This window comes from Calliopsis andreniformis, chromosome 9 (genome assembly GCF_051401765.1).
Source record: "Calliopsis andreniformis isolate RMS-2024a chromosome 9, iyCalAndr_principal, whole genome shotgun sequence".
In the NCBI taxonomy this organism is placed as follows: domain Eukaryota; kingdom Metazoa; phylum Arthropoda; class Insecta; order Hymenoptera; family Andrenidae; genus Calliopsis; species Calliopsis andreniformis.
Window position 1 is genome coordinate 13251615 of NC_135070.1, and position 70178 is coordinate 13321792.

Genomic DNA, 70178 nt, shown 5'->3' on the forward strand with positions numbered 1-70178 from the left:
ACTTGTATTCACACACAATCAGTTCATAGTTATAAGCTATATATTTACTAAATTGAGCTGTTCTATCCTAGGGTCATCCTGTAAATTACAGCCAATCATTTAAAAAGGCAATTTTTTCCCCCTTTTTCACACAAGTATCTTTTATCTCGTTGAGCACATTCAGAGTCACATGGGGAGGCCAGCCTCTCGTCAATATCGTGTTTCACGAACAACAATCGTGACAAATTCAGTCACGAGTCTGGCAGAACCGCCCGGTGATACGGTATTATATTTTTCTTAGATAAACAAATGATCAAATCCACGTGATTACTCTTATCGATTCGAAAGTAGATTACGCGTTGTTACGACCTATATACCTTGGTTTTAAAATGGGATCGGTGAACGTTCATTTGTACATTTCATGATTTAACACTTAATATCCCTTTTGTGTTTCACTTTTCTCAAAAATTATTATTTGTAATTTTTGCTTTAATGTTAGGATTTAATTATTCAATAAATCTTTAATAAGATAACCTTATTTAAATATTCATATTTCTTCATTTAGTAAATGTGAAAGCTTCATGTATTATATTCAATACTTCAAGGGTCAGGAAACTGATTTCAAGAATTCAAAATATTTCATTTCGTAAACCTTGAAATATTATTATTATAATATTGTATCGTTAAGATACAAATTTTTACTTGACCAGATTAATACATACTAAAATTATCTCACACAAATCAGAACCATAAAAATATTTTAACACAGTCTACTCTACGTATTTCTCTAAGTGTTAAAAACTCGATGAACCATATGAAATAGACATAAATCACAGGAACATACAATTTAAAAAAAATACAGTTTTAAAAAAAAGTTAACGCTCAATATTTTAAATAATTAATCTTCATAGAAATATAAGAATTCGGTTCTACACATAAGATTTAAAAATTGATCATTAATTTAACATTTCGAACCCAATTCGTCCTGCTCTCCTGCTCCGAAGCCGAGCTGCTTCAAACAAGAACCTCTTTATAAGCGCGACCGTAGCTTGAGCGCATACGCGGGTCAACAAAATTCGCGCGCTACCCCCACCGTCGGTTCGAGCGAGCTGAACCAGCCGAAGGGATTGGTCGCTGCCATATATATAAAGCTTCACCGGCTGGTATCACGAGTACATTCGCTTCGCGCGTGTCCTGACGCAAACAAGCGTTGCAAACAATTTCATTTCCCTCGGCGCTCTGTCATCGAGCCTTGTGTCTTTGCATTTTAATTCGTTCTCCATTCCGATCGGCTGCGTATCTCGCTCGATTCTCATCGACGCACGACGCTGGACCTCGCAGGAACACCAAAAGGGGATACGTCAGTCAGGTGAAAATTTCGTTGTCCATGGAAGAAGACGTCCGTTGGATTTTACGAAACGGGACGTACAATTGGCGATCGAAGAATTTTCCGTGCGTGAAGGAGGCGTTTTCGGGAAGTAGTGCGTAATTACGCTGCCAGAGGCACGGAGGGGCGAAAGAAGAGCGACAGAGACGGCAAGATAACAAAGAGACGCGACGAAGGACTGAAGAGGCGACGAACGATGCCTGTCTCTTCGTAGTGTTCGTAACATTGTGATCGACTTGACTGTGATATTGATACGTATAAATAATCTGTAGATATTTTACATCGAAACGGTCGCTTCGAGGGAAGCAACAGCAGGGGATCAATATGACGAACATCGTGGCAGAGTAAGTACGAGACACGCGATTCTAGGCGATTCTTCTGTTTCCTGTTTTCGCGCGGGCACGATGCCCTCGTTCTTCGGTCGCACGTGGTGCACGATAAAACTCTGCCAGTAGTATTTGAAATTGAAATGGGCAGCAACGGTTCGAGATAACGTATTCAGTCAACTCTTAATTTAGAGTTAAATAGAACGTTAGCTGTACTACTGGACAGAAGCCTAAAATCAGTTTCTGAGTTGAAGGATGTCAAGATTACTTTCTTTAATATCCTGTTTTCGTAACGATAGCAAGTTGCATTCATTTATTGCATTCTATTGATACAGAGAACATTGTAATTATTTTGTTGCAAATAATGACTTCCAGCAGAATATGCTCTGCTACATAGTGTAACTTAAATAGAAATTAAAGAAAGATTAGTAGATGACTACAAATTTTTCACTGGGCGTGTATATAGTATGATACATTATATTTATTTTTAGTTACTGTTTTTGTGATTTCATCGCGATGACAGAGAATATATATTATGTTTGTGGAGCACAGTCGCGTGTAAACATTCGAATACAGTGAACTTAGTGTGCCCATGGGAACGTCGTGGTTATTTTTAAACTCAATTTCAAATAGTTGATTATACGTTTCGAGACAAAAAGTTTATTCCATTATTTTTAACAGTCGGTTGGTTATTTGTTTTATACACCTTTGATTTTTAACTACTTGGCTCTGCAAAGTCGAACATAAATAATGCGTGAGTCAAATATGAGCAGAGATAAGATAAAGAGTAATGTAGAGGAAACCATTTTGACGAACGATCCTAGTTTTAGGATCTCCTGAGAGGAATAACAAACATCGATGTTTTAGTGTTAAGTGAAAGTAACGAAAGTCTTTCCTCAAGTACTTGCTTTCCGCTTGATTCGTCAATGTCGGTGATACTAATTTTTGCGTTATCGTCGTTACTGTGCGACTAACTTTTCCTTAACTGTCATACATGCATATAGAAAACGTTATATTTAGAAATTTTTATCGTCTGCTCTTAAATATCTGTTGTTTATTTATTTTCTTAAAATTTTCTATTTTCTATTTCTATCCTATTTCTAATTTTCTATTTCTCTTTCTTTGTTAAATTATATTTATGAAAGTCCATGGACGAAAAATATCATTTACTTTATTATCCTAATAGCTCACGAATTTTACGTTGTGTAAACGTATAGCGTTTAATTGATTGATTGTGTCGTAAATACAACGTTTAAAGTATTATCTGAAAGTGCATCGACACCTCGTAATTACGACGTTTCTGGTAATAATCTGTTATGTACTGTAGCTTCATATAATTAAGTTTATTAATATGCGTAGTCAAGTAGTGTCGTTGATGAATGGCCAGACAACAGGTTATTCCATTGTACACAGATAGAACTAATACGTATGTTTAGACCTGTTACCACTCGTGCAGTGCTTATTTTCCTGTATGCATAATCATTAGCAGATGTTTTTAGATCTTGATTACCAGATTTTAATTAAACGTTTTCATTAATATATTCATGAAAATAGAATGATTTTGTTTTTAAATGTTTTGAAATATCTCTTTAAAACGTTTTAAATAGAGAACACTTGTTCTCTAATTAAAAGAATTTAGAATTCACTCGTGATTTTAGAAATCTTTCAATCGACTGATTTACAATTTATTTAGAATTGCCAATTCCAACAATTCCAGCATACCTTTATTACTGTTTCAAAAGATCAAAAGATATATAAAAATATATTTAATTTATTCAATTCCTCTCCGTGCACGCGTTGATACGTGAATCATTATCAATCGAGAAGATCAAGAAGCACTTGATACGATTCGATTCCGTAACACTTGTCGCAAAGAGCCAAGCGTTCACATTTGATTGTTCGAGCTCACACGCGCTACTTTTGCATTTTCCGTTGTCAAACATGCATGATGTAATTAGGCTATTAATATACTCGCGATGATCAGGGCCGATTGTGGTCGAAGAAATTGTGTGGCTGAGGAGCCTGCATTATGTACTTGTGTACACTTGAACCCTTTCTCGCAACGCAGAGACGAAAATAATTCGATTGTGTCGTGCCAAAATTTGTGAATCTTTTGGGCACGTGCACGTGAGCGACAACAATCCATAAGAAACAAAACGGGAAGAGTGTATTTTAAGTATAACAATTTCGTCTCGAACAAAGTCGACAATGAACTGAACATTTACATATTTTCTCAGCGAGATAGAAAAACTTAATCCTCTCGTGACTGAGCGACGTTTTTTGTTATCTGTTATTCTTTTTTTTGTCAGTTAAGCTTCCAATTTGCCTTGTAAAATTACTGTGTTTACTGTTTCTTCATTTTACTTGCTTCTTAAACTTTCTTTTGCCAGCCACAGTAGTTCACTAGTTACGAAAGACTTCAGCTTGCAGTTTTAAGCGGGAAATATATATTTTGAGAAGCTTCACCGCGTGAACGCGTAAACATTCTGGAATAGACAACGAGACTTTGAACGAGTCACACTGTCAGGCTCGAAGTTCCCGATGGACGTATTTTATTATCCTTTCCACACGTGTGGTTTATTTTAGCTTTCGAGGTGAATCTCGACGATACAGGTTAAGGCTATATGCAACTGCATACTTTTTCTCGATATCGAAGAAAGTATTTTAATTGTAAGAATTCGTTTGATACTCGTCTATATTCTAGTAGAAAATACTCAGTAGCTATACTTGTATGTATAAAGTGGAATCTCGCGTATAGTGGTAGACATTTCTTTATCAAAAAAATCTAGGAATATTCATATTTTGTCTGGCACTGTATGTTTTAAGTGCTGCACAAGCGAATACATTATTAACAAGAAATCCACAAATGAAAGCAGTGTAATCAGTGGTATTTATCGTTTTATGGAATTGAACAATTGCACAATTTAGTTGCATTGAACGTTCACCGATGCATCGTTATTTTTAAGACTTGCAAGAATGCAAATTACTGTTGGAATTAAGTAGAATATGAGTAAAAGTTCTCAAGTAGAAGTACATTCTTGTTTTCCTTATATTTAGTTATAAGAAGTAACTGTATGGTATAGAAAGAGCCATGCGATGGTTGCAATGGTTTTCTACGTACTACGTGTTTCTTAGCAAGAATGACTGTTCGTCACATTAAAATCACGTACAAGTTCGACGCACGCACGTGAATCATCATTGACAGCGTGTGCCTAACATTGGTCTTAGCAACAATGAAAATTTCCTATGGCTAAGAATACTAAGAGTTTCTAAAGCATCCCTTGCATGTTATTCTTTTTAAACGCTACTCTGACATTTATCGTACGTTATATAATACAGAGTCGATAACAGATGTACGAAACTCTACATGCTAGTATAAAACGAAAATTAAGATTGACGAAATTACATTTAAGGCTTCGTTTTTGAGTTATTAAATGTAAAAAATGGATCTAAACTACGCGAGAATTGTGTCTGACTCGGAACGGGGCTTATTCTACTGCCGACTTTCATCAGCCAGGTCAGACGCAGTGATATGAGTAGAATGGATCCTCAAGTCAGGCACATTTCACGTGTAGTTCTGCAAGTGACAGTGCTCTGTATATAAGGGGCTAATATAATTCTATAATTAATTTTTAAAAAGAATACAGTATTGATTATTTGCATACAGCCTTAGATATATTAATCTTTATCTATATTTACGTTTCATAAAAATAACTATCTCATAGCTGATAGATTTACACTATGGGCACGTATAGATACTGTTTATGTCTAGTTATATGATAAGTTTGATAAATGCTTTCTTAATTTCGTTGATTTATAGAGATTCAAATTCGTTTTTACAAATCAGTTTTATCGCATTGTAAATACGTTTGATAAGAATTCTTCAAAATCAACTGTTACGAAAAATACTGATACAAGGAGAATATATTTCTCGTTTCTTAGAAAAGATATATATTAACATAGCTTTGAACTTGTGTTGCAGAAAAAATGGTGATGTACCCAATTCAGAAAAATCCTCTTTGGTGGATTCATCAGTACTTCCAAAGATCCATCGAACTAACACGCTAGAAGATGAAAAGTCTGGAGAGGATTCAAACAATGCACAGACTGATCCAGAAGGGGGAGGTCAAAATATTAATGCAAGTGTTGTTAAACAAGTTCTTGCAGCTGTAGTGGCACAACTAGGAACTATTAACACAGGCATGACCTTTGGTTTTTCTGCCATTGCACTTCCACAATTACAAGAACCAAATAGTACTATTCCTATTGTTGAAGGATCTACAGAAGAATCATGGATAGGTAAAGAAACATCTTTAAGTTATAAAATGTACACTCTCTCATATATTCGTAATAACAAATGGTATTTTCTTCCTCATATAGCAAGTGTGTCCTCCATTGGTACTCCTATTGGATGTCTAGTGTCTGGATACCTGATGGATGTCTTTGGGAGAAAACGATCTCTCATTATCACAGAGATTCCAGCATTACTAGGGTGGATATTAATTGCATTTGCAACTGATATTAATATGATACTAGCTGGAAGATTTTTCGTGGGACTTGGATCAGGCATGGTGGGTGCTCCAGCTCGTGTCTACACTGGAGAAGTGACTCAGCCACATCTCAGGGGAATGTTGACTGCTTTTGCAAGTATTGGAGTCAGCACTGGTGTATTAATTGAGTACGCGCTAGGAAGCGTACTGACTTGGAATATTTGTGCGGCAATTAGTGGAATTATCCCCCTCGCTGCTCTATTACTAATGTTTTTCTTCCCTGAAACACCATCATACCTAATATCTCGGAGTAGACCGGAAAAAGCGCGAAAGGCTTTGCAGCAGTTCCGCGGCAGCACCTACAATATTAATCAGGAAATGGAAACACTTATTAATTTCTCCAATAAGAACAATATTAAGCGTTTGACAGGATTCCGCGAAATAATGTGCGCCCTTTTAAAACCTAACGCTTTGAAACCGTTCGCTCTGTTAGTTTTGTACTTCCTAATATATCAGTGGTCGGGTACAAATGTTATAACTTTCTATGCCGTTGAAATCTTTAAAGACTCAGGAGCAACTTTAAATAAGTACTTAGCCGCAGTGATTCTCGGTTTAGTTAGATTGGGGTCGACTATTGTAGCTTGTATCTTATGCAGAAAATGTGGAAGAAGACCTCTGACAATGGTTTCTTCTATAGGCTGTGGGCTTTCCATGATAGGTTTGGGTGGGTACATGTGGCTAAAAAATTATTGGGCCGTAAATAATCTTCCATTCGTTGCCACTTGGTTCCCTGTTTTATGTATATTTTCGTACACCGTAACTTGTACTCTTGGTTTTCTTGTCATTCCTTGGATAATGATAGGTGAAGTATATCCAGTACAAATACGCGGTATTATTGGCGGTTTAACTACCATGGCAGCCCACTCCTTTATTTTCATGGTAGTTAAAACGTATCCGTTCTTAGCTAGTGCACTTACTCGGCATGGTACTTTTATACTTTACGGTTGTATATCATTATTTGGTACAATATACTTTTACTTATGTCTTCCTGAAACTAAAGGCAAAACGCTTCAGGAAATAGAGGACTACTTTTCTGGTAGGAATAGTAACTTAAGAACTGGCAGTATAAGTAGAAACAAACCAAAGGTTTTAGAAGTAAAAAAGGGCCAAGTATTACCCTGAAAATGTTCATGCTACAGACTTTAATATTAATGCAAATATCTTATAGAATGTCTTCCATTGAACAAATATGAAAAATTTGAATCACAGTTTTAACATCGATCATTAAAGTCGATATATTGATATTTTTAATACACGACAACTTTTAGCATCAGAAGAACGAACGGAATTTTTATTTCGTTTTAAAGCAAATGAGCAGTAGAGCTGACAATGTAACCAAAAGACTTGGGGAATCGACTCAAGTCAATTGCACGATAGTAAGACTTCACTGTCGATACTCCCATATTTTTTTTCATTTTTACATAGGTCTATTTTAACTTACAATGACACACATATTTATTGACTAAAGACTATATAATGTAAAGTGTATGTTTTTTAAAGGAGACATAAATGATGCGCGTATATTTTTTTATAAAAAATACTTCACGCTGTTAAAAACTGTCATATACTCTTAAGCGAATATATTTTTCAGAAGCGTATATGTTATAATTGTGTCTTAAACATTTTTCAATGCATGCATAAGACCGAAAGGTGCTATTTATTATATTGTAGTATTATAACATTTGTACATATGTGATCAAATTAAGAACGTAATTGTTAAATATATAAATAAGAATATTTGTAAAAGAAAAACGCGGCCGACTGTATTTGAGTTTTTGCAATATAAGCATTGTTTTATAAGTTTCATCATTTTTAGTATATTCATTGTATGCTTTAATACTATTAAATCAGATCAAAATTCATTGGAAGATGGGTAATATTAAAAACACTTTTTATAAACTAAGTTTCAAGGCAATTTATATTGTATTATATTAACCTTGTATACAAAATTTTTTAATTAATGAAATAATTGAAATTAAACTACAATAGTGTTAGGTTATAGAAAGTTTATTTACTTGGTACATACATTTAGTCAAGCTTTAAACGAATTTTATTACGCTTGTTTTCCTTTGCTACTCTTTTTTTTTCTAAAAATTCCTTTATCATTGATTCTGGTAATACTTCTCCTCTGTAGGTTTTTCGTATTACTTCCTTCTCTGAAAGAGCAATTCTTTCTTTGACATGTTCCTTTGCATCAAATGCTTCAGCTTCTTCAATCTTTGCAAATAGTTCTGCTTGAAATACTTTTTCTTTTAACACATTACGTTTATGTCTTATCTTGGCCCATACAAATTTCATTCTTTTACGCAGCTTTCTTCTCTTATGTTTTTTCATCTTTTTTCTCCTAATTACTACTAATCGAACTGCCAGTTTTTCTATAACATTTTCAGTAGAAGGAAGTTCTATTGATTTATCCTCTAATGGAAAATCATGTTGACTAGGTTTTTGTTTCAGAGGATCTTCCATTGATGGTATATTTTTAAATGGTATTTCGATTATATTCTTTTTTGAAACATTATCTAAGTTTCCAAAATCTATATTTAGCGTTTTGGGCACAAATGTAATGCGTGTTTCAGGTTGCATTACAACTAATCTATTGCTTGAAGTATGTAATGATAAAATATCATTTTGCCCTTTTGATAGATATGATGAGCAATATCTCCCAATAATATTATCTGAAATAATCACAAAATAATTGTACACGTAGTTTTTAATAAGTACTCGAAAGATTCATTACTATAAAGTAATGGTAAAGGTTATGCTTTCGTAAGATTATTTCAAAATTAAATATTGTACGTACTCTGTTTACATATTGTCATTTGCCGAATGGCTGTGCATAATTTATTAACAGCCATTATAGTATGTCTTTGCTATATATATTTACACATTATATTACAAATTTCTGGTTTAAATCGTTCCAAGCTCAACACGATCCACGAACTACAGAAACATAACCTATAAATACTCAAGAAAAATATGGCTGCTGTACTATATACTACATACACTTGCTATCGCATAGATAACAGTTTATCACTAAATTTATTTGCATTAAATTAAATTTTTACATGTCAATAATTGTATGAATAGACTGAATATGTGATTTTGAATTCTGTTTATTGAAAATTATTAATTTATTTAGACAGAATACATATCTGCTGAAGAAATGTTTCCAAGGCATAAATTTATACATATTACAAACATGTGCATAAGGGATAGTTTAATCCATTCGCGTTTTGACAGTTCTTGTTGTAACTTTATCTTTCTCTCTGTAATTTATAATTAGGTATTAGTATTGCAATACAAAAAATAGATAAAAGAGAAACAACAAATAAGACAACTTACATTATGTGGACAATAGCTCCCCAACCAGATATTGCATCTCTATCACAAGCATTTACTAAAGCTTGGCTAATAGTCTCAAAAAGATCATCTGGTTCCATATCTGGTACATAAAGCGACTCACACATTCCATAAAGTTGTTCACTACATGTTCCACCTACTACAAAGTCTCCAGGCAAACTTATGCATCCTATTAAATCCATATTACATACAAATGGTTCGTATGTAACAGGATCCAAACCAGCAACAATAGGCTCTACAAAATAAGGTCCAAATCTTCTCTCATATAACAAATTTGAGACCATTGATGCAAATGTTTTAGGGAGAATTTTTCTATTTTCTTTTAGTTCATAAAGATTCAATCGAAAGCGTAGCCTCTCCATTACTGTTTGCGTGTCAGTAGCAAGGCCTGGGAGGCTGAGGTACAAATGAGAACCCATTTCAAAGATCTTTTGAAAATCACATATTATTGTTTGTGCTTGGATACCAAATCTACGATCTGCAGCTATTGCCACACAATTCTTGCCCTTCATTGCTATGACAGCTCCTCCATTATAAGCTAAAATACTCTAAAAAAGAAAAAAGGGTTTACTAACATTAATTTACTGTTTAATAACATTCAATACTCGATAAGGATTAAATCAAAGACATGACTTCAAGAACTAAATCTAAATGGTAAATTAAGTTCTCGAAAAGAGTAAAACTCCTTATTTTCTATTACTTTACAAAACGTGCAGTGTCATCGGTATATTTGACAGTAACATAACCTCCTTCTATCTTTTTAGAATTTTTAATACATTCAAATACAAATGTAATCAGAATTTCAAGATTTCAGAGAGATCTACCAGACTACCATATTCAATCAAAACATAATTACCATCTTCAAGAGATTTTATAAAATCCAGCAAAGATTAAACTCCAACACAGTTTGAAATGCACCTCAGAACGCGAATCACGATCATGAAACATGAAATGCAAAGGAGTTCGGATTCTGTTATCGTTGTGGTGTTGGATTATATTTAAAATAAGGTATAAAATAAATGCATTTCAATTTATTTACCATTGTAAACCCATTCACGAAATACTATATTTCGATTCTAATAAATATATATATTTATTTTTAATTGAATATTATTTCGGAACACTATACGCGCAAAATACGCGGGAAAATAACTGCTCTTCTGTTTCAATTATTCTGCCTAAGCTGTGTCATTTTCTTAACTAAAGTCCAAATTTAATAATAGCCTACTGTGTCCATCAACTGAGTACATTTAGAGGGATGAAAATACAATGGTGAAATTAAAAAAAATGTGTAAATTTTACACAAGTTTTGAATAGGCATGACAACAACATGGAGTCGTTTTCAGGACAGTGCAGAGTCTCTCGTTGAATCTAAGTGCTCTATCATCCCCACCAAAATCTCAGAAAGAGTCAAGAGCAAAGGGGAAAAACATGGCTCTGCGATGTTATTGAGAAATTCGAGACAGTTTAGGGTCCTGTGTTTATAATACGTTAACGTAGAGAGACTAGATAAAAATTAGTGTGTTAGACGGTGGACGCTTTGTTCTTCGAAAGTGAAACAAACGACTTTTCGAAAGTGGCAGGTGAAGTGGTAACGTGAGAAAAGAAAAGGGACAAGAGAGAGAGCGAGAGAGTGCGAAAGAGTGAGAAAGAGGGAAAAGGGGGGATAGAAAGAGAAAATGTGTTCGATGAAGACAAGTCATTGTAAATGTCATGTATTTTGCGACAGGGAATGATTCGAACGAAATAACGAAGATAAGCGTGGCCGAGGGACTTGTTTCGACAAAGATTGCGATCGATCGGCAATCGTATACCTGAGAGTTTCGAAACCGCTCTTTCCACGAGTTTTTGGTTAGTGGTTTCGATCATGACCATCTGGATGGTTTACCAGTCAGCTGTAGTTCCTAACACACGCGTTTACACGTGCGATTTATAATTCGTTCAACGATCGCGTCCATTCCTTTCGACTAGCTGAATTTTACCGTTGACAATAAATCGCAATTTTGATGAAAGAAATGATTATTTCTGGTTCAAGTTCTCTGACGATTTGTGAACGATTTATGTCGTTCAGTTGAAATGTACAACGCTTGAGTGCTGGTCAATTTGATCTACTTGCGCTAGAAACATGTTCCAAGAAATAATTTCTGATTGTGCGTCGGTTGTTTATGAAAGAGACGCTTCAGTAAAAAGAAATTTGGGGCGACCATGAAATGAAAATACGTCCGCGACGTATTTTACTTTTATGTTATTTTTAAACCACCGGTGTACAAAACGCTCGAACAAAGCCTTGCAAACGTAGTCTTTACCTATAGTTCAAAGATTATTCTTGGAATATATCGTAGTTGCTTGGTTGTTAACCTCTTTTGATCTTTTCATTTTTAATTTTCCTATGGTGATTCTCTTCAAACGTTTTCATGCTTTGTCATTGTTACAAGTGAATTATAATTCAATCCTATTATTGATGTTGCTGTTGTAGGTTTATAAGTTTGACAATTGTAGTGACTTTGTATACATAATTCCTTGACGCTCTTCTGATCACATGAAAGGATGTCACTGAAACCTAAACGAGTTGACTTTCAAAAAACATGGAACTTATTAGAAGAGACTGTGAAGGGTGTAATAACATTATCAAATGTTCCACGTGCTACTTGGAACGAGAGATTCAGGTATGATACAGAATTTATTGATTAAGAAGATGAAATTTCAAAGTTAGATATATTTAAAGGAATATATATGTGACCTATATTTCATTTTAGCGATGTGTATTCCTTATGCGTGGCATATCCAGAACCACTCGCAGACCAGTTGTACAACAAAACAAAAAAGTTTTTAGACAATCATGTCTTCCAGTTGTTAATGACAGTTTATGCTCAAGGTGAATCAGGCTTGCTCCAGGCATACCATCGTGCTTGGACCCAATACTCGCAAGGCATTAATTATTTACACTGCCTGTACTTATACTTGAATCAGCAACATATTAAGAAGCAAAAGCTTTCGGAAGCAGAACTTATCTATGGCATGTCTTCCACTATGAATGCTGATTATCAAGAACAAATGGAGATAGGCGAGCTTGGTTTAGATATTTGGAAAAAAAGAATGATTGTACCATTAAAAAAACAACTTGTCTCTCAGCTATTAGAAAGCATTCATGCCGACCGAGTTGGCGAAGCTGAGAAAGCAAGTACAGAAGTTATTTGCGGCGTGATTCAAAGTTTCGTACGAGTAGGAGAATATAAATTAGTAGGACAACTGGATGTAATTATTTATGTCACATTAATTTATCATTTACTGCGTTTATTGACAAATTTTTTACATGATTTGTCTTGTTGTAGATGTATCAAGAAATGTTTGAAACACCTTTTCTAGAAGCTAGTGCTGAATTTTATACAAGGCAAGCGCTTCAGTTGCGGCAGCAATCTGATATAACGCATTATATGGAAAGAGTTACGTCTCAACTTATTCAGGAAGAGCTTCGTGCTCATAAGTTTCTCCATGCAAGCTCCGTGCCTAAAGTATGCTTCCTTTCTTGCATATTACGTGAAGACTCAATTAATTTAAAATAGTTGGTTGTTCGACAGTAATATTTTGTAGGTGAAACAGTGCTGCGAGGAGGAAATGATAGCCACGCACGTGGCTTGGCTTCATGCGGAAGCAGAAAGTATGATAGAAAATGAACGTAGAAGAGATTTAAGCCTCCTGTATCCATTGTTAAGGCCAATACCCAATGGATTGACTCCACTTGTACAGAAATTAACTCAACACATCACACAGCAAGGATTGCAGGCAATCGAATCTTTACAGGGGGAAAATGTAAGAAAAAGGGCAATAATGGATCTTAAATTTTCTATTCACAAAAATAATACAATACCTTATAATTGTGTTATATTAGGTACACACACAATTCGTGGAAAGCATATTGCATGTGCATCATAAATATTCGGAATTGATTAAAGACGTGTTTAAAGCGGATCAAGCTTTTGTGACTGCTCTCGATAAAGCTTGTTCAGCCGTCGTGAATCATAGGCCTGTTCCTCGGCAACCAGCCAGAGCACCTGAACTAGTGAGTGGTTTTCTAGTTACTAACTCTCATTCGCGAATAATTTCTGTTGCGATTAATTCAAGTTTTGTTGCTCATAATTTAGCTAGCTAGATATTGTGATTCTTTACTGAAAAAATCCGCTAAAGCCGCGTCAGAGGTGGAAGTTGAAGAAAAGTTAGGACGTTGTATAACTGTGTTCAAATATGTCGATGACAAGGATGTCTTTCAAAAATTTTACGCACGTATGCTCGCAAAGCGTTTAATACATCAACAGTCGCAATCGATGGATGCAGAAGAATCCATGATCGACCGTTTAAAACAAGCCTGTGGCTACGAATTCACAAACAAACTTCATCGAATGTTTACTGACATGTCGGTCTCGGCAGACTTAAATGCCAAATTTGCTGCAAGCTTGCGAGAAGGGGATAGCGAACATCAATTGGGTATAGGTTTTGTAGTGTACGTGTTGCAAGCTGGCGCTTGGCCTTTGGGTATGCCACCAGCATCAGGGCCGTTTCATATCTGTCAACAATTAGAAAAATCTATACGAGCTTTCGAAGCGTTCTACCATGCACAATTCAGTGGACGAAAACTCACTTGGTTGCATCATCTTTGTCAAGGCGAGGTGAAGTTCAATTACTTAAAGAAACCTTACTTGGTTACTGTACAAACATACCAAATGGCACTTTTGCTACTTTTCGAACATTGCAATTCGATACAATGCCGTGAAGCTGCTACCTCACTACGTTTAACGCACGAACAATTGGTCAAGCATGCTGCTAGTTTGGTAGACTGTAAGATTCTGAAGAAATCGTCGGAAGGAGAACTGCTAGAGGATACGGTTTTAACACTTAATTTTGATTACTCGAATAAGAGAACGAAGTTTCGTATAACTGGTGCGTTGCAACGGGATGTGCCACACGAAAATCATGACACAGAGGCCACACATCGAAGTGTTGATGACGACAGAAAATTGTACCTGCAAGCAGCCATAGTTCGCATTATGAAAAGTCGTAGAGCTTTGAGACACAATCAACTTGTACAAGAGGTGAGATTTTATTTTGAACGTTTCGTGACAGTTATTTTGAATGATACAATTGAATCGTATTGCTAATGTTATTGTTCCAGGTACTAAGTCAATCTAAGGTTACGTTTGCACCCTCGATCGGTATGATCAAAAAATGTATCGAAACTCTCATAGATAAGCAATACATCGAACGTACGCCGAACAACGCAGATGAGTATTTGTACGTCGCATGATTTTATTGTACCATCTGTCACCATCGTTAATTTATTTCATTCGGGATGCTTCTTGATCATTCACGATGCAAGAACAGTTTGTTAACAATTTTTGATAAAACGATTAACCAGTGTAGGATTTTTTCTGATTAAATATATTTCATCGAGGACTCGTTAATCTTATTAATATCTTGTATCATTCTTGGGACGCGATGAATCTCGGACGAGGAATCTCGAACGTCTATCTCGTTTGAAAGGTCAGAGGAAGCATCTTGAATTGCTTACGTGCTCCTAAATCAACCAATTAATAAGCTTAGTTGATTCAATGAATTGTAATATATGTATGCACACTGAATAAAGCTGACGTTATTATTTTATGTTGGGATAAACTCTGATCGGTGATTTCTTAGGAGAAAGTACAGATTTAATTATTATTTGCAAAGTATATCTATTATTGCTTATTGTTGGGATCTATTGAACTTGGAAGAAGAATAAATCTATATTTATATTCTTACAAAATCTACATAACAATAGTCGAAGTATTTCGAGTTTTAATTTTTTGTTCTTGTTTGTCTGTAACGACACTTTGGTCCCGTATTATTGAATTACTTACAATAAACCAGTATTTACTGGTTATATATTGCACGATACATGAGAAAATTCAGGTGACGTCATAAAGAACCGTTTGCACTAGGCATTTTACTTTTTAAAAATATTACTTAATACGATAAAAGGAATATTATCGACGCGCTACGCTACGGTATAGGCTGGAATTAGTATTATTAGGAACGTGGAGTTTTCAGTTGCAACAGCTCTGGATCTAATAAGGGATTGTCATCTGCTTCTGACTCCAATGGCTTGTTCATACTGTTGACAACAAGAGGAGATGTAGTAGCTGTGTTACTATATGGTGAAAAACCTGCCCATTCCATTCCAAGATATATGGGTGGTGGGCTACCCAATGGTGGTTCCAGGAGCAAGTGATCTGGTTGTTGTTGCTGTTGTTGCTGTGGCTGTACTTCCTGACAATCAGATGGTGGCAAATGAGAAGTCAAGTGAGTGGCCACTTTGCATTGTTTCTCCTGTTTTCGCCACTTTGCCCTTCTGTTTTGAAACCATACCTAGGAATAGTGATTTATCGAGATTTATGACTTATCTATTGCATCTGTCCAAGTGATAGAACAGCATATTACCTGCACCCTAGCTTCTGTCAACTGGATGCGCAATGCAAGCTCTTCTCGAAAAAATACATCGGGATAGTGTGTCTTCTGGAAAGCTCTTTCCAGTTCCTCCAATTGGAAATTGGTGAACGTAGTGCGATATCTACGTTGCTTTCTCTTGCCGACTCCAGATGGTTGTCTGTCTTCGCTTCCCGGGCTTGGTGAAAAGTCGTAGGCTACGAAAATGCATCGAGCACACTTAATTACTGCAGTCGTGGAGCACAGTTGACTTGCTTAGCAAACATTTAGGAAGGGTCTCGCGAATTCATGCGCTAGCTCTCGGCTATGCTTAATCGCGTTGAATTCACACGTAAGTAAAACGGTTCATAACTGTTAAACTGATTACCACTAACTCTATTTAAAACAAGGGCTGCCGATTCGCTTAATGCATTTAGCAATAATTTAATTGAGGACTGCCCCAACTTACGGGCCGACAGGTAGAAGAGAGTGGCAGTTAATTAAATCAGGTCTGGGGTGGCAGGGTGCACTTACAGAATTTTGTAGGAAAGCAAACCGAGGAAGATTGCGCGCCTATCAGACCAGCTAGAGCAGTCGACTGTAGATCTCCTCCGGGGTTGATCTCGTCTGGTCCTCCAGCAGAGGCGACGATCGCTCCAGCTGATACCAAAGGATCCCGCGGTGCGCCCACCAGAAACAATTGTCTGCCACTTTCAATTGCACTTTCGTCTTCTTCTTTCAAATCCATCCTATTGGCACTTGACTTCTTGTGGTGATCGCCGTATTAATTAATTAGTTGAACACTGAGTACGCTAAACGAACGATAGACCGATGAAGGATAGGCTAATGGTAATTGAATCACTACCAGGTTGTGAGAAGTTCGTGTGGATACCACAGTGGCTCCGCAACTCCGCTATTTCTTTTCTCTTTTCTTCCTTTTTTTTCCTTACACCTGTGCGATGCAGACAGGGTAGGGGATAGGAGTATATTCAACGTGAACTCCCTCAAGAGGGGTAGTGAAGCCTCAAAAATGTATTACTTGTACACCACGAATCAATAGCCGAGTGTACAGTGGAAAAAACGTATATCTAGCTTTTTTCCCCACCCTTATGTGTTTATTATGTTTTTACAAATCTTTGTTTTTTATTGAATAATTAGTATTTCTCGATTTGCGTTCAATTTGCTAACCGACTTTCTCGTATGTCAGCTCATGGAAATTTAGTGTACTAGTTTCGATTAAAACATATAGAAATTTATTTTATAATATGAAATTAGTCGTGGTTTTATTATACTAATAAAAAGAAAATAAATTAAATTATATATTTATTATACATAAATTTTTATTCGTGTTGTGTATCACAATATGTACAAAATTTTTGTTACATTCATTCATACTTGATGAAGAAAGTTGCATTGTGTTTTAACAGTGCGCGTTCAAGCAGTTCAAGCATCACCACTAATTTTTCGTTAGGCTTACTTAAAACTAAAACAGTGCTGAAACTGGTTGTACCAGTTTTAAGAGAACTTTGTGAGAAAATACATTCAGCATGTGTACATATCACAGTAAGTGCATTATAAAGTAAATGTTCAATATGAACTTTAATGCTATTATAATTCTTATTATTCCATTCCAAGAGGGTGTAATAAAACACATTAGTTGGACCCACGTATTACCCAAAGGACTGAATAGAACAAGTTTAAACATAAAACAGGCGAACCTTGCTCGTAGAGACCAATAGATCATCATCAAAAAATTTTGTTTCTATGACAACATTTCCACTGTTGAAAAACAAAGAGGTATTAATAATTAACGAAAGATTGTAAAATTTATGTTTGTAATTTAAGGAAAAGTATTCCTTTACTTTAATATGTTGGCAGGCATCATTTGACTTTCCGGTGCAGCTTGAATTAAGCTTTGCCATGTATTTGTACTATTGGGTATGACGAAACCAAACTCGAAAAACCATTCTTCCAAACAGCGGCCTTTGAATAATACTTTCTGTTCTAACCTAAATCTTTCCATTGGTTCTGCTGAACTGAAATTAATTTCCCGTGATACGGCACGGCATTTCAGAATTTTCTTTGGTACTCTTGCTTCATGTTCAACATCAGGAACAGACCTGAAATAAATAATGTTACCTAATTAAAACAGAAAATATTATACTACTGTAAAGATACAGGTTATGTTTACTTACAAATCTTCGTTACCCTGCCATAGTATTTTACCACTATCTGCATCTCTTAAATTCATCCAATTTCTATAGTAAATGACTGTTAAGGTAGATAATTGTACGTAACTTAATATTACAAATTAAATAACATTTATTCTAATAGTTTACCCTAACCTACAAAAGTGTCACATTTACGTATGATGTATTTTGAATAAAAATAAACATTTTCACGTAAAAAAAGGATACACTTGAAAGCCTTTTAATATATCTTCGCCTCGAGAAGGCATAGTTAACTTTAATAATTATTATAATAAACCCAAAATTCTTTTAATTCTGTAGGCCTAAAACGACAGCGTAGAGTCGCGTCATCTGACAGTGGTAAGAAACATTTGATCTTGATTTGATGTTATCCAGTGATGCAAGTCATTGATAAAGTATTACACAGACTTATCACTCAATGTTATATTTCAGCCACACGTTCGAGAAACTTGCGAACCCTCTTATCATTTTCATGTCACACCCGACATTATCGATTCAGTCTAACAGACGATTACAACACTACTAGTGGTAGGAATTAAAATTATTACACCTGATTCGAAAATGGTAAAAAGGCTTTCTTTAGAGCCTCCCCGAAGTTCGAATATAGATTATTGTTCTACAGAGTGTTCGACTAAAGGTGTTAGAAATTTTAAGGGGTGATTCTACATGCTAAAACAAAACAAAAGTGAATATAGACGAGCTTGAGAAAACGCCTAAAATACACATGAAATGTGTCTGACTCGGAACTTATTCTACTGATTACTGTGTCTGACCTGACTAATGCACACTGACAGTAGAATAAGTCTCAAGTCAGACACAGTAACAGTAAACGACTCTATCCCAGTACAGTAGTTTCCTTATTGCATAATAAATCCTTAATAGCATAGTAAATACGCTTTTATAGGTTGACAATTATTGATAACGATGCAAATTATTAAGACCCTGTTTCAGTGACAAATAAACAATGTTGCTGTTTCAAATTGTTATATAAGGAACTTTAGAAGATTTATAACACTTCTAGATAATCAGATTTATACCATATTATCAGAGTCATTAAAATTAATAGTAAAAGGAGGATGTGTGATACTCTAAGTTATGTTTATCGCATTGAATTATTTAAAGTTTTGACGAATCGTACAATTTCCTCCCTCTTCTTGAATGCGTTCTCTTGATTTCGAATTACACTTCACAGATTATTACATATATTTCCTGACACTTTACTCCAGTTTCTGAAATTTCTGAAATTTCTTTCGATTTATCAGACCACAGTAGCAACAATAAATCACAAGACAAATTGCATGATGCGTGCCATAAGCAGCTGCAAGGACGGTCTTATCAGTTTGTAGGCAGCGCAAACTTCCAGTCGAATTTTCCTATTCGTTTGGCAATCACTTCGAAAACACGTGACGCAGACTTATTATCGTCGCATCTGCACATAGAGATTTCAAAATACGATTTGATTACGAATACATACCTATATTTGACCTGACAAAGCACAATGCGTGCAGAAACGTCAGGGACGCACAGGTGTACCGTTACCAATTCCGTTTTGTCCTTCACTATGAAAAGTAAAAATCAGGTGATGCAAAATCGAGCAGCCCTGAATCACGTGTGACTTCGAAGTCTAACCAGGAAAATCGTGCGAAAATCAATCGTTTTCGTCTTTCGAAGTAAAACTGTAGCTATTTTAAAAGCAGATATTCTGTATCTAGCAAACTATAAGAAAAACACTATTTCTTCATATCCTTGAGCTTCCTCCACAACAGGAACTCTGATTCTCCTTTCCCTCTTTCTCAAAAAAATTGCGAAGGAATTTCCCTCAAGCCTTTTGTTCCCGTTTCTCCACGGTATATGGTAATTATTTTCCATTATCATTCCCATCAAGCGTTTTCTGTACTTTGCTCTCGTTCCCCTTCTCTTTCCTCATCCCCTGTTGCTGACTCTACGAAGAGAGGCTTCTCCGATTCCGTAACGGAGCGAAAGTAAAGGTGCGCGTTACGCACCTCTCTATGACGGTGAAGCAATTATCGTTCCACCTGTCGGCGGTTGAATTTCATCTCTCGAAACACGTTCTCGTTTCAAGGCCAAGGACACGCGGCCAAGTAGTAGAGGGAGGTCAGTGTTCGGCGCGTCGATCTTCCTCCGCGTCTTCGGCGCGCTCCCCTGTCAACCAGAAACGGAAACTGAAGCGGTAGTAGCTCGATTGGGCCTCCTCGGTGTTTCCATTCGATTTTAATCACGAGATTACAAAAATTCTGTTTTTCCTTTCTACGTTACATTTACTTGAGGGAGTTTCAATTGCCTAGGCGGATTAAAGCGATCGAAGAAATGACTCAACTAATCCTCTTTCTTAATTATTTATAGCCTTCCGGGACGTAAGAAGAATCTCCATCATTTGAAAAACAACGATCGATAAAATGAATCATTCGAAGAGGAAATTCCATGGAGCTTCTACTCAACTGAGGCAACTGTCGTACGTTATAGCAACGAGCATAATTACTGAATACCTTATCGACGTGTCTGTGGTAGGTATAGTGTTTTAAGTTTGCTATTTTTTTATACACCATGTACTTGTTATAGTTAAGTTCATTTTTTCTATAACTCCATGTTCCATTTCAATTTTGAAAGATTGTTGTTTTGTTAGTTTCGATTTTTACGGATTTTTAAACCAACAAGTTCAATCTTCCGTGTTTTAATCTTAAAATGGTCGACGAGCATGTTCGCCAGTGTATGATCATTTAAATGACGTAATCTTCTTCTATACAGATGTAACTGGCACGAAGTAATAAACTAAAGGACGATTAATTCCATTGATCCCTTTAATTTGTTTTAATTAAACATGCACCTGTCACCCATTGGTCTCTGATTCGTCGAAAGATACCGACAAAGGCAAGACTGATCTATGACATCTATCCAAGAACTGTTTGGTGAAATGTGCCGATCATCGACTGATGCAGTCGCTATTTTTCGTTGATGTCATTTGAATCGTAGGGGTTGGTCGTGTTTTTAGCATTGGCAACAAGAAACTATGTCCATTTAAATTTTTGTCATCGAAATTACTTCTTTATTACCAAGATTTGACATTAAAGAAGATTTTGATTAAGTATCTTGACTTCATGTTTTTGTTAGTTTCAACTATGAACTGTTTCTATTTGAGATTGTAAAGAAGATTTAATGATACATAAACCCTGAGATATGTCCATGACTGATGTACATCTGTGGCCAAGTTTCAAGGCACTACTATCTTTGCTTTTATTAATTATGCAAAATGTACTTATATGCTTCTAATTCTAATTATTCTCAGTTCCTTATTGTGATATCATTTTCATATAGGAAGTAACGTCGTCTAATACCTATTTGATTACAATATCAACTGTTCCAATGATATTGAGACTTAACTACTATTAAAGGCTTTCGTACATGGCTGCGAATGTTCTGCAGGTTGCCTACTCTTCAGAGTCATGATATCATAAAATACAACTTGTACTCTATATGGCTACTTGAATAGCCACAATTTTATTTGAACATGTTTGGTACCATGGTACCTTAAAAACAGGACCCACAACATATATTTTGTCTTGTGCATTTTTTCTAAACAATAAATATCATTGATTTTCGTGGAGTATCACGAGACAAAAAATTATGTACATATTGTAATACTGATAAAGAGGGCCAAGGGTCCAAGTGAGTCTCCAGAAGAGCTTCATGCGGTTCGCCAGCCACAGCTCAAGTACCCTGGCTCTCTACCATACTAAACAATCAGTATTCATTTGACTGTGTCAGAATGGAGTTTCAACAATTATCATTACTATAACTATAATGATTATAATTCACCTAGGCTACCTAGAGATTCCACCATGTCTCAGCCAAAGGAACACCGACCATTTATCGTCACATACCACGAAGTCACCCACACAATCTCGCTCTTATCGATCTCCCACGCTTCTGGACGTTCCTCCAACGTAACCCACGCGACGTATCGGTCGCTTTCTTCATCCGCGCAATTTCGAAGGGGGCTCATCGCGCGGCTGCAAGGCATCGCGACGCGAATGGACCATGAACGCAATCGAGAGACGCGCGTCGCCCGTGGCAGATAAAACCGGACTTGCATTCGCCGAGTAACGAGTCTTCGAGTGGTGGTTCCCTCGACTGCAACTGCACCATCGGCCACATTTAACCGTCACACGACGAGGTGACACACTCTGTCCTGGTGCACCCTGCCTCCAGAGGTCCGTCGAACGAAGGAGCCGACGAGGCTCGGGCAAACGGCGACGTCAAGATATCTGGGTCGACGACATCGCGAGAGTGGCTTTCGTTGAGCTGTGTGGGAAAACGTTGGGAAATAGGGACGTAGTCAGTGAAAGGAGCACTGTGACCAGACTCTGCACAGAGGAATTCACTTTCTTGTGCTCGATTTTGATTGACGTCGCTTGGATGAGATGAGCACGCGTGAAAATTCGAACTGTATTCGAGGAAATGTAGCGAGGCGTCTGGTGACGGAAGGTTCAAGTTCATTTCGATAAGCGGGAGATGAGATCGTGAGTGTTTGGGGGATTCGGGAGCAGGAGTGTCTTTAATTGGAGGAATTGGGACTTGTTGCTTCGGCGTTTCGAATTTCTGGCTATCGAGCCTCTTTCGGGGAATGTGGGAAGTGTATTTCTTTATGGATTCGGAGACTTCACGCGTTAAGGACTAACACAGAGAACAGGAGAAATAATTAAAATCAGTGAAGTTACAGACTGAATTAAAAAAAGACTAATCGTTCTCTTGAGTGAGTAGTTGATACTGTAGTTATTAGGTTCGATGTTTATGGTTATTTGGATAACGTACACGCGACTGATTGTGACCATCGGGTAAAAGGATAGATTACGAAATTCGAACAAGTTGCTGATTCAATTTATTGCAGTATATCGTGACGTAAGGTACTCATGAAGAGCTTCTTATCGAGGTAAACGAAAAAAGGAGGGAAAATCTTAAGATACATAATAGTGGTCGATTAAGGACTGAGATAAAAAAGATTCTCGCGATAAGAAGTGACTTGTCGTCCTACGATACGAACGCGTGTGAATAGTTAACGTAGTCAGGAATTGTTTGAAGAAATTCCATTGAATAAAAATGAGTATTGTGAGCGGATTGAATAATTCGAATGGGCACGTGGAGGGACGCACGGAGATCAAGGTAATTCGTTATTAGCGAAACCTTGTAAAAGATCGCCGATATTGTACCCTCATATTATTTTATTATAATTTTTGCTAATAAGAATTCAGAAGCACTTACAGCATTTAATCATAACTAATAGTCAATAAAGTTGCAACACACGCTAATAATACAAATAAAAATTTCAAATAAGAAAGGGTAGTATATTAATGACAAATGAAACAGATAATTACTTTTCATGTAACAGTTAAATCAAAGGCATTGATATTTGTAAGACGGTGCAGCTTCAATGATCACTACTGTAACTAAACACCGCACCTGAAACTAACAACAAGCTTATAGAGTATAGGGAGTCCATTTGCATTTAACTCGTTAATAAGTAGAATAAATATTTTACAAATATGCTTGTACAGTAAACTGGTACTGGAAACCTAAATCGATTCGCTTGAATACTATCTACTAAACAATCATTAGAGATATTGAAACATACGTGCACATATACAGTAGTGATCAAAACGAAGTTTAGAGGTGGACGAATATGCCAGTTTTGATGAACGTAACTTGATAAGGAAAATTTAGATTAGATTTTTCATCAGCTGGAGGGATTATCCATAAGAGCGTTATAGCAATAGGGTAAGTAAAATATAATGTAAAAATTATTTATAATATTTCCAAAGGTATCAATAATTAAACTTTCTTCTGGCCACAACTGTATTTCTTCGATTTAAGTACTTAGATACTACTTAATTGAATATCAATAAATTTGTTCCTGATGAGATTGAATTGGCTTGATTGAAGAACGATTTCGAGCCGAGTATCATTTACATAATTTATTCGAGGGGAAACATTGTGTATTCTAATTATCAATAATTTTATGCTATTGCTTATCACTTTTGAGGGCTTAAAAAGAAAAATACGTGAGTGGCGTTAAGCTGATCGCGTTGCGCAAGTGTTATCGCGCAAAGAAGAGTGGAATAATTTGAAACAAAATATTTTCTATGTTTCGATTAAGATACGAACTGTTGCTTTTTGTTTAGATGGAGCTCGACGTCATCGAGGAGAAACGACGGGAGAAAAAGGGAGTCACGTATCAGGTAGAAATGTTCAAGATTATTAAATTATTTTTTATTCTCCTAGGTGTTCCTAAATTTTTAAGGTCAAGAATGTCTTTTTTATTCAATGAAATCATTCGTTTCTTCAAGGTTTTATTTAAACTGAAAGTAAACATAAATTCAGGAGCTTCACAATTTTTTTTCTTCTTATTTTATTTTTTTAATCCATTACAAAATGAGAACAGTAATAAAAACGTCAATGTGTTTAAAAATCGAGACAGTACCAAAAACTAAAGACAGATAAATGAAGGAAGATAAGAAGTCAGAAAAAAATAGATCTATACTTATAATCAGTGACAAAGCGAAGGAGAAGCCTGTGGAATATTCGAGGAATGCTCAAAGGGCCTTTGAGATCAAAGAATTCAAATCCTAGAGAAATACGAACATGGTATCGACCACAGGATTTTCTCGAGATCTTTCCAAGGATCGAGTTACTAACTCGAGTTAATAACTCAGCATTTTAATTAATGCGTCTTTTATTGAGATAACAAATCGATAAGACATTTTTTTATGGAGATCTTGTGATAAGAAATTCAGTGGTGGAACATCCTCAGTTAATGTACCTACTCACTTCATTTTTATGCAGTCAGTCAATGTTTAATAAACATTTTGATTATTTAGAAAAGGTAGAAAAAAGTAGATCGATTCTTATATCTCGAAGGAAGAGGAAACTTGTGGGAAAAAAGTAAGAAGTAATATGTGTAGAGGAGGGTGCATCCAGTTGCAAGGCTAGGCGTACACAGGCACGAGCTTATTAGAGAGATTTGCGTAACTCGCGATATTACGATATTATTAAACGTTCAACGCCGCTTTACGTAAAAGCATGCAGTGACACTTCAAGGCTTAATTTAATTATTACTCGACTGTCTTGCTCATCTTCTCGACGATCCTCTTGCTCCCCAAACCGGTTTCGATGTTGGTCAAATAGCAGCAGGGGCAGTGTCAGGGTTGGTCCAGGAAAAATCCTCTTCGTTCACTTTTTATTTCGATATGGTGTGAGATACCCCCTTTTCATAGGAATTTTAAAATAAAGAAACAAAAATGTATGTAAACTATCGAGGTAGATATGTATATTATGGATAAATATTGCTTAAAATTAAATCAGTAATATGAATTGAATTAGTGTATATGAATGCTATATAAATTATTTATGGTAAGAGATGATATCTCTTAATATTAATGATGCTAAGATACGATCTAAAGTGGTCTCACTGTTTGTGAATTCGACAGGTAATCGACGTGATGGTTAATGTTTTTGTCAGCTATATCATCAATCAATAATCTTTGAGCTTTTTAACATTTCCGACAGTCTTATAAATTTTCCATTTGTCAATTGAGTGTCAAATTACCTGCTGCTCTTAAAAACATAAGTACTTTTTAATACCCTTGATAATCGAGGGGATCATGTCAATTGATTGTAAAAATAAAGGGAAGAACAAATACTTTATAAAAACACCAAAAATCTTTTAAGAAAATGGTACCTTTGAATAAAACAGCAACTATATTCACGATGAATTTACAATATTGCTTTATTGAATTCAAATTCTAATAAATCTTTTAAAAGCAGTTCATTACGATAAGTCCCATTAATGACCCAACACAAAGTTGTTATTTTTAAAAACATAATCCATTACCAATACTGTTAGCTATTCTGTTTTATAATCATGCAAATTGTTAATTGCTGACAGCAATTAATTGTATTTTTGTTCATGGTTAATCTGTCATCGAGAACTTGATTGTTACCCAACAACGAACGATCGCCCGTTAATTAAAATTTCTAATGGCAATAATTACGGGTTCGGGGACGAATCTGTCCATCGCGAACGGGTGTTACAAGGCTTGCAAAAGCTTTATGTAACGTGGAGATTTCAATGCGCCTTCAGCGTTCCAGAAAAGTTAATGATGCCGTAATTTCTTCAAGGTTTTCGACGGTGAAGTAAATTACCAACCGTTCCGAAGACCGCGATCAATCGGACAAGATTATATTCTGCGATTTACGTTGCGCAACAATACTGTGGAATACTTTATTTCATTCTGTCCTCGTTGGTTTCCCATCGTACTAGACGACGACGAATAATTATGGAGTAACTGTATAATTCGATGCTTGTAATCCTAAATGCTGGTCGACGAAACGATCATAAATAATGAGAAAGAGACTGTGCTAAACTGAATATTAGGCACGTTAAAAAACGATTAAATCAGAAGAGAGAATCTCAGATAACGATTTTTTAAACGAAATGGACGATGACAAATCTTGAAATTTATATAGTGCTCAATGGATTAAGAAACTATAAGTTTAAGAAGATAATATTTTTGTACTGTGCAATCGCAGAAGAGATTTCATTTAATTAAGAACGATGAAAGACACTACTGTTTAATTGTAAATAGATATTTGAACAATAGGATGTGAATTTCTTTGCAAAAAGGAATAAGCTTCTGTCTTTTTCAGATACTTATGTCTCTATGCGCGAATTCCTCCGTCCTGGGTCCTTCAATGGCGTTTGGCTACAGTGCTGTGGCGTTGGAACCACTAATGTCACCCACAAGTGACATGAGGATTGACAAGGTTCAAGCGAATTGGATAGGTCAGTATGTCATTAATTTTCAATTATTTCACATAGCACTTACTTCTGAAATATTAAAACAGAAAGAACAGCTTTAACATGGATCACTTCTTTACGAAATATAAAAATGTATAGAGGAAACAAAAAAACAACCCTTACAAACTATTTTTACCTTTCTTGGCTTTGATTCATAATTGATTTAAATTCACCATAAATTTTCTCTAGACGAGAAAACGCAGAGGGCTTGCTACTTATTGTTAATCCCTCGTCGCCTGAAATCACTGTACTACATATTACATCACTAGGTTCAGAAAATCGAAGCTAAAATTAGAAAAAAATCTATAGAACGAGGTACACGGTAAATGTAACTCATAACTTACGATTGAATTCACAGCTACTGTGACAGCCTTAGCAATTCCATTCGGCTGTATCCTCTCCAGTTACACCATGCGACGCGGAAGGAAACTGAGCCTCCTGATAACGTCCATCGTGTCCATAATCGGCTGGCTTGTCATCTATTTCTCAGGAACATACGAGCAGATTCTCGTGGGCAGAATAATATCAGGATTTGCGACAGGGTCAGCCTCGGTGCCAGCAACTGTCTACAGCGCCGAAGTGGCTAGTCCAGCATGGCGGGCCACAATGGTCACATGGACCAGTGTAGCCATTGCCATTGGTGTCCTTATCGTCTACATCTTTGGCTATCTGTTCAAGGTAATGCAGAATATGAAATTGAAGATGATGTTCTTGGGTACATAATGAATAATAGAGATATAGAAGGAGGATAAACTCACGTTTTATAGTGGATAACGTATTCCTGAGGTCGTCGACTCGTGCACTGGCGGTTGATAATTATCTTATCAAAGATGAGAGGAAATATTTAAAAAAGCAAGACTTGTTTTATATTGTGAATAAAGCACCGAGTCTATGATGAAGGAATATCGTGTATTTTGATTTTTAGTGATTCTGTAATTGTCCTTTTAATTTCATAAATTATATAGCAGTAGCTGGTAGGTTTGTACGTGAGGATCGTACAAAGTGTAAGAGTTTTCATTTATTTTGAGAGCATTTCGATTACTTTTTTGAAGATCTCAGGGAAAAGATTCATAAGCAAACCGTTTCTTTAATCTATTTAACACTGTTAACAGAGTACTCAAAAATTAGTTCAATATTTTAGAAAAACATGTGTCACGAAGTTCAACCATATTTCTCCTACCAATAAAACTCAACTATGGGTTTCCTAAGACCACAAATTGCCCTCGAAGCAATCTAAAACCAATGAAAACCTCTCCTCGTCCCTTACCACAACCTTAAAAATCGAAAATCACAATTCGAAAAACTCACGATGACTCTTTTCCAAAAGGACAACTGGCGCATGGTGGCACTGATGTGCGCCCTGTTCCCCTTGGTCTCTGGCGCGGTGACCTTGGCCGTCGTCCCAGAAACCCCGATCTGGCTGCGTGACCGAGGTCGTCTGGACGAGGCGCTGCAGGCCCTGAAGAGATTCCGCGGCGTTCCCAAGGACGCGCAGCCCTCCTCGAGCCTGCTGCAGGAGCTGCGGTCGCGACCGCAGAGGAAGAAGCAGAACCTGATGAAGCACCTGCTGAAAAGGAACGCCGTGATGCCGTTCATCATAATGCTCAGCTACTTCTTCTTCCAGCAGTTCTCTGGGATCTTCGTGGTGGTCTACTACGCGGTGAACATCATCGAGAACGCTGGCATAAAGATAGACCCCTACCTAGGAGCAGTTCTGATAGGATTCACAAGATTAGTGGGCAGCTTATTGGTGGCCTGTGTGTCCAGACGGTTCGGTCGAAGGATACCCTCAATTGTTTCTGGATTCGGGATGACACTCTTCATGGCGATACTGTCAGTCTACTTGCTAATGGATGACAAAGGTAGTTCTATTAACGACGGAGGCTTGATACCAGTCATCTGTGTGCTTATGTACATTTTCGCGAGCACTATGGGCTTCCTTGTCATCCCCTTCGCTATGATGGGCGAGGTATACCCTACCAAGGTCAAGGAAGTGCTAACAGGTCTGACCACATGCGTTGGATATATATTCAGCTCGATCACTGTCAAGGTTTACCCAGATATGCAGAGTGCAATGGGCAGGCATGGCGTTTTCTTATTCTTCACGGTGATGTCACTGGCTGGGACGCTGTTCGTTGTGTTCTTCTTGCCTGAGACCAAGGGCAAGACCTTGAGGGAGATCGAGGACATGTTCTCGAGGAAGAAGGAGAACGATCCTGCGGATGGGGAGAAGGTAGTGGATCTTAGGAACTTCTCTGCGGGAGCGTAGTGTATTTTGAGTTGACTTTGTGCTACAAATTGAGTCAATTGAGTCAGGGAGTGGATGCTACTTCCTCCTTTTCAAGGTTCGTCAGGTGACTGAATCCTCTGCTTCGAAGGGGATTAAATACTGAAATATGGAAGGAGATTGTAATTTTTGCGGTACAATGTTTGAAAAAAATGATTGCAATTTGTACGTATTATTTTACTTATTTTGTAAAAAATATTGTCTCCCTGTTGAAAATTCGAAGTTGACGTTTCTTCTAAGGAGGAGGCTTTTTCCTCAGCGATTAGTTCCTTGCAGACTTTGGTAGTAAGTTGAGATGACACTTTTTTCCTGGAAAAAAATCATTATGTAAATACTGTTCAAAGATGTTTTAAATTTAAAAAGGCTTAGTCTCTGAAAATTTGGAAAGTATTCAAGAAAAGTTCCACTGACTAACAGTACTTGAATGAATGTAGATTTAGTTTTAACTGTTACTTAAAAATTGAACATGTTAGAAACTATTGAAAAGTTTACTATGTGTATATTATTCAATTATAATTACTCAAGTATAGTGCTTCAAGGAGTGCAACATAATTATTGCCATACGTAATTGTAGTCTTCTTATTTAATAATTTATTGTAAGTAAATTAAGTTACCTCATGTAACGAGTCCTACGCATGTGTTCATATAAGTAATTGAAACAAGCGTTATAGTAACACCTCAATATTTCTAAGAAGTGATCGAACTGTTGCGACAACTATTTTCTAATACTTTGTAACTTGTGCGGTTTTATACATATAATGAGTGACTGAGAAACTAAATTATGAAATTTTAAAGAAAATGTGTTCAGTATTGCATTTATTGCACAAGAGGAACATTTTAAGCAAGTTTGGTAAATATAATATATTTAACAAAATCGTGTACCTATATCATTCTTTCAACGACTAATCGTAAATGACAATGGCGATAACAAGTCAGATTATTATCGATGCAAAATAGTTTTAAGTCATTATTTGCACGATGAAGAAATATTCATGTAGATAACTAGATATTAAGACTTGTCAATATGTTTTCTTTGATAAGTGGTGGAATGTACGATAAGAGATACAGACACCTAAAGATTTTCCATTTTTGCTTGTTCACATCAATTATTGCTCGATAATGCTCGTTACAGATAATTCTGAATAAGCTGTGCTAAAAATTTCAACAACACTTGTGGTTATCATTTGTTAACAAATAAAGAATAGCTTCGAATGCTCTTGAAAGAGAAAATGGATTAAAAAGTAAAGGAAAGAGGAGGAAAATCGGTAGAGAAAACAAGGCAACGAATTCCAATATTCACTTTTATTATTAAAATCTTAAATAATAAATTAACAAATGTTGTAACAATCACGATAATTAAATAACAAACAGGGGATAACGTACGACATATGAAAGCATGAAACGTGATATGAAGGATGGGCTGGGGCTGGAATGCGATGATAAAACAAGGGAATGATATTTCTAGCTATTAATAATAGTGATGATAATAGTAGCAAGCGGTAATATTACAGTAATAATAATATTAATAATAATATAATATAATATAACATAATAATAACATAATAAGAATCGATGCTCAATAGCAGAAATAAATTATTATCCGCGGGGGTGGCACCCGAGGAAAATCGATCTTTCTCTTTGAGAAAAGTCGCTCAGTCATGTAATAATTGATATTACAGTGATATCGATCTCTCATCTCGCTCAGGCTAGCTCGTCCTCTACTACTTGTCGTCCCTTACGTTGACCACTGACCCGCGTCATCGTTCGTTTCTTTTTCGTATTCTTCGATTTACTTTACATAGACGACGATGGCGCGGGTGGGTCGTCGATGAATAATTTATACTAGAAGAATAGGGGATGAAACGGGAGACTGGGAGGAGAACAGTGAGAGAAATGTCGAAGGAGGGAAGGATAGAGGAAGAGAAAAAGGAGCACGTGGGGGAACACGAAATTAACAAATTATTACGCGTACGATTAAGTGCTTTGCGCCAACAAGACGATTGGTATCTCTTCGATAAAATATTGATCTTACGTTATAGATTCATGCGCTGACCCTCGATAAGCTATCGGGAGGAAATTGCGGAATTAGAATCGTGGTGAGACAATTAGTAATACCCTTTAAATAAGTGTGTTCAATACTTTGGTCTTCGTCTTTCGAACACAAAAATTTAAATAACATAGAACTTAGACGAAAATAATATGCCTACGAAATACGATTATCAAACATTTGGAGAAACACACTTCTAAGTCTCTCTGGTCGATAAGATCACATTATCTGAAATATTATTCGGAGAGTTGGGCAGTGATAGACTATTCTAGTATGATTACTTTAGTAATCAGTTAATGGACGTGATCACTAACTCGATCACTTCTGATATTTATCACTAGGATAATATTTCAAGTAACGTGTTATTATATCGTTCTGAAAGACTTCCATTAAAGGTTTATCTTTAAAAATATAAATACATTGCCCTCCAAACGAGGGGAATTAAGATAGTAGAACAAAATTCGTCTCACCAAGGTTCCAAAATGAACACAAAATCAGACAAGTTGTCTTTCAACCCCAGAACCATAGGACATGCGCGTAAAATCGACAGGAGATCGATATTAGATCTATTTCGACGGAAACGCTGCTCGAGTATTCGAAATACCACGATCTATAGATACTATAACAGTAATGGGCTCAGGAAATATCGAGTTGCTTCGATTGTACCACATGAACTTTGAATCTCCTTAAATATCATTGGAAATCAAAACTTCTTTGAAGTTCTAATAAAATGGAAATAACTGAGATTTAAGCTAATTTGAAGTCTGGAATTAATTTCGAAAAAATTAGTTCCAGAGTTTTGATCTTTAAAATTTTGCTTCTCAGATAGTGTCTATCATTAAAAAGAAAATTGAGAAAATTATTTAGCAGATTCAAGAGATTCGAACAATAATCAGAACAATCGATCATCAAAGATCTCACCCTGTAGGTGATGCGCGAGACGTTTTTCTCACATTTCCTCGCAAAGAATCTTTCAAACAGGCGAAATCGTGTCTCATCACGTTCTCGTTCTCGTCTTTCGAGGGATTTCGTTACCAGGTGTACGTGATTGTCGTATCAACAATGAATTCGCGGTACGCGGTAACTTTCGACCCCTAGATGTCTGCAGAACACTGAATCACCACTTGAATCATCGTGCTCTTTCGAAATCAATCGTCACGGTCGTGATATCTTGATATTTTGTTCTCGAACAAAATATTTATCTCCTTTTTCTGAGAAGAAAAGGAAAGTTTCTTTCGAGAGACGCGAAGGTTCTGAAGAAACACGATTTCCTTTTAAAATTCCCTACCGAAAGCAAGAGCATGTAACAACGCAATGTATTCGATTCACATAATCCCGTTCGACAAAGACGTAAGTGATTTAATTTTTTTTTTCAACACGTCGACTCAGAAGTACAGTATTTTCCTGTTGCTATTCCTTTTATGGAACTTTTCCCTCATTGTCACTCACTTTCGTCTTGTACAAGGCGAAAATGAATTACTTCGTAAGAAACACGTGTCTACTCATGATAAATAAATATAAATAACAAACACTAGACATGAAATAAAATTAAAAGCCGCTATCCCATAGAGGACCGAACACCTCGTTTTATACAATAAAATAAAAAGTAATGCATCAGGAATAAATTCGACCTTTCAATAGCCGACGTGTTGAACTTTTGCGGGATGAATCGAGCGATATTTCCTTAGAAAACACTCCGAAATTACGCGAGAGAACAGAAGAGCCCGTTTTACCTAGTGTCCCTGGCTAAAACGTCAGCGTTCCGTCGCCCCGTCTTGCTGGGCAGTTGACTCGGTGCAGGGGTGGGATGTCAGTCCTCTTCTTTTCAGTCCATGTCTTCTCTCCTGATTAACGTGGCTGATCGTCTTCGATTCGTTTGAAAGGAGAGTACACGCGTCGACGGACGATCAACAATTTGCTACCTTAAACACCTAGTAATGTCAGTAAAGCTCTCTCGTTGCTGGAGGTCGAATCCTGATAATAATTGGCCCGCTGGCATTCGACCTCCCCTACAGCTTCGTCTAAAAAGCCTCTCTCTTCAGCTTGGTCCTTCGTTGCTGAAATCTCTGGGCAGTTCCTCGTCGGCCAACACACGTTCGAGATCTTTCGTCGTGAGACGAAAGCAGCCTCTTGTCGAGTGTCGTCTGACCCTCTGCTAGAGCAACCGGGAGTTGAAGAGTTGGCTCTGTCCTCGTGGCCAACGCTCACTGTCTTCTGGACCCTACCGTCTCTCGAATCGCAGTTTGAACGTCTCCTCTGGTAGAGCCAGGTTCCCTATGGGGATCGTGTAGTCTTCGTTCTCCACAGGCACCAGATTGTAGTTCTTCAACAGCGTGGCCAGGATCGCGAAGCTCAAGTATTGGACGAGTTTGTAGCCCATGCAGGACCTTCTGCCGCCACCGAATGGCAGGAAGTGCTCGGGCTTCAGGAGCCTTCCGTTTTGAATAAATCGCTCTGGCATGAACTTCTCTGGTGATTGCCAAAGCTCTGTGGACATGTTCAGGTCGTAGTTGTTGAGGAAGATGAACGTGTCCTTTTTGATTCTGTAACCTGAGAAGGGAATTTTTTGATTAGAGTCTTGCTTCAGAGTTTCTTTTCTGCATGACGATCTTTGCCAGCTTGTTGTCCAGGTGAGACTCAACAAGATAGCAAAGTATTCTCTAGTTTCTTGTACTCTGTTCAAACTTACCAGCAATGGAGCTATCCTGGTTAGCCACGTGAGGAACGATGGGACTGGAGATTATCCTGATGGTTTCCAAGATGATACTTTCAACGTAGGGCAGTGATCCTCTGTTCTCCAGTCCCACGTAGTTCCCAGTGATGCCAATAGCGTCAATCTCTTCTTGAGCGACCTTCTGAACGTCTGGTTGCGTGGCGAGGAACCCAATAACCTTCACCAGAAGGTTCCCAATGGCCGAGTGTCCGCCGATGATGTCCTCCATGACGAACAGCGCCGTGTTCCAGGACATCTGTGGCTCCATGTCACTCTTAACATGATTGACCAGACAGTCAACATAGTCTTTCTCGGGCATCAGGCCATTCCAGTTGTTCACTCTGTCGTTGATGATGTTTTCGATGACGAACTTGCGGATCTCGTGGCTCCAGTGGGACATCCTCGCCATGTTCCTGTGGTGCAGGGGCATCAGGAAAGGCAAGAAGTCGGCAGCGTACCCTTGGTTCACTTCATAGAACACCTTGTCGAAGTTGGAGACCATATAACGGAAGCCTTCGTGGTCCAGGGGGAAGTTCTTGGAGCAGAGATAGGTCATGAAGATGTTGGCACAGGAGTGGAGGATCAATGGTTTCGAGTGAACGTTCGATCCTGGCATTGAGTTCAGATGGTTGACTAGACAGTTCATCTCCTCACCGATGACCCCGTTTAGTTGGTTGTAGCGGGTGGAAAAGGCGCGAGGGAAAGTGTGCGCCCTCAGCATCTCCCTTCGTGCCTTCTGGACGTCTGACCAGTCGCAGAATGCCAGAGCTGGAATCAGATGAATTAAATAGTAAGCAAATGGTTCTTTAATTTGAGTGATTCTTGAGATTGATTCGCGAGAGCTGTTGTGTTTGAGATGTTGCTACCCTAAATTCACTAGAGTTCGAGATTTGAGGAATATTATTGGGTAATAGAAAGATATTAGCTAGACATAAGTATCTACTATCATCTGTTTCTAATAGTTTACTTTATCTAGAAGAAGGTTTATATTAAATAATTCTAAAATATAGCAAATAAAGCTACAAGCTTTTCTATATTTCTAGTTCCACTAAGTCATGTACAGAAATTCATAAAATTACCAATCTATGCTACACTAAACTCTTAACACAACAAAGTGATCCACTCCACTTAAAATCTTTTTAAAAATTTTAGTACCAACTAAATTGATGTTCAACTTTTTATATTTAAATATGAATATTTTTGTATCGTAGAGTTAACTGATTTAACAAATGACCGACTCAACAGAGGAACCTGCGTAAAAGGAAGAAGGATACAGGAAATGGTTGCGCAGCTTCTTTGCATGAAACTGCTACCGAGCAGCTGTTGGCGGTGACGAATCGGCAACAGAGATCGATCGACGAATTCATCGATTTTCATTAATGCCCGTGGCAACTGTCGGAATAAAGAATGTCGGCGCGTTAAACTTGACCTTCCTATGGCAGCTTGTGACGCGGCGTGGAACGCGTGTTTCGAAATCTATCGTTGTCAGGCAGAAACAGGAAAAATTCGTCGACTCGCGTGTTCTTTCTCCTCTCCCTTTCCGTTGCCGCGGCCTCTACCTGCCTCTTACCCTCGTTCACGCGACTCGAAGCCCGCATACGTGCACGCGGAAATGCAAGCAGGCGGATGCCGATCGCGCGTACTCGGCAGAAAATCGATTCATCGCGGCGAGGCGCACGCGAGCCCAGCAAGCGGCTCGATTTCAAATCGAAGCGAGCAGACCAGAACAGGAAGTGACCTGGTTTCTCGTGTCCCACCGTTGTCAAGCAGGGCACAACGTCTGGTTCACCAAGGAGACTAGAATTTTCGGGGAACTGATCTGTGGATTCCAGGAGATACGAAAAACGACTGAGAGATAGAGAATTCCAATTTTAGGCAAGTTTTTGTGGGCTGCTTCGTTGCGAAGTTTACTCGATTTTTGGCAACCTAATGATTGATTTGGTAGAATCAGAGGACTCGGGTAAAATGGGGAATAGAGGGACTTTAATGCTGGGGATACTCTACTGAGTCTACTCTAAAGTCACTAAAAAAATGTTTCTGAGCTTTTGAATGAACTAGCGCCCCAAATACATAGAAGAATATTAAAAAATAGAAATTCTAAATTAAACCTTATTTTTCACTTACAAAAGAATATCGAACACTATCGCTCAGAAGTGCTAAACCACTTACTAATTTTCATCGGAATATTTATATCATATCAAGTGGAAAATTCTACCAAGACAGACATTTTTGTGATTTCAAATTCTAGGACTCTAATCCTCTTATCATGAAGATACTGGACGTAGGGATGAATATAGGGGAATGGCGAGCCAAGATCAGCCTTGATCCTGTTTGCTGAGCCGCGTGAGCCAGGAACGCGTGAAAGTGGTACCGTGACCTTTCCGGATGCATTTGGTACCGCTTCAGCGTTGACCTTAGCACGAGTTTCGGGATTCCTTGGGACGAACGAAATCACGAGCCACGCGAAGAATAAACTGTTGGGCATCTGTGTGTGGGCCGGCGCGCTCACGTGTCGCGCACGACGACAAGGTCGTTAGCATGGGGGACGAGTTTTCAGCCGTCAAGACCAGCTGTCGAGAAATTTAATTTTCACCATGACATACCAGCCTAATTCTTCGAATCGTCTTTTCGCGTTTAACGTGCAATTATGACGGTGGCAGAAAGAACAAGGTGTTCCCAACGAATCACTGGAACTCTTACTTTTTAAGGGCAACCTAGAGACACTTGTCAGCGAATACGGATTCTAGGTACAGCTATAGTCGTTAAACTAAGTGCCTTGAATAATCAATTTTTAATCGATTGTGAGCACGAGTAGTTAAATTTACGAGAGACTTGAAGGCTCGAGAAGGGATCGCGGATGACGTTACGTAATCGGCGAACATCGCCGTTTTGAATAATTAAAAGAGATATACGAGGTAATTTAATCGGGGAACGGGTTGCCTCGGGATCTCTTCGATTAATTCTGATCGTTAGAAACAGTTGACGGTACGGATAGTTAACCAGACAAGCTAAAATAAAACTCTATCTCGAAAACGTGTCTAGCCGAATTTTCCCCTTTTGCTACAAAGACAACAGCCTCTTATACAAAAACATCGTGTACGAGATCCTCAGAAGATAAATTCATCGATTCTATACAATAAAAAGCATTCTTCTCTTCTTAAATTTTTGCTGACAGAATTGACAAAGATTTGACAAAATCGAGAAAATGACAGAATGAAAAGCTGTATATAAAAAATAGACTCAACTGAATTTGGCTTCCAAGAGGCTCGTACACAAAATAAGAAAGAAATATTCTTACAGTTCTCCTTGTTTCCCCCGAAGAGCAGATGGTATCTATCAAAGTTCGGCCTGGAGTCGAAGTGGTGGCCCTTGGTGGTCAGCACTTCCCTGATGTTCTCCAGCCCGTTAACGACCGCGCATGGCACGGAGCCCATCCTGAGCTTGATCACCTGACAGTCGAAGTCCCTGACCAGGTCAGCGAAAGCTTTGTAGGGGACGTCGTAGCGGCCAAGGATGTGAAGGGAGCCAAGAATCGGCCATGGTTTCGGTCCAGGTGGCTCCGGCAGGAAGTCACCACTGCTACCCAAAATGACATCCTTCGACGTCTGTTTCTTCGATCTTAGATGATCGAGGAGGATCAGGGCGAGCGCCAGGAACGTGACGGCGAGGAGGAAGCACGTGGTGGCTGTCAAGGGTATCATCTTTGGTCGTCGTCTCTCGGTGCACTTACTTCTTCACGAGTCTAAGGGAGCCTCTGTTGTCAAACCCCGACCTACGGTACTAGGAACGAGGAAATCGGCCTGGCGAGCGTCTGTTACGATCTGGTGTCACGTGGTGGTGCCGGAGGGGGCCGACTGACAGCGGGCTCGCGGCGATTGGCTTCTCCAGAGGATGATTTTCGGTCGTAGGAACACGGAGGCACGGCTAGTGGATCGTCTAACCGGGAAACTGGACAGCGTCGAAACCGAAAATACGGATCACTTTCTCCTCGGCAGTGGGATCGGTCGAGCGGTGTGTGCTCGAAGAACTCTGTCCCGTGGCGAGTGGTTGGCGGCTCGTGTGGATCTCTCGGGAAGGAATCGGCGTGAGATCGGGTGGTGTGTTACCGGGAACCGTAAACGATAATCTGATGTGTGTCTGTTGGTGTCCGGTATCGGTAGATCGGTTCGTTGGTCCGTCTGTGAACGGTCTGCCGATCTGGCTCGGTCTGTGGGGATAGGATGGTTGGCCGGCTATCTTATATAGCGGCGTAATGTAGTCAGCACATTTGCGTCGCCTGTGCGCCTCAACCCCATACATATGGATTCGTTGAGAGACGAGGGCAGAAGGGGGAGGAGCTGGTCTCTCTCGTACTCTGTCGTAAGTGTATACAACCCGGTGTGGTGTTGCTGGTGCTGCTACTATTGGTAGAGAGACGAATTTCAAGAGAGTACCGAGGGAACCAACTCTCTGACACGCTGTTCGTGTGTGGAACGGGAGAAGCCCGATGAGAAGAAGGGCTGGAAAGGTGGAGGGAGCGGACGGAGGGATGATAGAGGAGGCATGGAGAGAGGGGAGGGAGGGCCAGAAAGGTGAAGGGGGGCTGGAGCAGCAGGGGATCCCACACAGAGAGACACACACGGCAGGCACCACGGGGAGGGGTGGACGACGGATCGGAGTGGGGTCCAAGTAGGGCCCAAGCTGGGCCAGACTGGCCAAGGAAGGGACGCTCCTTGCCCTTGACTTCTCTCCTTAAGGGGGCCCGTAACCCCCGCCGCTCGTGAAAAAGTGGTTCTACTCTCGTGCCTCGTGTGCCACGATAACACGGTCAATTCGCCAAGCAAATTGAGCGATATTTACTAACTGTAGCGTGTACTATTTGTCGCTGACTAAGCGTCGAAAACGATCGTCTTGCTACTGAGTTACACCTGTCTCGAGTGTTGTGGGTCCATTGTGGCTCTTCTGGCTGAACCACTGTGCTGGAACAGATTTTTTTTTCTTCTTTTTTTTACCTCGAGTTAAGGTACACTTAGGTAGACTCTGCTGCTCTATGAGATGTCAAAACGTTAGGGAACCTTGACGAAGTCCTTCGATTGTGAGTGGGATTAATTACGCTTTTCGTTTATTTTAACTACTGGGGCCATTGAGAGATTCCACTTTAGTATATGCTTGTTTAAAAATACTCAGCAATCAGAGTTCTCTATGTATATCTATCCAATAATTTTTTTTAACTGATTTTGAAACACTGAACTGTTTCTAATAATTGACCTATAGAACTTCCCTTAATTCTTCTGTAGAAGGGTAATTAGGACACTATTGCTATTTATACTTATATTGATATAGTAGATTATATAAAATTCGATAAATTTTCGTGAAATATTGTCTTTTTTTCCTTATAACCATAGAACCACTTTTTCACAGGCAAAAAGGGTTACGGGTCTCCTTAAGGCGTCATCGAGTTTTCTGGCAGCAAGGTGGTGTGTGCCTCTACCTCGCGAGACCGGCTCTCATCCAGGCACACTTTATTCCGCTCTTATTTCGATGTACTTGACGTTTTATCGATTCGGGACGCTTCCATCGGGTTCACCAGACTTCAAAAGTGGTCCCTTGGACCATTCGTTTTTCACGGGAGGAGGCCTGGTCCCAGTGTGCACATGGTCAGCGTTGTCTTTTCGGTGGTGGACCATTTAGGGCGATACAGGATGGCGGAGGGACCCTTGTGGTTCTAAGAAAAATTCTGTAATTTCATTTGTCTACTCTTCAAGAGCGACTTTTGTACACTGGGAAAAATTGAGTGCAGCTTATTTATTTAATATAAATTCACGGTACGATATTGGTATATTTTAGGATATGTAAGATCCATGTGTTTGATGTCGATTCAAGTTCTTAACGATTTGTTTGTTTGGTGTTGGATGTAATAGTGAAAGATAGTAGAAAAGTGTAAATATGAATCAGTGAGTTGAGGAATAGCACAAGTCCAAAAACTACTAATTTTACATAATTTTAAGATTACTTAAAAATGACTAATTTTGAACTTGCCCTGTTCTTCAATTCACCGATTCACGTACATAAATTTTTCAACATTTCCAAAAAATTCGAATTAAGATCTTACTTGAGATCTGGAACACAGACTGTACGTTTTCACTAAGAAGGATGACATTGAAGAACTTTTTCACTTAAAAAAAGAAAGGACTCAAAAAGACACAAGCCCATGAAACAGTATTGAAATTGAAAACCAGACACATCAATATCTCAAAAACAAAAACGTGTAGCCTTTACATTTTGTGGCCTTACAGCCACAGGAATAATGGATTGTTTCTTGAAGGTTGTAAGGATGTCCGGACGTAAGTTTCGGTTCTGGTTCATGACGCGACACTCTAAGCGGATACTCTGTTTACGTCCGCGAATTTCACAAAGTCACGGAGCGTCTCTGTCTGAGTCAATCGAGGGAAAATCGATCAATCGGTAAGTCGAATTCGTAAGTCACACCCGCAGGAGTATGTTGAATGGAAGTTACGCAATTCTGTCGAGCACTACCGTACGAGCGCGTTCGACATGATGGATGAAAAAAGACGAAGAGAGAGGAAACAGGAGGATTTCACTGACGTTTTGTGTGATGCAATCGAAGAACTGAGATTATCACACAGGATGACGTTTGTGGCGCCGTTAGTAGATATAAACAACAAGTAACTAACTTGAATAATAAATTGATGTAACTAAATATGGACACTGCATGTTTGCATTCGAAGTTTCTTGGCGAAAATGAATGAGAATTATTTGAATTGAAACTTTGTCAGAAATCGCTGGAACAGTGGTAATACTCCTTTATGAAGTAGGAATTTAAATTTAGTTGATAAGACTTGAAAGAATGACAAATTTTACATGTACGTATATTAAGAAATTAGAAATAAAAGATTATTTGTCAATATAATCATTACATGTTTTCTGATATTATGGTATTAAAAAAGATATTAGGTAACCACATAAGTTTGTCATGGTGACATTGATACATGTATAGCATCATTTTAAAATCAGTTTATTCATCGAAATGTGCACTTTCCATCGTTTAAAAAAATTCAGTAATTGATACGGAACCGTTCGAATTTATTTAATGATGTGAACATTTTCTCAAGCCTAGCAATGGTAATTTCCTAGAAAGTTTTAATGAGCAAGATTTAGCTTGAAAATGAAAATATTTTGCAATGGGTGAAGATATCAAATTTAATCGCCAGTCAGCTGTATCGATCAGCTGAATTATTGCAAACGTAGGTACATTGTCACGATATTTTGCGAATTGAACAAAAATAGGAAGATTGAACCACGCTTATTTAAAATTTTGAAATTATTTATTCTCGTCCTGTCGTTCGTAAATTGAAAAACAAAAGTGGAAAAATACGAAAAGCAGAGTCGTAGTGGTTGTAGCAAATAAATCCACGATTCTTCAAGTGCAGAAAATCAAGTGAATGGGGAATAAAGGTGACCAGAATAATGCCAACTTCCGATCGCGATCCTGTAGTAAGCGACGTTTGGGAGACATCGAGAAGAAAAAAAGATATGTCCACTTGGAGGAACGAGAGAACGTTTCTTTGCTCGATGATAATGAGAAATGTTCGGTTCTCTAGGAGATTCGCGAACATACGGAGCTCGTGCGTCAACATTGGACGTGCTTGTCATAGTAGGTCAGTTCAGTAGAATCGAACTTAAGTCAGACGCAATTATTTCTGACGCTGAATCTACCTGATCTACTTTTCGGCTCGAGAACTTTCCTCGGAACCAAGTCTGTTTGGTTCGAATCGCCAAACAGACTTTCGACAGATTATAAAAAATCAGCACGTCGCGGGTTTTGGTTGACGATCGCCGACGAAAACGCTTACGCGTACGGCAATAACAGATCGAATGAAATATTAGAAGTGGATGGTGGAGTATGAAAATTTTACTGTTTCTGGAACAGGAGTATGAACGTTTAAAATTTTCTGAAATTGAACTAGTTTGAAAAACAATATTTTTTTTGAAACACAATAATTATTTCATAGTTTTATAGTCAATCGAGCTCTGTGGAATTGATTTATTTAGGTCGTAACTGTTCAAGGTTTAAGTAGTTAAATATTCTATTAAAAACTTGAGAAATTAGAATTTTAATTCTAATTTTGAAAGATTCTGAACATGTAAGCTGTATGCATTTAAGTAGAAATATTTTGCATATTGAGAGTGATACCCTATTTTGGCTATTATTTTGTTGTAAAAAAATAATTCGAAATATAGTATTTTTATGGCAGTTGACTTTGATTCATAGTTGTGTAAATTATTAGAGATCTTTAGGATCCCAGAAATAAAAAGGGAAAAGGTACCAGAGTATTTCACTTTCCTTTTTTCCGTCCCCCGATAAACTCCCAAGGCGTCCTCTAAAAAGCCCGAAGAAGGCTTGAAAGGAAGCAGAAAAATGCCGAAAATTCCTAAGACTTAAGAGAACTGATTAAGAATCCACAAAATTGAAAGAAAAACAGTTTCACTCTTTTAAAAAAGCGAATCTCCTGTAAATTATATTTTCCACCAACCTCGACCCATTTTCACAAGATATAAACAAGCAAAATTAATCACATTTTTTGTAACGAATCCCAAGAAGATACTGTTTCAAAGACTTCAGCAAATAGAACCTCTGGAGATCAAAGATAATCCCTCACTTTCAAAATGATTCACGAGGCACACTCTAACTTTTGATCTGAAACTTTTCTAAAAGTACTACGTATTCAGTTTATCTCCATTCTCAATAGAGCAGCAATTAAAATTTGATTAAAGTCGCTTCAGCGGCCCATAATAAAATGGGTCAGGAATTTCGACAATTTTCCACACGAAATCGCCTCAGTTGCGGTTTCTCTCAAGGATCTCAGTGATTAGGGAGGAAACCCTGAAAGGTGGACAGTAGAAGGACACCGCATTATCGGAGCGCGGTGCGGTGGCGATGAGGAAGCGCGCGACGAGGAGCACATCTCGAATTCGTTTAAATCGATATGAATAAAACATGAGTGGCTAGTGGTGTTAGCTATATGCGCGACTTCTCCCTCCACTCGAGGCGGTTCCCCACCCTCTGTCACGGGGCAGCCTTTTTTCCCCTCTGGCGCGGTGCGACAGTAGGAGAGATTGCTTCATCCGTATCGAGAGGCATTATCGCGCGTCGATTTCTGGGAAGCTAGCGGTACCGCCGCCTCTGGCCGCGGCAGCTCGAAATCAGCTTAGAGAGGAGCCGCGTAACGGGAAAGCTCCCTCGGACTTCTGCCCCGCCAGAAGCTCCGATCTTTTGACCCTCGTCCTCCACTAGGGTCGCGGGATTTTTCATTTCGCTTTCGATCGCCGCTGGAGTCTTCTCTCTCGCGTGCTGCCGCGGCTGTATTTTCAGACTTTGCCAGTGGCATCCCAACTGCAAGCTCACCTGTGGATTTCCTTCTTGTTCTAAAAAGAAAGATTGAAAATGGGATACGTTAGTTGGAAATATATGACGGTAGCAACAATTCTTCCTTTTTTATTTAGAGGATATGAAGATAGTCGGTGGACTGAATTTTTAATGATTGTATCCCAATTTCTATTACAATGTACATGTACCTTGAGATGACTATTTTGAAAAATAGTGTAAGGTAGAGTAGCTTCTTTTTTTTACCTTTCTAGTACTTGTACGTGTATGTTAGGTACGTGCACCTGTGGGGTAATTCATTTTCATTATAGCTTTTTCGATGAAATTAGAGCAAAAATTAGGGGGCTCGTAAGAAGCTCGTTTTGATAGTAGGATTGCCCGACAAATTTATTCTCACTCTGTATAATGAAGCACCTTGCTCTGGAGAGTTAAAGAACCAATTGGATGAAAACGGTGTTTACGAACCCCTCGTCAACTGCACGCAAAATCAAATTGCCTGAGGCTATTATCTATTAAAATGTCCCGAGTCACGCAAACAGCGAGGCCTTCGTGCGTGAGCTGACGGGCCGCTGGAAATTTGCTGGAATTTCGCGCCTTGGAATACCTCAGCGGCTCAAAGTATTTCAAAATACATCAATTTCAATTGAATTCGTCATTCTTTTAGAAAAATTATAATTGAGCGTTTTCAACGATTAATAATTCAGCTGCTAAGTTGTCGAATCGATTAACTCCGCAAACAAGTTCCACAATAACTAAACATAGTTATACATATTTCTTTTAAATATAAAAACTTATGCAAAATACTTCTTTGACACTAGAAGTTAAAGAAACACAAAAAGTTATAACTTAGGAAGCTTTATTAATCAAAATAATTTTCTTATTCAATGTTTGTGTAAGATCATAATTCAAATCAGAACAAGTTTCTTACCTTCCCACAAATAACTCTAAAAGTTTCTTATATTATACTGACATTCAAGTGACTAAAATATGTAAGAACGACTTCTCTCGCTTATCTACCCTTAAAATTCTAAACTCTTTTCCTATTTCCCATTTTTGATTTTCTTCTCCACAAAAAAGCAACAGACACACCAGTCAAATGAAAGATTCTCTCGAAATAAATGTCACTTGTCTGGTTCAATCAGATGCTTCCACGTGGCCAGGGCAGGCGTTACAAGGAATCGCCGCGACGATTCGCCGAAGACGGCCGTGTTTTCTTGGTATCTTGCCTCGATCTTGATCCCACGCGGCGAGGCGCCTTGGCCGCGCGGAATCTCAAGATCGCGGCGCGTCCGCGAAAACCGAATCGGCGACGACTCCGTGGAGGTGGGATGAGAGGTGAGACGGATCGATCCGATCCGTTTCTCGCACGGTTATCGGGGAAACCGGCCAGACTCGCGTCGAAGGTCCCCGCGCGACTGAGCCGAAATCAAGGCTCCTTGCTTCGTTCAACAATGAAGCGATACCGGATGTCTTTCGCTTATCCTTACGCCACGCCATCCTCGGCTGGATTTATAACCGGCTAACGAGCAGGTTTTATTTTTGCAGTGATCCAGGGCGAAAACGCGCCGCCTCGCAAGCGATCGAGTCTTTAAGAAGATATTTATACCATTTATGACGGAGTCGAGCATGGTCCATTATTTACAGGCAACTTGTGGGCTTGTCTCGTGATGCCACTTGTCTTGCTTCTTGGTGTGATGTGTTCCATGAAGGAGAAAGATGTATGTGTGCAGCACCTTTTCAGTGCGTTCAAGTGGAGGAGGAATCTTGTGTTAGGTAACGAAAGAGTTTCAGTCATTTTTATGGGGTGAAGGTAATGAGATAAAATATCTCGTTATTTTATTAAGTAAAGAAGTGAGGACACCAAGGTGAGTGGTATCACTTCACTATCACTATCACTGGAAGAGGGAAAAATAATTGAATGGTTGAGTTGAAGAATAGTACAAGTGCACAATTAGTCATTTTCTAATAATATCTTTAGAAATGCAGCATTCTACTAAGGTAGGATTTGCAAGCTTGTATGTCGGTGAGGAAAGATTGTGGATTATGAAGGTATTTAGTTTAATGAATCAAATATTTTATCAAAATTTTTAGCAATAGTTGAGACTTTATTCTAAATACTACACGTACTGTTTTTAGTGTGTACGTGATATTCTGTCATAGCTTCTTAGTATGAGACGCAGGATGACGAATACTACGAAGAATTAAGTAATATAGATAGGAAGGTGGTTAAAAGAAAGAAGTATATAAGTTGATTGTGTAACTTGTGATTGTGATAAATGGATTAAAATCGAAGTGCAGTCTTAAGGGGCTCTAAAAGAATCTTACAGTATAATAAAATTCTTATTCTTTTAGTTCTACTTGCTTGAAACATAGATTTTATATATTTCATAGATAACACGATAAGAGGATGATAGAATGATAACAAGGATCAAGTGTTTTATTAGAATTAATATCAATTGTTCTAGAGAGAAGAGTAAATTCGAAGAAAGTAAGATGATATCGAAGTGGCTCAGTGACACACTTTTCTGAAACTTCAAACAGCAATAGTGACACAAGAAAGAGTTAATATCTGTTCTTTCTGTTTCGACGAACAACAAATGTTTGAACAACAAATTATAATCCCAATCTATTAATTCTTCAAATTAATAAACTGAGATACATAGAAGACGTGGAATACAAGGAGTGAAGAATCTTCTGTTCCTATTTCTTTCCTACAGTAATTGAGTATCCATGGATGTTTAAAAATATTTAAACGATTAAAAAATTGTTTCGAGTAAGAAATGATGAGTATTTTCGAGTTGCTTCCTTGTTTTTTCAGGTATGATGAGAATCAAAAGTCTAAAAAAAAAAGGAAGCTGTACGGTTTATTTTTGGAAGATTCCGATGATGGTACCAGTCGATGCTGTGTCATAGATAAATGGTCGTGATAGGAACCACGTTTGGTATTCTTATTCGTTGATACGAAGGCGACTAGTGCCGAAAATCAAGGTTGCCCGTATTAACGTTGAATAAAAACGACAGACGGTGGCTTCTCTGCCACGAAGCGGTCCAGACTCTTCGTCCTTTTGCCAAGGCTAGAGAAGACTAAGGTCGTAGAAATTGAAGTTAACTTCGATCTCTTCTTAATCTTCAGCTGATATATTGGAATCATTAGAATCTCCTATATTTATCATCTTTTACTCGATCAAATTTTACTCGAATTGATTCATTGACACAAGACACAATTTATTATTTAAATGCAGTTTCTGCATTCACAATCATTTTGAAGAATCAATTAGCCAGTCTAAAATAAAATATAATATATTGTCAAGACTTGTAAAAAATAATCCAAGCTACGAAATCGTAAAATAATCTGAACATCGTTCACTATCACTGTTAAACGCTTGATCGGTGCATGGCAAACGATCGACGAAGACTCCAGAAAGACGGATCAGCCAAAAAGCACAGGAATATTCCGCTGTCTCGGATGGAGGTCGGTTCCGGCTATGGGGTTACGAGTTATGTAAGCAATTATTGAAAATGTAACGGCCAGTTCCCACTTTTCTCCTCCTTATCCCTCCTCTCCTGCATCGGGAAAGACCGTGTCCTGGTGACGTTGATCTGCATGTAGCGGTCGTGCACTACGCTCTAACGGTCAGAGGCGGCTAATACATAAGCGCATACGGTCCTACTTGACCAGTTATTGCAAGCGCCGCGTAGATTTTTTGAAACTTCTGGCCTGGGCCGTCCCAGATTTCGAAGCGTGTCGAAGAAGAAAATCTGCATTAACAGTACCTCAATCTTTGGGACACGTCACTTCATTTGAACTTAACTTCATTGCCCTAATTAACTCTGTGAAAAACAAAGTGAGCGAATTTAAAAAGAAAGAATAAAAAATAGAAATTCTATTCTTACAGATCTTCCATAAGAAATTAATCTCTCTCTTCATAGCGATTAGTCACATTTATGATATGAATTATATAATTCATATTAAGTACTAAAGCAGCTTTTTAGTTAAGAAGAAAGTTAATTCTTTCAGAAACATAAACTTCGTTAATTTCTACTAGTTTTATCTCTTAATCTATTTTTTCTAATTTTACATATGTGTCTCTATAATACCCGAAATTGAACGTAGGACAAGAAGTCTTCACAGGACTATAGCCTCCTACTTTAAATTGGCACTTGCATTTAATATTTCTTTCAAGAGGCACCGAAAATCCTCCGTTAATTATTATAAGGAGAACTGATTATCCTCTCACGTCGGATACATACATAACGCAACGAGCAAACGGGAGCAGAAACCTCGAACAGTGGAAATGCATGCTTGCAAAGTTCGCGACGGATACATTTATGGAGCCTGTCGGCTGCTGCCGATTGCACCGCGACCGAGGCTTACGCGATCGATGGATCGTGAGCGATGCTAATGTCGATCGAAGGTAAAAGTTTTTTCTGTCTCGCGACCGGGATACAGGAAGTCTTCCACGTTTCAGGCCGTGTGGAATTGGGACGTTGCGTAACATGGCGCCGCGCCGAGGCGAGATCACGTTTTACGCCAGTGAGCTGATCGTTAGGATCTATCCAGGTTGCAGAATCCATCATCGATCCTCCCTTGAAATCATTGCATCTCTCTATCACCGCTCTCAACACGGTTACATTAATGTCATTGAAATTTCGATAAATTCTTTGCGCTGCGAGCATCGACTTGGGATCGCGTTTTACAGTCCTGCTGGAGGACTTGGGCTAAGAGGATCTATGTAGCACTTTATCATATATTTGTAACTGATTTATGCTGAGTAATAGAAACGTAGTGAAGTTATAGTATCAGTGGAGTGCAAGCCTAGGTGCACGCGATCGACAATTTTGTTGGTGTACCTACTCTAGAAGAATTTGTTGACATGTGGAGAAAATATTGGTTCATTAATAACACTAGTGGTGAGTACATAATTCCTGGTGCATGAAAACTATTGACTTCGTAATTTTCACTATACCTGTGATTAGGTATAGGGATTAAGTGAATCGACTAATACCAAATATCAGACGTTTTGATGGAAATAAGATCATTACTTACTTAAATCCAACCTAATATCTCATTCCAAGAAATAGACAGAATCGATCACTTGAGCAATCAATTTAAATTAGATTAAGGGATTAAAATTAGAATCCTGACATTTCACACATATGTCCTTACAAGTGATTTGTTTGCGCAATAGAAAGTAACGTGCTAACTAATAAATAATACCGCTTCTCAGATTCTGTATCCTGGTTAACAGAATCAGCTCCAATCTCCGCTACTCCCACCTGTATCAGATTGGACGTTTCCAGACTATTCAGTACGTTCGAAGGACCTGAACAGCCGACGAATCGTCAGCGTCTGTTTCCACTGTTCTGAACGAAAACGAAACGCGTTACATCGTGCCTCTTCTCATTTCCTCTGGCGGATATGCGAATCGTTACGTCCCCCCGGTTCATAATGGACGAGATGCAAAGGTATTTGGTTCTAGATCGAAAATTACCATCGTTCGTAACGGGGACTCGGGCTGGTTCGGCTCGCCACGGACTCGGGCAAAATTGGGAGCAAGAAAAAGCGACAACGGTAAAAAGTAGTCCATGCATCTTCGTCCCGTGTGCACCCTCTCCCCCTCCAATGTGCATCGAGGTTCCACCATCTTCTCCTTCATTATCGGCCTTTCGAGGATAAGATCCTGCTGGCTCACGACGCTGATACGGACCCTCTGATAATGTGTGGCATGAGTCGCTGCAATCTTGATGCTTCTGAGGAAGGATCAAGAAAACGGGGAAACCTTGGGGAGCGATGCTTCTTGTACGGTGGTTCTAGTTACCGGTAAATAGCTGACTAGGGGAATGCGAGTTTCTTTTCATTGGGACGCGAAGTGTTTGCGAAATGGAGGGAACAGATTGCTGGGGGCTTTTTAACGATGAATCTATAGGATTCAGGTGGAATTAGAATTGAAAATTGGGGGCTCTTCGAAAGTTACCGGATAGAAGGGGAATAGGAAGTACAGTGGTATGAAGATGATTATAGGATTATACTTTAATAGACAATAGAGAAGTATTTTTAGGATTCGTCTTCCTGGAGCAATTTTAAGGGTTATCGAAATGATGAATAAGTGTGTTCCCATTTCAAATTTCTTTTTAATTAAAAGGTCTGATACTTAGGGTAAGATTTAGGATTACTTACAGAGCCAATTACTGAACCTTTACTGCCCTCTTCATTTCCACATATAATAAGATGTAAGACTATTAAACTGAAAATATTAGTTTCCTAATAAAATAATACACTTTCAGTTTAAGTTTTCAGGATCACAATTGAAATATATTTCAAGGAGATCTCTAATATTTCTTATACAACACTTTCCATCAAACCAAGACCCTCTGGATAATCTTGTCCAAAAAATCGCAAGTCTCCAAAGGAAGTGGGGCGGTCGAGCTAGAAACCAGTGTAGCCAAAAATAAAATTGCTGAATAATATTATATATATATATAATAAAAAGAAAAAAGGAAAAAGTACGACATACGTGCAATTGTGTGTGTAACTGGTTTGTGAGTTCGACGAATAAATCAAAGGCAGCAGGGTGAGAAGAAGAAGAAACAGAGGGAGAAGAGAGAAAGAGAAAGGGGGAGAAAGAGAGGATAACGCTGGTGCACCTGCGTCACCCACCACGTGGACTACCACGGTACCCCGGCCCCGATTACGACACTCTTCCGTGTCGACTTATCTCGCAGTCGACCGGCTACCTAGGAGAGCGACGGAGACAACAACGACGACAGCCTCGGAACCGGTTTTCGGAAGCCTCTTTCATTTGAATGTCGCGCCGTTTAATTTCACCTGGAGGACGAACTTTCGCGATGAGCGTGCACAATTACCGCGACCGCTCGATAAAAGGGAAATTAGTTTGGGTCAGTCCGTGGTACCATTCGAACGAGCCCAGAAAATCGAAAGTACATCATCCACGGACGAGCCCTTGCTCTAATACCAAACGATGCTTTCTAGGTGTGTTTGGGGCACGACGTTTATGCTTCAGCTCGATTTACATGCGGTCTGTGGAGGCTTCTGACGAATCATTGGTCAAAAAGCTGCTTGGGATTTAATACTATAATGCGTTGATCATTTCATTGGGCATAGTAGAGGTAGAAATAAATGGCATCAATTGAATCGGTGAATTGAAGAGTAGTACGAGTTGAAAATTAATTAGGCATTTTGAAGTAATTTTAAGAATACCTGTATCTGGATTGCAGAGTCCAAGTATGAAACATCGGACAGAAGATAAATGGGCTTAATGCCCTGTGGCTCTGGGGGTCCAGATGTGTAAAATGGATGGAAGTATACGTTGGGATCAAATATCACAAATTGTGGTTTTTGGACTTCTTTATTAGCGGTGCGTTTGTATCAACTCAAGGCACTCCCATGCCGAATGTGACTGGGCATCAGTTTCCTTCAGAGGTAGGTACTCCTATATTAACTCAGAACAATAGAGAGTTATCGCAAAGATAATGTAACAAAAATGGGGGTGCAAAGAATTAAAATAATAGAGAATTCCTGCGAAAATAATTTTAAAAAATTCGATGAAAAATTAAAACGAAAGTAACGCTCTAATCATATTTGCAAGATATCGAGGGAATGCTTGAATAATTTTGAAAGCTTTCAAATAGATATCTAGAACAGTACTCTAATTTTGAATAGAAACATCTTAGAAGAACAAGCACATGATTTATTTATAATCCCAATTCAATTAATGTCTAACTTTTGTACGGCCGAGGATTGACTGAATCCCAATAACTCGCTTTCTAAGCCAAGCACTCTTCGACGCCGGGCAAGTTCACGTGGATTTGCGTCAAGGTAGTCAAGTCTGCCTCCGGAACCTAGGACAAGAAAGCAGTACCCCGTGGCTCGTCTATCGACCAATCCGAGGTCACGATCAAGCACTCGGACTAAGCTAGTCGGCCGTTTACTAGACACTGGGCTCCCAGTCGGCGATAGAGGATTCACTAGATCGTTCAAGTTAAACTAGTCCCCATGAACGGCACGAAAACTCGCGATCGACAGCCACCGGGTACCTCTGTTCACGATGAATCCCAGATGAATAGCGTATGATCCCGTTTTCAAGGTAATCGCGGCACTTTTTGTAGAATCAAGGCCAAGCGAAAATAGCGATACCACTTAGCCTCCTGTTGGGTTCCATTGACGGCGCGGTGTCGTAAGACCGATCTTGGAGTACGTACCGTATTATCATGGGCGTGATACAAAGGATTTATCGTCCAATGTATTCTCCCCGCGTGGCGCCCTGACAATGAGACTCTAGAAGGCTGTTTTACATTTCTCTGACATCTGAAGCGGTGGAAGTGGATTATAGAGATGAACTATGAAATGTGGAACTACTCGCAGGTAAGACAGGGTTACATGTTAAGTATCTGTATATATTTCTTAGGTAATGAAATTCAGGGCTTCTTTTTCGTAGGTTCTATTAAGGATGAATTCTAAAAATTGTAGCATTTTGGAGCTACGCGCTTGTATTCAATTTTCGTGTCTAAGGTGTATCAAAAACACTATTAAAACATGAGTCTGCTCCACGTCTTATCTATGATAGTAACCCCTTGTGCCCAAGTTATAAGCCTGTCTCCTCATCTACAATAAATCACTTACAAGTTACTCAGACTCGAGCGAGCTACATCGTAAAAAAGATATTTTGTACTTAAAATGAAGTTTCTCTTCTAAAAACAATTTAGTCTTTAGAAAATCCAGATAGTCAGAGATAGATAGAGTTTCATCCAACCTTGCACCCTCTATGATACTAAACCCCCAACATCCAATTTCCTATGCCCACATTCAAGAAACTCCATCGAATAATCGTTCCCAAAGAAAGGTGTATAACCTAGAAAGCCCTGGCTAGAGGGTTGAGTTCTGGTTGGCGTGTAGACCAGGCCTTTAGCATAACACGTTGTTCGCGATCCTCGTGGACCGGATTCAGGGCCCCTGATCGTTCGTCATTTTCACGCTCGGGGGTCTGTCCATCCCGGGCCGATCGCGATGGCCAAAAAACAGCCAAGGGAACGAGGGGAGAGGGAGGGTGAAGAAAGAGAGGAACAAATGTATTCGCTGGCCAGCAAAACCGGTGATTTTGATGCAGCGACGATGATTTGGATTTCAAATCGTCCAGCCCGGGTGCATCTGCCTAAGTTTTCGGGGGTCTAGCCGTGATCATCGGTGACGATGTCGCGCGGACCGTGGCGTGCTGCATCCGAAAAAAAAGCGCTACGCTCGGTATAATTTCGATTTCGATTTCGGTTTAAAGCGTGAGCTGCCCCGGGGAACAGGAACTCCTGAATTCGCCAATAGGCAGCTACTGAATGTTTCATACGGAGTGTATGACAATTAAATTCTGGGGCTGAAGGATTCACACGTGTACGGAGGCAGGAATATCGTATGATCGGTATGGCGCTATAGACGCAGCGAATTTATTTTAAAAACGAAGATTAATTGTAAGTAATTAGGATTAGAGATACCTTCAGAGGAGTATATAGGTTCCATTCAGTAAATTGTAAGTTTCAGTATTCATTCATTTTCCCCAAGTATTTTCTAACAAATAGATTCAGATACTTGAGTAGGGTTGAGTAAATTTCAGCTAATGTTCATGCTTCGTAATGCTGTAATTTAATAAAAAGAGGTACAAGAAAATACCTTTCCAGGTAAATGAAAGAAAAAAATCTGCACAGAAACCTAGTTCTCCAATTTTTATACACTGCGCGTGGAGAGCTCAGTTCCAAAGAAATCGAATCTTCAATATCACGATTTAAGCGATCGCTTTTCCCGCCGACGTGTACTCCTGAAAATCTACTTGCTTAGCTTCGTGCAGCTCGAAAACGTCGCGAGATAAATTTAGACCACGTTATACCGAAAAATAGAGATGCAAAAAGGGTAGGAAGCGACCTCGTTAAACCGATAACTGTTGTTTGGCTCTCTTATTTCTTGTGGAAAACCGATCGGAGCTCGAACTCGTTCCTGCCTCGATACATGTATATATAAACCTTCGCTGCTTAACCCGTATTTCCAATTACATCTTGACGCGTAATCAGCCCCAGTCGCGAGTCGAACTGCCAGTCCCCTCGAAAAAATCCTCGGGCACCCAGATACCCACCACGCCTTATTCCTCTATCGAGTTAACGACGCGGCCATGGTACGCCGCTATAATCAGAACCGTGGCGCTTGTAAACTCCGCGGAATATACGCTCGGCCCGATTACTGTATGCATTAGGTAAGTGTTACTCGGGAGAAAACTCAATCAAACGCGTTCGCGTTCCGCTCAGCGCTATCACTTTTCCTCGAGGAAAGCGATTTCGCTTTTTTCTAGTGACGATAGAATTCAAGAATTTCATGAAAATGTTTGCAGTTTTTTAGGAACACTTGTGACCATTTTTTGGGATATAATATATGATAGGTATATGATTTTGAGGAATTCTCAAGAATGATTTTTTTTAACGAAAGTTTGATTTCAGATGTGTTTGATTACTTTGGCTTTGCTATGAGGTACTTTGAAGTTTTATTTTTTAGGATTTTAATTATGTTTCGAGTGTTGGTGTTTGTTGTGTACTTTGTTATATAGTTACAGGAACTGGTGTACTAAAATTATAGAAGGTAAATTTGTTTAATACTGGATCGACACTTAATTATTGATAGGGAGTCTGGCAGATCCTGAAGCTGATCTTGGCGATAATCCTCAAGCTGAGTATTCATAACTGAAATGCTTTTTTAAATGATCCTTAATACCTATAAATTATGCTTAATACCTCAATACCTACATATAATTATATGTTATACTATAATAAAAAAATTGTTACAATTTCCTTGTACCAATTTCTATAATTTCGACAATTTTTGACGAGCGCAGAGCTCGTTTCGAATTTTTGCTCCAGCGATTACCACAGTGTCAGCCAGGGCGTGGCATCGAAATCGCGAGGATTCACCGAAAGTAAGTCACAGGACCTGGAAAGGCCAGCACGCGTCTGATCTCGTTTTCGTTCAGCGGGTCGCGGTCAGGTCAGCTCGAGCTGTTAAAATTCGTTCCGAGAGCTGTGCCCCCGTATCTGCGATACGATTTGATCCTGCGATTTCAGTTCAGCTTCCCGCGCAACAGGACTCTGTGGATTTATGTGCATTTTGATGCCTGATGGATGTGCCGTGGGCGTACCAAAGCGCCCGCGCATTTTTCAGTACTCCTAGGCCTCGAATGCTCGTTGCATATCGGCCACTTCTATCGAACAGTTAACATTAGACGAAAGTGTCCTTTGATCGTGGTTGATATCCACGCAGGTAAGCGTGCAGAATCCTTCAGCAAAGAAACTGGCTGATTTCCTGCCTACAGCGGCGAGCATATATTCTATGAGTAGACGTTTTCAACCAAGTATGGCAAGAAATGGTGACTGATCTACAAAGCTATATAATCGGGAGAAGAAATTATTTTAAAGCAGGATGACCCTTTAAAAATATGAAAAGTCAGTGTTTTATATTTTCAGAATATTTCAGTAAAAATTCTAGTGTTCCAGTTCGCAGCAAGCTTTTCCAATTTCACTATAATAGAAAATTCTTGAGCAGGATTATCAAGAACTATGTAAAGAAAAATTGAAGACTTGAAATTGTTCATTAAACAAAAATGGGGTTTTACTGACACACATGGAAGTTTTACTGCAAAAGAAGAGATTAATCCAACACTAAAACTTATTCATACCTACATATAATATTTCTACCAATTCCTGAATTGTCTTCTATCTTTGGTTACACTGATCTTCAGTCATTTTGTTACATTAGTTTAATTCTTCATAGGAATAATCTATATCAGACAATAAAACAATATGAAGGCCAAAACTAGATAAATTTACTACTTAGAAATGATGAAAACATTGAGTTTATGGGGTTGCGCTATTTCCTTATCTACGCGGACTGTAGACGTTAAAATCGTATGGAACGCAGCCTGTTGAGATCGAGATTAGTCAGGATCGACGATCAGAAATCGTGCTCGGATGGGAACGGACGCTTCGATCGCCTTAAGGAGGAGGACTTTTATTTTCCCTCCTCGAGAGATTCCTGGCGCAGCGATGCGCTTAGAAGCTTGGTATTGGCTAGCTGAATGCGCCGACTAGGAATCCGGTCTCTAGGCAGCTGCGCTAGTGCTAGATACGTCGTACTGAAACCTGTAAGCACAGGTACTAGCTGCAGACCCTATGATGGCCCACCACAAAGACACTGTATCGACTTCTCCCAACCACGCACACGGAGGATGTTTCTAAGCAGCTATTCGTGACTGCGGGCAAAATCAACGCTTAGTTTCTCTATCGTCGATTATGGAATCCTGACTGACGAGCAAGCTGCAGGATTCCGAGAACTCGCGGCGAGGGAAACTTTGTTTGCTGTTCAGAAATTGTTGAAACGAGATGATGACTTTATGATAGAAATCTGCTCATTTCAATAGTTTAGAATAGAACGTGTCAGAAGTTCTTCATTATTTGATTCTACAGAGTAGTTAATCCTCATGTTCTGTTACAAGACACTAAATAATTAACTACACAGTTGGCCTAAAAAGTCTTGCACCTTGTACATATAATAGATATAATACTTGCTCCTGTGAGTTTCACTTATTTCTTCTTTTCTCAAAGAAATAAAATTAGTCAGAAAATTAGCGTAGACTAGTTAGATCAATATGTAATATACGTAACTTCACTAGAAGTAGATATATTTAAAATTTTCTTTTTGTGGATTGAAATAGAATGTTGTGTAGAGTTAAAGAGAACTTATAATAGGAATTCTAGGACAAGTCGAAAAAGTTCAACTCCATTCGGAACACACTAATGCAACCAACCTACGCGTTGATATTACTAATCAGTATTTACAAAAATTCAGGTCCATTGTCCTCCTATAACTGTAACTGAGAAGGTCCTTCAAATGGAGGATGACATAAGAAGCGACGTGGACAATTCACCGGTCCAGGTTTTCCCAAAATAAAGTTCAACGAACTGCAAGTGGTTCGTTTCGCCTCCAAACGGTATGTTATTCTAATGACGTAGAACAGTGAGCACGATGCATTTACCAAATCGTTATCCATCTCATTAACCTTTCCGATGACGTCGTCTGAGAATTGGTGGCACAGCACTAACGTCAGCCGGGCCTACATTTGTAACTGATGCAGAGAAGCATCTGTGACGCAGTTCATCGCACCGTTTAATTCGTGTCCCAACTACGAATCACGTCTCGATCAAAACAAATCACGATGGAATCGTAATCGCTTACTTATGGGCCTCGATTTCTCCAATTGGGTCGTCTAGAATACATCGCGGTGAATTTGTTCATTTCACCCTTTTGCACCAATGTCTGTGGTGATCTAGGGTACAGTTTAGGTACTGTGAAAGTAAAGAAGTAGTCTGCGTTATTAATACAAATTTAATCTTCAGCTGATGGAATTTCTGAGAATTGATATTTATTATACCAAACATAAAAAGTTAAGTTAGTATAAATACTCTAACAATCTAGTAGCTATTAGCTAAAAGTTAATCCAAGAATGTGTAGGGAGAAACGCCTGGCCCAATCGTATAGGTTTCGTCTGAGCAGTCGTGTTGCTCCGGCTGGTAAGACACCCTCAGATGAAATTTGTGTACTTAATGGAAAGTCAGGTGCTTATTAATGGAAAAGTAAAAGGGCCATCAGGGATCCAGATATATAAAATGCACAGAACTACGTTTTGGAATCAAGTACCTTAAAATGTGGTTTTCAGGCTTGTACAGTTCTACAACTCACCGATTCAATTATTCGAACGGTCCAAATGAAATTTGTCTGTTTTTCACTCTGTGAATACAAATATGTGGACAACGGTGTAGGATTCTCGGAATCAGCGAGTAGGATCACGAATCACATATTCCCTGTTCGAGAGCCTTCGATCTTATCGTTGATACGTGGACTCCTAGCGCCAGAGAGATTTCCAAACAAAATACGGCTCCGTTTCGCGAACAGGAAACGCGCAACGGGAACCTCCGAGGCTCCAACGAAAGTGTCACGCTTCTGGCGATGACCTGTTATGGAATTGTTTACGGTCAGTGGTCTACGTGCCGGTGGAGGCGAAGATGTTCGTGATAGAAATGCCGATTGCGTCATTGGTGTAACAGAGATTCCTTGGTGGCGCGATGATTCACTTCCCTTTCTAGTCGTCCGCACCTGGAATGTTTGACCACAGTCAGCAGCTGGACAGGCATAGCTGATTCTTCAAAATTCCACATTTAAAAAGACATTTTTCATTAAGGGACTTCACAGTAAGTGTTCATAGTCATTTTTGGGGATGCACATGCTAATCTCAGAACTTTCAATCGAAGTACTCGAGAAAGATTCTCAAAGACTGTATTTTAAAATAATTACTAATAAAATAAATAAATACAGTGGCATTTACATCTTACAATGGGTATCATATTTTAACTAAAAAAGGATAAGGTCACAAGTTTCGAATGTCTTTCTTTTTTTATGAGACACTACTGTAAGTATTAGCTATACACAATATTTATAGTGTGAAAACCTAGAAATACGATTACATCTAAAGATTCACAAGACTAATTCTCGCAGCAAGATTAAAACACAAAGTTCTCAAGAATACATATGTAACGTGCAATATCAAGAAAAACTTCGTTTCCAATTTCAGCTTTCAATGTTCCTACGATTCGACGAACGTTCCACTTCGATAAATATCCTAGGTCGCCATCGGCCCAGAAGGCACGGAACGTGTTAATTTCCGCGGAGACTTTCCACCTCGTTTCAAAGAGTCTCGCTGGCAGCGTTATCAGCGCAGATATCAGCCCCCACCACAGGGTGTTTCTTTTTCGTTGGATGTGCGATTGGAGCCGAACCCGCGAGAGCGCTTCCGGGGTAATGGCCGCCGGCCAATGGGAACGAGAATGCTGGCCTTGACATTCACCGGCTCCTGCACGAGCATCGGAGGAAACAAATTAACGACTACCCAGAACCACCTCGTCCTGGATTATTTATGGGCCAGCGTTGGGCGTCGGGGGACCAGGCAGGGCAATTTGCCTCGCGGAATTCTCTGATGACAACTGATTCGACCATTGGGATAAATCACTTCGCGACGGGCTCAGCGCTGCAAAAAATCGGCGAACGCGAGAGAAGAAACTTTTGGAGAGTGAACAGCGACTTATGCTCGATGAATTATTAATCGTCGATCAAATTTCAGACGGATGGAATATGAATCTCTGTGAATAATATGAATCAGTGGATCGAAGAACAGTAGTGGTTCTAAATTAGCCATTTTCATATAATCTTAAAAGTATATCTGGACCCCAGAGTTAAAGTATATTAAGTTACACAGAATACAAGTGGTTTTAATACAGTCTGGCTCTGCGGTACAGACATGTAAAATGCACAGAACTACACGTTGGGATTAAATATCAGAAATTGTGGTTTTCGAACTTGTACTGTTTCTTTAACTCACTGATTTCTATGTCAAGGAAAATTAATTTGGAGCTGTTCTTCTAGGGTTTTTACAAAGATTGGAATGATTGTTTGCGTTATTAATTTATTGGTCCTTAGATGTAATATAACGCATTCTTTCTCTCCCTTTCTTTCGGTATCCGTGCCAGAGGTATGCACGTTTAATGTGAACACGTACACACCCATACGTTTTTGCGCGATAAGTGAATGAAACTGAGCGCAAAAAGAACTAATGAGATGCGGGAGATGATGTTGGCCTTGACCGACCAGGAAGGAAGGGTAGGGATGAACGAGTCCCGATCGTCTGGGTCAGGTGGTGCTTCAGAAACTTCCTTGCTCAAGTTTTACTTGCCAGAGATAAACATTTTGTTTATCCAGCTATGTCTACATTTGCATACCGATTTTTTACTTTTTTTCTCGTTTTATGACACACTGGTATGGTGATATGGTCTGTGTATGTTATTAGGGATCGCTAGTTTCTAAAATTTTCTTGGATTAGCGTACTCCGTTACTTTCTGTTTTCAAGGGAATGTATTTTAATTCAATTTCGATGTAGTTTGAATTCTTCGCTTTTCAATTAAAATCTTTTTTATTTTGTATATGAATTTTCGTATAATTGTTACGTGAAGTCAGAATTTTTGGAATAAGATTGGAATAAATTATCGAACTTTGTAATCAAAAGTGTTATCGCAAACTAATCATTTCTATCCACTATACAGGATATTTCAAAAGATGTGAATATTTTTTCAGAATTGAGTCAGTGACATAAAAATAATGTAAAAGGGTCACGTAATTATGGAGTTGCAGACAGTTTCATATTTCAGTAATTTTCCTTAGAAATTGAGATAATATAATCGATTTCACTGAGCTATTGACTTTCGATATTTTAAACCTGGTTCATGACTACATTGACCACTTAAAGTGCAACTATTACAGAACCTTATTAGAAATCCTAGACGTATGTTGCTCTTATTCAAACAACAGATTGAAATGATTCATAGAGTATGACGAAAGTGTTCACAGTCAGTGAGCTCACGCCTGAAGTATAAGGTACTAATAATAAATGCAAGATATTATACATATACATATATGCTACTGTCTATAAGTATGTAGACACTTGGTGGAACCAGATTAAAATGTCCGTACCATTATTCTAACGAAAGTGGATTGTCACTAATGAATACTAAAACATTAATAAATATTCTACCAAGTGTCTAACTGGATTATGTTTCAAGCTTTCTTTCCGAGTTACTAATTACTGAGAAGATGTCTGAAATACGCGTGACTCGGCGTTTATTCTACTGACTACGCGGCGCCTGACTTGCACGCCGCGCCAGCAGTAGAATGAGTCCCAAGTCAGACACACTCCACGCGAATTTTGAACGATTAATTCTGCGACAATTAACTCCAAAACGAAGCTCCAAACACAATTTCGTTATTCTTGATTTTCGTCTCATTTTAGTCTCCTACACGAATTCCATTTTAAGAAATATCACGAAGCATCATTTTTTATAGCACAAAACATTGAAAGACGCAAAATCCTTAAAGAATATTTTCGACAAGGCCCCTGCAACAGTTTCAGATTAATTTGAATAGAAACTAGTTCTCGCCGGTTTAACCAGAAAGACCGTAGACAAGTTTTCATTTCTATCAGAAAATAGTCACACATTTCCAGTCCTTTCGTTCCGCCTTACTATCCAGTCGCCGCAATCGTGGTCCAGTCTCCTGGAATTCTGCGTAAGTCGATCAAGAACACGGGGCCAGCACGAAATCGCTGAAACGTTGTCCCGACGATCGGCAACCGGTCCCCTGAAACCCTATCACAGATCATTGAATTCGGAATGAGCTAATCGTTTGCAAGTTCGATGAATAAAAGGTCGTGAAAAAATTGGCAAGCCACAGAGGCTGGTACGGACGTCGTGGACGTTTGCACGGGCACGTACACGTCAACAATATGCAGATATTATTTGCACGTATCGGCAACGTCCACGAAGGGTAGGGAAGTGGGTCTCCGTGGCGGGTACGAGTAGGTGAATCGGTGGACACTTTCGAAAACAACACGTCAGATAGATCAACGATTGCACCGGCGTCGCGGCGTTTCGCGGAATAGAACGGTAATCCTGGCCCCGTGTGCCGTTCTGATTCGCGAAACGAAACGTTTCGCAGACGTTCCGCGGTACCGTATGGTTTATTTAATCGACGCCTCGGAAAAGTAACTGTAACTCCGTTACGTAACCGCGCGGTTGCGTTAAACAACGCAAGTCCATCCCAAACACGGCTAGGGATATTACTTTATCGCTTTCGTCATCCAGTTAATCGCCTTATCGTCTCTGCGAATTTTTGTCACAACTGTGCGGACCATTTTTAGCAGCTCCTAGGGATTTTTTCTGTTAGAAACCTATGTCTGTGGAGTCTGCACTGTTCCTTGGAATTATTCAATTTCGTTTCGTCTTAGACTAATATTCTTTGGAACCTTGTTAGTTGTACCCAGTGGAGAAGATGTAACAGAAACATATTGTTAGTTGATAAGCTATCTAATTTTGTCAACTACAGTATTACAAAATTATCATTTGAACATATATAGTTGACGCTATCAGTCTTCTTATCTTTATTAATTAGTGTCTTTAAAGAAAATATAGTTTGTTGCACTCAATATGGTTACGCGTAGTTCCCCAGTTAGAAGAAGATACAGGGCACGGAGGGGAAACAAGGAATCCATATTATAATAATAATATCAATTATATTGCCAAGAAAGATTTCACTCGCCAATGGCCTTGAAAGATGTGACCTTGAAAGCGAAATTTTATTTAGCAGAACACTTATTTTTTCAGAGCGAATGACTTTGGATTTTTGTATCGTTGGAAATAATCAAAATGTTCCTACGATCAAGTCAGACAGACACTTCGGAGATTATGCTTCTCTGGTGACTGGAACGATCTTTCTAGAAGACCTTCGGGGAAATTGAACTCGTGGGTCGGTCAGGTGCGTTGTTCTCTAAATCGATACCTGGTCCTCGGTTCAAAAACCTAGGATGGCTCGGAGTTTGGCCCAACGAAACGGGATACGCTATTATAGTCCCTTGAACCTAGCCTATCTGCACTTGACCGATCCTGACCCTATTAGCGAGGGTCGGTCAGTCATCTCCGGCGATTCTTGGAAATCACTGGGATTCTAGGGAACGCCTTACATCTCCTATCGTCCCTATCGACCTTTTCTACGATATTCCGTTATTTCGTGCGTCAAACAAGACAAATTCTATTTCGAGATTGCATCACTTTCTCTGTTCTTCGAAATGCTGTTTAATCTACTGCGTGTATTATTGACACGTAATCTCTGATATTTAGAAGGCTTGTTACATGTGTCTAGTTTATAATAAAATATGATAGTAGTAGAAGGAGGCTAAATACGTGTTTAATTGTCGAAGTACAAGAAACTGTTTATCTATGGCTCTATGCGATTTTATACTGAAGTCTAGACAATTTCGTTTTAATGTTACTTCTTAGGCTCTTTATTACGTAGTTTTTGAAGATGTGCAAGATTAACCCTTCTAGGAAAGTGTCACTATAAAATCAAAGTACATGTAGCAGGCACCGTCCATTTAGGAGATGTTTTCTAAATAGTAATACTATTTAAATGAATTTTTTTATGTCGTTGTCTATCAATTTTTGTACTCTCTAAAATTACATTTTCCAATCATCTTTTTTTCTACAAATATTTAACCCTGTATAAACACACTTGATTTTCACACCTTCGCTGGGCACAGTGGGCCCATTCTGCCTGTGACTATTTCTTTACAGTCCTAAGCCTTCAAAAAATCTACAAAAATTCTAGAATACTCATTGAAATCTGTTTCCTTCATGTATGGGAGTCAGCACGAGAGTTCCTTTCCTCTGATCTATGCAATCCAGGAAGGTGGAGGATGTCCTTTCGAGGGGGTTCGCTGGTTATATGTACAGGATAACTGGCCGATCGTTAGTCTCTTCCACTGATGGAACGAAAAGTAGTAAAATCCCCGTGGGTCTGAGTTCGTTGGACCCCAGGTCTTACGATCTGACGTAATTTGCTTCCAGGTCGTCCACGGGTGGATTTCCTCTCTGATCGGCGTACGTGTTGCCCGAACACGTCGGCTTGTGTTGGTACGAATTTCACCGAAACCTGTTATGCCACCGATGAGACGGGTTTACAACTGCGTAGCGATCCACTGGATCACGACGTCGACTTCAACCACGTCGATTTGCATCGTGACACAGATGGCTCGCCCTTTTCCTCCTTCGCGCTGCGAGTCGATTCCTGGTCTTCCCTGACGATTCTCGCCTTCTCACTGCACAGGCCCTCAAACAGGGTGTTCCTTCATCAAATCGAATTTTTCGATTCTGATATCCTCGTGAAGAGAGAATTTACTTCCTCTTGAAATTGTATGGGGTGTCTTTTAAGGAAAATCTGTCTAGGTACAATTTATTGGTTAAAATATCTGGTTAAAAATTCAGCGAGGGAAGTTTGAATATACATTGTATGTAAAACGAATTGACAGAAAATTTCAGTTTCTATAAGCAATGGAATAAATCATCATTTTCTCAAAGGTAACATAATGAATGTATTTTCACACCATACCATCTCATTAATATCAAGTTGAAGGAAAATTGAAACTGAATGGTTCTTCTCTGTCCCCTATCTCTTTACTACCATTAACATACGATTCTAAAAAAAGATCAGTTCCCTACCATTCTGAAGAAACGGAAGTACCAGCATAAAGTGAATATAAATGTGAATGTCATACAAGTTCATTGGAGATTAGAATTGCTGTATGTATTATGGGTGCAGGAAAGTTTTTACTGAACCCAGTTGCCAGTCATAGTACAAGTATAATTGCAAGTACAATCAAATTAAAATAATTTTGTTGCATTTACAGGTCTCGTAAGCTGTCGATATGTCGATTTCCTGTGCGAGATCACTACTAAAAGAGGCTTATCCATCTGGGATAGTGGCATGCTTCAATCTTGACAATATCTGTGACGCGATCCACAGTGATAGCAATATTTCACTCACGTTCGACCAGCAGTCTTACGTCACCATACGTCATCGCGTGCTTGTAATTCTTGCGTACGTCCGCAGAAATCAGCAGTTGTGAAAGCGTGAGAGGAATAATAAAGATCAACAACGATACATGTCGTTTGCTCGTCATTGAAATAGCCATCGAGCTCGATCAAACGAAATCTGCTGGTCAGGCTGTGCTTAATACGAATGGGAAGGAAATAGATTCCATTTCAAGCGGAAACGAATGGAAATAGCGAATGCATTCCTTTCGATTGCATTCATTCTCGACGACAAAATATAAAGATTTAGTCTCGAACGACGTCGACGTTGATCGTTCGGATTTGTCGGTGTCCTGGGTGAAGATTGACAGTACTGCGACGATTGCACGCGTGAAAATATCTCTGTGAGTATATTATGCAAGCGCCACACGACACGGAGCAAACCGTGCTAAGCTCATTGACAAATATGTAGGTAGCTTTTTCTCTTGCGTTGAATGGGTAATTTACGATCAGTGATGACTTTACACCTTGTATCCGCTGCCCACTGATAGTGTCACTGGAAAGGACGAGACGATTTATTTCTGACGACAGTGAAACCTTCCACAGATCGACGCAAATTTATCGCGGCTGTAGAGAATCCGTGGCGAATAAAGGAAACAGTCATACGAATTGGTATTGATACGAGGAGCCTTCTCGCACCTTCTGACCCAACGGACCAGACCCAATGGACCAGAGATTCGGTACATTTGCATATGGAACATGGAAGCAGCGTCTCCTTCGGTTCGCCGAGAGGAGAAGAAAAGACTAGCCACAGGAAATGGCCACAGGGCGAAATGATGACAGGAACTCGACGTTTTACTGGCGACCCGATTATACTGGCCATACTGACCGAACAACAAAAAAGGAGTTATCCAAAATGTTCGATTCTAATCTATGCTGATGTTGCATTGAAGCATGATCTGGGGTCAATCCATGCATAATGAAATTCTGACTTGCATACATATCTATCTGACGAGTGTGATGGCAAGCTTGTGCATAGTCGAAGCAGGTTCACACGCATTTTCTAAATAGGCTTAGGCACTCCATTCCATTCAGTGGCGTTTGGTTTACTCTATGTTCGTCTGTGAAAGGGAAAGAGAAGACCTTAGAAAAATTGAGGGAGAGAAGTAAGACATGGACATTCAAAAATATTACTCCTATTTTAGTTTTTATGTAGTATTTTAAGTTTACTCTAATATGTTAATATAGTAATATGACCTTTTATGGTGATGTACGAGTATAATACTCACAGGAATTACAAATGGAAACTACTACCTACTATTACTGACAATCAAATATCTTTAGATTTCGAACATTAGAACTTGTATTAAAACTTGAACGTGAATGATATCCATTTTTGACGATCCATGTAGAGACTTTCATTAAAATAGAGATACATATGTTTTAACCAGGTTCCATCAAGTGGTCAAAGATATCCAATTTGTGGACTACGATAGTTGGTAGAAGGCAGAAGGGCTCAGTTGGCTAAAAGGCATTCCTCTTCCATTTTTATGTTACTTGTCAGACTCTCTTCAGAGGATCTGTGTTCTTGAATATAGAATACAAGTCTGTGGGAGTGGGTCTCTCGGTCGTCTGCATTTTTATGCGCCTGCATTAGCGTTAATCGCTATATTATGGGCATCAGGTGGTCCCTAGTCATATGGATTTCGAAGGGTGAACGATCCTTTCGCGTTTCTTCTTCGTCTCCTTTCCCTTTCGTCCTACTCGAGATTGTCTGTCTACCCCCTGATCTAACCCAGACGTATCTGAATATTCATCAGTCGACGATCTTGAATATATACTTTGTTGCGTTTATAGCTTTCATTGTTCCTTCGTCCCGTGGAGATGCCACGAAAAAACCAGACGTGAAAATCGGTGGTCCCTCCTCGACTAAACAAGCATTCATGAGTAGCTTCACGGTTTTATTCATACGCGCCCCTAGGATGATAAAAATGCAGCGGCTGCTTTCGGTCCTGCTGCCTCCGTTTCGGTCACAGAGATGTGGAGTTAGATAGGAGACCCGTTGATTCAAGACTCTTCTAGAATTTGCGATGTGTTCAATTAATTGTGAGATTAGTATCTCTGGTAGAATAAATTATAGATTTGGGCATATTTGTCACGACCTTTCAGTAGTTCTACATAGCTCGAATATGTTAATGTACCTATACGTATTGTGGAGTATCGAATAACATAGTGCTACTACTGATGGGAAGCATTACTATCATTGAGAAGAAATAATTAATCTGTTTCATTCTTATCAGTAATACTATCATAATAAACGTTTACATGTATTCTTAACCACGAAATCCTTTCTCACCTAAAAGTTTCTCTACCCAGCCAATACATTCCAAAACGAACTATGTATGCATGCCCATGGTCATCCTTGAGCATCACGTTTGCCAGGCAATGGACAACACCACCCTCAGACAGCAGGTATTATTAGATAAATAGAACGTGTCAGGTCGTTGCGACAAACTGGGTCTCGAGGTCTCGGTTTCGCGCACAATCGGCAGGATCCACGTCGTGCTGGCAGTCACAACGTCAGCGGAGAACGCGTTGCACCGGGTGAAAGTTTCCGAGGCTCGCGGAAAACGCGCGACCGCGCTGAAGCGGTCTCGGGGTCGCCTGTCGCCGATCGCGAACAGGGAACTCGAAAAATCGGGGCCACCTGTTCCCGTGCCACCCAGGCGGCCATATTAGCGGTGCACTGCTTTTTCTCTTCTTCCTTTCTGTCCTCCTCTGTTTTCTTCGTCGTCTCGCGAACTAGAAGTGTCCTGATTCGAAACGGTGTCTTGGAGCCGATCTCCATCGATTCGTCAGCATTGAGACTTGTACGTGTGGTTATAAGGTAGAATGAGATAAATTATATATTTTTATTTTTGAGATATTAGTGTTTGAAATTTTTAACTTTAATACTGTGTCGAACCCTTATTTCTGAGGGAAAGAATTCTTTTAATGGTCTTCCTTCTTTATAGAAATATGAATTATGTATTCTAGATCTTGATTAAGGATTTAACTCGAATTTTTTGAAAATGTAATTTTTCTTGTTTTGCCTTGTAGGTACAATATTCTAAATTCTTTTTGTTTACGAGAAAAAAATCTATATTTTATGTATAATAGTTGAAAGAAAGTACAGGTCTGCGATGGACCACCTACTCAATTTACTCTTCCATCATACTATGAAAGGGTTAATCGCAGTAATGGATAATTACGAGTTATGTATATAAAATATGGCAATGTTACTCATTGCAACTGATCTTTCTGATCAAAGCAGAAATATGTCAAACTACTTGCGATTGGCAACGTCATTATACACTAGCACCGTGTATGCATGCGTTTCACCTCTATTAGGCTGATGATGTAATTGTAGCTGTATGGCAAGAATAAAACGGTGGAAGTGTATGACAGCAGAACTGTCACCTCATGAATTTTTGTGGATCAAGTTGACTACTTTACAAACCTAGAAATTCGAGACTAATCGAGACTAATGTTAGGCAATATTCTTGACTTGCAATACTTATCGAGAGCAAACCTTCATCGACTGATCGTGAGAGAATTTACTGCGAATTGAAAACTAAACTGAAGGTGAAGTAAAATGGGAACAAAAAAGTCTACAGTATCCCTTCTTCTTTCACTTGCAATAAAATATATGTAAATATATCATAACTATTTTTTTCTCTTAATCCGAAGTGTCAACACGTCAAGAACTGTATCAAAGATTGTCACCCTGAACTAAAACTGTATTCAAGGCCTAAAGGATCTACCTATACTGGTGACAGAACGTATGTTGAAAAATGTCCATGAAATTTGAAAAATCGGTGTCCTTAGTGCACTTCGTATGCGAATATTTGTTACCAGACGCAGCGTGGATAGCCTGGTAACAGGCGACGATCACCGTGCACACACGTGCGACACCTGAATGCGATTTGCAATCGGGCTGAGAGTTTAGTAGGTGACTCCGTTTGCTTGCAATTGGTCTATTCGCGTGACGCGCTCCATTTCAAAGTCCTCGCATTTATGCACGTCGATTAATTTGAATTAGCCGCTCTATTCACCAGACGACCCTGTTGTACGTTCCTCGCAGACACGTTAAACCCTTGCACCAGTCTACCTTGCGCTATTCGTGTTATTTCTCCACTTTCGGTTGCGTCACTTATTCTTGTTTATCACTTTCGCTGGACAATATATTGCAAATATTTTCTGAGGCAGTGGGTTATGATAAAAACGGACAGAAAGAAAGAGACAGAGGAAGTTTCTAATTTTTCAATATCTAAGGAATTTTTGATACACAATAATAAAGTTTTGAGACTAATTAATTTGAACTTTAAAGTGACTTATTAATATCTGAATACTATTCATTCTTTTGAATAAATATAAAACGAGTAATAAAGACGTAACACGTCACATTATAAGATACACATAAATATAAAAAATGATAAAAGATGGTTAATTAATTAGTATAACTACACACTGTCGTCTAAATTTTAGAAGAAAATCCAAAGAAGAGAGAATTCGGTATCACAAAAATAACGAAAACTGAAGCTAATTAACTGAAATACTTTTACAAAAATTTAGGATTTGATTAAATACCTCTTTTAAGTGTACTACTTCATGATATTTCGAGAGTGAACAAAATTCCTAATTAGGTTCCACTCCTCAGTGTTTACGAAAATAGGAATGTGCATAAGCATCCAAAGTCTAATTATCACGCTTCGTAAGAGGCAAAATTCGTGAGAGACAGCGAATTGTTTCATGTAGGTCGCCAGAGCTCGTAACAGCAAGTAAAATGACTCGGCCAAACGAGATGCGATTTAAAAAAGTGGAACGTGCGCGCGGATTAGATCCAGCACGCCTCGCTGTGACACTTTCTCCTTCGTTTCTGGATTGCCATCGATAATTCACTTCCTTAGAAAGCTCGGCCCTACTTCACGCAGCCGCTCAACTTTTGTTCGCCACGCTGACTCCGTGCTGGAACTTCGTCTAGACTTCGCTAAGGACGTGATCGGTGTCACTTTCTCTTTCACTCCACGATATATGCACACTGGAGGGTGGGTTGTTTTGGTCGTCGCCAGATTTACTATTCAAAAGTTTCTAGAAGGCGGAGAAATTTCTTGAAACGCGGGTTTTCGAACTGACCGACTTTCGATTGCTGTTTGTTTACCAAATCAAATGGTTGAGTTTGCTAGGCGTGCTTGACCATTTAACTACTGTGCGTGTCTGTGTATATATCAAAAGTGTTAGGCATTTATCATTTTCAATGAGCTTTCATTCTGCAATGTCCTCATAAGTAAACCTAAAACTTTAATTATGAGTTCCCAGAAACTGAGGATGCTATTTTATGACACTAGTCATTATTTATAATTAGGCTGCTTAATACACTAGAATTCAAGCCTAAAATTCAATACAATTAACCTAAGTATTTAGTTATTGGGATATGTTTAACTACTTGGAAGTTTACCTTACTCCCTTCTCACAATTCCTCTCCAATACCACCAAACGATAACAGATACTCCTACCAACAAAAAACGTCAAAGTACCAGTATGAAATCCAACGATTCCCAAGCCCTAATCCTAGGGAATCCACCTAGAATCCGTCTCACCGCCGAAATTGCTGAACAGCTGTTAAGGTCTGTCTGAGATCGATCTAGCGCCGCCTGACTGGATAATTCCATCGTTTAACATGCAACCCTGAACCAGTCAGATATTTCTCGTATGGCTATTGAATCGTCAATATGTATACATGCTATTCCCGTAGAGGACACAGTGGAACGAGTGCGTACACATACGCAGAGAAAGAGCCGCGGCGACACGTTCGCCAGGGCGGCCGCAGCGCCTCGAAGCACGTGGTTCCATCGCGCACGTGCTGTCGATCGACTCAACTTCGCGCTGATTCTAAATTTACCGCTCGCCAACAGGCTAATCCAGTCATCCTGGTGTCATCTTTCACCTGACTCGTCCGCGATTTCGCGAAAAATTGCACGCGAGGACCGTCACGTTCCGAGCCGAGGACGTTCTCGGCTCTGTTTCGAGCCCGAAGCGATACCCCATCGACCGTTATCGATATG

The 70178-nt window shown here is 39.0% G+C and overlaps 8 protein-coding genes across 12 annotated transcripts; 3 read left to right on the forward strand and 5 right to left on the reverse strand.

The window, feature by feature from the left end:
• Positions 1–1570: 1570 nt before the first annotated feature.
• On the forward strand, positions 1571–7840 carry LOC143182799 (facilitated trehalose transporter Tret1). The gene is made up of 3 exons (XM_076384039.1): positions 1571–1710; positions 5675–5991; positions 6073–7840. The coding sequence occupies exons 1-3, from the start codon at positions 1691–1693 to the stop codon at positions 7362–7364; spliced, it is 1629 nt and encodes a 542-aa protein (XP_076240154.1). The 5' UTR covers positions 1571–1690; the 3' UTR covers positions 7365–7840.
• A 393-nt stretch (positions 7841–8233) lies between these two features.
• On the reverse strand, positions 8234–9247 carry LOC143182801 (uncharacterized). The gene is made up of 2 exons (XM_076384041.1): positions 9043–9247; positions 8234–8917 (listed from the first exon to the last, which is right to left on the reverse strand). Exons 1-2 carry the CDS (start codon positions 9095–9097, stop codon positions 8271–8273), a joined length of 702 nt encoding a protein of 233 aa, XP_076240156.1. The 5' UTR covers positions 9098–9247; the 3' UTR covers positions 8234–8270.
• Positions 9248–9337: 90 nt separating this feature from the next.
• Positions 9338–11562, reverse strand: Prosbeta3 (proteasome subunit beta type-3). Of its 2 annotated transcripts, none has more exons than XM_076384043.1 (3): positions 11417–11562; positions 9585–10150; positions 9338–9508 (listed from the first exon to the last, which is right to left on the reverse strand). In XM_076384043.1, exons 2-3 carry the CDS (start codon positions 10112–10114, stop codon positions 9460–9462), a joined length of 579 nt encoding a protein of 192 aa, XP_076240158.1. In that variant the 5' UTR covers positions 10115–10150; positions 11417–11562; the 3' UTR covers positions 9338–9459. The 2 variants fall into 2 exon arrangements, with proteins under 2 accessions (XP_076240158.1, XP_076240157.1); XM_076384042.1 differs by lacking the exon at positions 11417–11562 and adding an exon at positions 10459–10643.
• On the forward strand, positions 10998–15257 carry Cul2 (cullin 2). Of its 4 annotated transcripts, none has more exons than XM_076384032.1 (9): positions 10998–11245; positions 11332–11453; positions 12079–12268; positions 12359–12857; positions 12935–13114; positions 13194–13412; positions 13492–13662; positions 13745–14689; positions 14770–15257. In XM_076384032.1, the coding sequence occupies exons 3-9, from the start codon at positions 12150–12152 to the stop codon at positions 14899–14901; spliced, it is 2265 nt and encodes a 754-aa protein (XP_076240147.1). In that variant the 5' UTR covers positions 10998–11245; positions 11332–11453; positions 12079–12149; the 3' UTR covers positions 14902–15257. The 4 variants fall into 4 exon arrangements, with proteins under 4 accessions (XP_076240147.1, XP_076240148.1, XP_076240149.1 ...); XM_076384033.1 differs by having other exon boundaries at positions 10998–11185; XM_076384034.1 differs by lacking the exon at positions 11332–11453 and having other exon boundaries at positions 10998–11185.
• A 405-nt stretch (positions 15258–15662) lies between these two features.
• On the reverse strand, positions 15663–16899 carry LOC143182800 (uncharacterized). The gene is made up of 3 exons (XM_076384040.1): positions 16593–16899; positions 16074–16276; positions 15663–16001 (listed from the first exon to the last, which is right to left on the reverse strand). Exons 1-3 carry the CDS (start codon positions 16804–16806, stop codon positions 15663–15665), a joined length of 756 nt encoding a protein of 251 aa, XP_076240155.1. The 5' UTR covers positions 16807–16899.
• Positions 16900–17698: 799 nt separating this feature from the next.
• On the reverse strand, positions 17699–18594 carry Prbp (Prenyl-binding protein). Its single transcript, XM_076384044.1, has 4 exons — positions 18476–18594; positions 18254–18316; positions 17921–18178; positions 17699–17837 (listed from the first exon to the last, which is right to left on the reverse strand). Exons 1-4 carry the CDS (start codon positions 18514–18516, stop codon positions 17756–17758), a joined length of 444 nt encoding a protein of 147 aa, XP_076240159.1. The 5' UTR covers positions 18517–18594; the 3' UTR covers positions 17699–17755.
• A 4065-nt stretch (positions 18595–22659) lies between these two features.
• LOC143183322 (trehalose transporter 1-like protein) lies at positions 22660–30041 on the forward strand. Its single transcript, XM_076384846.1, has 5 exons — positions 22660–23446; positions 24463–24519; positions 26987–27122; positions 27496–27815; positions 28465–30041. Exons 1-5 carry the CDS (start codon positions 23384–23386, stop codon positions 29404–29406), a joined length of 1518 nt encoding a protein of 505 aa, XP_076240961.1. The 5' UTR covers positions 22660–23383; the 3' UTR covers positions 29407–30041.
• A 3651-nt stretch (positions 30042–33692) lies between these two features.
• On the reverse strand, positions 33693–37885 carry LOC143183321 (cytochrome P450 307a1). The gene is made up of 3 exons (XM_076384845.1): positions 37483–37885; positions 34161–34952; positions 33693–34021 (listed from the first exon to the last, which is right to left on the reverse strand). Exons 1-3 carry the CDS (start codon positions 37883–37885, stop codon positions 33693–33695), a joined length of 1524 nt encoding a protein of 507 aa, XP_076240960.1.
• Between the last annotated feature and the right edge of the window lie 32293 nt (positions 37886–70178).

What these genes read in the sequence shown, in the direction of transcription:
- LOC143182799 (XM_076384039.1), top strand. Translation starts at nt 1,691, where the DNA reads ATGACGAACATCGTGGCAGA. An exon ending in ATGACGAACATCGTGGCAGA is followed by an intron (nt 1,711 to 5,674) that starts GTAAGTACGAGA and finishes CTTGTGTTGCAG; the next exon opens with AAAAAATGGTGATGTACCCA. An exon ending in TACAGAAGAATCATGGATAG is followed by an intron (nt 5,992 to 6,072) that starts GTAAAGAAACAT and finishes TTCCTCATATAG; the next exon opens with CAAGTGTGTCCTCCATTGGT.
- LOC143182801 (XM_076384041.1), bottom strand. Translation starts at nt 9,097, where the DNA reads ATGGCTGTTAATAAATTATGCACAGCCATTCGGCAAATGACAATATGT. An exon ending in AATGACAATATGTAAACAGA is followed by an intron (nt 8,918 to 9,042) that starts GTACGTACAATA and finishes TGATTATTTCAG; the next exon opens with ATAATATTATTGGGAGATAT.
- Prosbeta3 (XM_076384042.1), bottom strand. An exon ending in GGAGCTATTGTCCACATAAT is followed by an intron (nt 9,509 to 9,584) that starts GTAAGTTGTCTT and finishes TATAAATTACAG; the next exon opens with AGAGAAAGATAAAGTTACAA.
- Cul2 (XM_076384032.1), top strand. Translation starts at nt 12,150, where the DNA reads ATGTCACTGAAACCTAAACGAGTTGACTTTCAAAAAACATGGAACTTA. An exon ending in ATGCAAGCTCCGTGCCTAAA is followed by an intron (nt 13,115 to 13,193) that starts GTATGCTTCCTT and finishes AATATTTTGTAG; the next exon opens with GTGAAACAGTGCTGCGAGGA. An exon ending in ACAATCAACTTGTACAAGAG is followed by an intron (nt 14,690 to 14,769) that starts GTGAGATTTTAT and finishes TTATTGTTCCAG; the next exon opens with GTACTAAGTCAATCTAAGGT.
- LOC143182800 (XM_076384040.1), bottom strand. Translation starts at nt 16,806, where the DNA reads ATGGATTTGAAAGAAGAAGACGAAAGTGCAATTGAAAGTGGCAGACAA. An exon ending in TTGCTTTCCTACAAAATTCT is followed by an intron (nt 16,277 to 16,592) that starts GTAAGTGCACCC and finishes GCATTTTCGTAG; the next exon opens with CCTACGACTTTTCACCAAGC. An exon ending in TGACAGAAGCTAGGGTGCAG is followed by an intron (nt 16,002 to 16,073) that starts GTAATATGCTGT and finishes CACTATTCCTAG; the next exon opens with GTATGGTTTCAAAACAGAAG.
- Prbp (XM_076384044.1), bottom strand. Translation starts at nt 18,516, where the DNA reads ATGCCTTCTCGAGGCGAAGATATATTAAAAGGCTTTCAAGT. An exon ending in ATATTAAAAGGCTTTCAAGT is followed by an intron (nt 18,317 to 18,475) that starts GTATCCTTTTTT and finishes CATTTACTATAG; the next exon opens with AAATTGGATGAATTTAAGAG. An exon ending in ATGCCTGCCAACATATTAAA is followed by an intron (nt 17,838 to 17,920) that starts GTAAAGGAATAC and finishes GTTTTTCAACAG; the next exon opens with TGGAAATGTTGTCATAGAAA.
- LOC143183322 (XM_076384846.1), top strand. Translation starts at nt 23,384, where the DNA reads ATGAGTATTGTGAGCGGATTGAATAATTCGAATGGGCACGTGGAGGGA. An exon ending in GGTTCAAGCGAATTGGATAG is followed by an intron (nt 27,123 to 27,495) that starts GTCAGTATGTCA and finishes TTGAATTCACAG; the next exon opens with CTACTGTGACAGCCTTAGCA. An exon ending in TCTTTGGCTATCTGTTCAAG is followed by an intron (nt 27,816 to 28,464) that starts GTAATGCAGAAT and finishes CTTTTCCAAAAG; the next exon opens with GACAACTGGCGCATGGTGGC.
- LOC143183321 (XM_076384845.1), bottom strand. Translation starts at nt 37,885, where the DNA reads ATGATACCCTTGACAGCCACCACGTGCTTCCTCCTCGCCGTCACGTTC. An exon ending in CGGGGGAAACAAGGAGAACT is followed by an intron (nt 34,953 to 37,482) that starts GTAAGAATATTT and finishes ATCTGATTCCAG; the next exon opens with CTCTGGCATTCTGCGACTGG. An exon ending in CCAGGATAGCTCCATTGCTG is followed by an intron (nt 34,022 to 34,160) that starts GTAAGTTTGAAC and finishes TTCCCTTCTCAG; the next exon opens with GTTACAGAATCAAAAAGGAC.